We start from the raw sequence: 60948 nt of genomic DNA, 5'->3' as shown, positions 1-60948 counted from the left end.
TCTCGTCAATTGTTCATTTTATTTCTGTATTCAACATGACTTTCCAACAGAAAAGCCTTCTTCTTCTTCTGTGTATCTTCTTTATATCTCTCTGAATGTATTGCCAACCTCATCATCATCGCTTTCTTCACCTTCCTCTTCCTCCTCAAATTCACTTATTTCCTTCTTTCTTCCTCTATTTCTCAATCACATCAATTTCATTTCTCCTTCTTTCTCCTTCTTCTTCAACAACTTTTCCATCAATCTCTTCGAAGATCCTTCAAATTCTTCTTTTTCTTCATTTTCTTCAAATTCTGTTTCTCCGAAGACAATTTCTCCGAACCCATTAATAAATTCTCTTCTTCATCCCTCAAAATACTCATCGAGCCATCTTTTGCAGTTTGCCCGCAAAAAACCCAACAATTTTGATCGAATTTCCCATTTTTCGTCTTCTTTACCGATTCAAAATGAAATTGAAGAATGCAAATTTTTTCCTCTTTTCGCAATCAATGTGAAACCTATTTGTATTTCGACTGTTGATTCTTCTTCTTCTTCCTCCTCCTCTTCTATTTCTTCTTCGTCTTCTTCTTCTTTTTCTTCTTCTTCGAACTCATCATAATTATCTTCTTCTTTATTTCTTTTTCTTCTTCTTCCTCCTCCTCTTTCTTTCATTGTCATTCATTTTCTTCTTCCATTGTTCCTTCAATGCAACAAATGTCTCTCTTAAGTTGCTTCTGATTGGAGCAGTCTTTTGCTTTTCTTGTGCTGTCTCCATTCGACTTCACAGCTGAATCGCCTGTGATGTTACAATCAACCATCAGACATTTCAGAAATAGAACTGTTTTAATTTGACTGCCTGGCAACAACAACAGCAGCTGCTGCTGTCTCCCTCACACAAACAATTGAATCCTCCTTCTCATCGCATGAGCTCCCACACGCTGTGGAAGCTCCCTCACATTTGAAAAAAAAATAATATTTTTGCTTCAATAATTGTTGCAATGCTAGAAAGAAGATGAAAGAACACAGTGATGCTTCATTCACCTTGTTGACGGCCAAGCCTCTGAGGAGAAGAGCGAACTCAACCAGTTCCATTAAAATGTTCGATTGAAAGCAGAATCTGATGAAATTCTCCATTTTTTTTATAAAAAAGCCATTTCTTATTTGAAAGCCGCAACGCAAGATAAACACAGGCCAACAGCATTGCAACCAGAAATAAACAAATAAATCAAACAGTCTTCAGAGAAATTGTCCACTCTCAATGTTTGTCTGAGAAAACATGGCCGTCTTGTCTAACGTTTGCAAACACCTCAGCGCACCCAATGCGAAGCAGCACAGCCCTTACAAATCAACACCACATCGATGCCACACAAATGAAGCATAGCAATAAAATCTCTGGATGGCTGCGCTTGAAGAGGCTGATCAAAAATATTCTGTATTTTTTCTGCAGTTGCCTGTGGCTCCGAAGAAAGCAAATTTCGAATGATAATCACGTTGATTGCTCAAAATGGCTGTCCCTTCGAAGAACGAATTTCAAATGAAGTTGGCTTGAATGTTGTCCGATTGATAAAAAAATGCTCGACAATAAGTTGTATCTTCGATGGCGTTTCTCCACTCTTTTGAAACAAAAGCGGAATCAGAAATAGAATTTTGTTGCTTTCCATGTCTGCCTGGCGCAGTCCGAGAAACAGGAAAACTTTATAAATAAAACCGATATTTTGGGGCCCTCCTTTTTTTTGTTGAATTCTTGCCTGTTTTTAAGTGATTAATATCATTCCCTTGGTTGGCTAACCACTTTCCTTGCCAAAAAACCGCTTCCCCTGCCTTATGCTCCCAAGTGCTATATAATTTTGTGCAGATTTTATCCTTCACAGAATTCCATCCATAAATCTTCATTTTATAATATGAAAGTTGAATTTGATTTCACCTCCTGCACCAAATAAAAATCATGAAAATCATGTATCTTGCGAAACTTCATTTATTTCCCAATGGCTATATAATAATCAGCTCCATTCTCATCATCTTTCTCTCCAAAGCGGAGATTGGCCATTTCAACAATAAGCAGGATTTCTGGACTCTGGAGAGGATACAAATAGAAATATCTTCACAATCAATAGAACAATATAAGTTGCATACATAATGTCTTTTTGTGTTATTGATGAAATTGTTGCATTCCCCTTGGTCATCAAATTACCAAAAATCATCAGACAGAATTCCAAAAATATTGCATTGCCTCATTTCTTGTTGTCATCACAGGAAATAATATTCCTAGTACTACAAGAAATGTTCTCTCACGGAATTCTCATTTTATGGACGGATAATTCCGTTTTTTCAAATCTGATGATCATGGAATCCATTACAAAAGATTTCAATATATTAACAGTTTTATTTCTTTGAAAATACAAGTCGAAAATGTTATCGAAAGATGGAATAGTTTGAATGAATTTATTTTTTTAGGGCTTTTGTGAGTTTTCATTTTTCATACGTTTTCTTCAATCCAATCAAATGAACTTTCATTGTGAATATCAAAATGGCATTGCTGTCTTCATTCAATTTTTTTAAAAAAAATCTGTACATAGGAGACAGACAGCACAAAAAAGTTCAATAGTGTGCATTCATTGTTGCATTTGAATTCTGGCTTATTCTGATTAAACTATTTTCTTATTACAGAATTGTTTTTTGGGATTGAAGATTGCGATGAAGATGAACAAAGAAAGAAAATTGAAGAAATGAATGGACTTATGGAAGAAATGAAGCAAAAAGAATTGGAGACCATTTTAATCGAAAAGCTATTCAACAAAATATCCATAAAGATTGAAGAAAAGAAAATGTCAATGGAAAATGCAATTTTGCTGCTGAAGCATGTTGGTTATTACAAAGCATTGAAAAAAATATCCAAACTGAACTTTAACGGAACTTCGTTGGACTATATATTTGTGAGGATGATTTTAAATAAAGCGACGAAAAATGAAGAAAAAAACGAAAAGCTTCTGATAGATCTCTGCAAATGCTTTGCTTTGTTGAAAGATGGAGTGATTTCACCGGAATTGCTTTCAATCTGCGTGCCTTGTCTTCTGAAAAATGCTTTGATGAAAGACAAAAGAGAAGAAACACAAAAAGAAGTGGAAATTGCTTTGCTGGGTTTGAGCGATATGGGATATTGTGTATGAGCACTTCTTTTTCATTTTTGTTATGTTTTTTACCCTTTATTTCTAATCAGTATTTTAGGCAAGAACTGTATTTGAAAGAAATTATAGAAATCATTAAGCATCAACAGAAACACAGAAATCTCACAAAACTTGCCTATCAATCTGCTTGGAAATTCTTTATATACATATATTCCAATGATTACATCTTGAAAGATATGATTGTGAATGAGCTGCATTTCGGAAGGGAAGCAGCAAGAGAATTGAATGAACTCACAAGAAATGTGAATTGGAAGAAGAAAAAAGAGGAAATGAGCAAAGAAGAAGCGAAAGATGAGTTTATATTGATGAGATGGCTCGATGCTATTAATTATTACAATTCCTTTTGCAAATTGTGGAACGAAGAATGTGTTGAACTGATAGGAAGCGTTGTTCGGGTATTTCGAGCGGCAAAGGATAATCACAGCGTTATTAGCAATCAATGCATTTATCCCTTGAGAAATGCAACAGAAAATAGAGTTGTGAAAGTTGATGAGTTGTTGAAAGGAGGAGCTGTTGAAGCTGTTTTGGAGGAGATGCAGGGACGAACAGTGGATGACGGAATGTTATTTAATTGCTTGCAATTCTTTACGAATGTTTCGGAAAAATTGAAAGAAAAGGAGAAAGATGAAAAGGAAAAGGTTAAAAGAAAGGCAATCAAAAGAAAGATATTTGAAAAGATGGAAGAAGAAGGATATGAAGATACCATAACAAGTTTTTATGGAATATTTGATTTTCTTAACAGAAATTTGTCTTTACCTTTTAATGAGTTATCTTTTAATATTTCTGGTTATTTTGTTTATGTTTGAGGAAATTCATTGTATTTTGTAACTCTTTATTTTCAATTTTCTCTTTTTTCATTCATTTCACAAAACGGTGCAATAATTAATTTTTATAAGTTTCTTTTAAAAGTGATTAGTTATCCAGATTCATCAAAATGAAGTGAAGAAATAACAAAAAAAAAAGAAAAGAAAATTCAATTTATTTTTTCCAAATTAAAATATTAAAAATCATCAATTTCTTCATTTTCTTCTTTCTTTCACCAAAGTTCTTCTCAAAATGAGTTGACAAACATTTTTTATTTCAAAGTCTTCATTCATTCTTTTGATTGTTTTTCTCAAAACAACCTCTTTTCAGCTCATTGGCAAAAAGAAAATTGTGTTTTCGCAATGCTTCCTTTGCTTTCGAGGAATATCAGAAACCCTCAGTGAATGTTGTAAATGCAACAAAAACAGCAAACAACGACGTTGATGCTGCTTCAAGTGAAGAGAAGCATTCAACCCAAACGCTTTCCTCTGCCTGTTTCCTCATTCTTCATCATTTCCATTTCCAAAAGTTAAAACAATCCGTTTGCAGCATCTGAAGGCAATAAAAAACTGTTTAATTTGTAAATCGGAGAAGAGGAAGAAATTCTGATGGGAGTTTTGATGCATCCCCTGAAGATTGAAGATTGAAGATTGAGAGAGAAAGAGAAAGAGAGAAGAATTAAAATAAAAATCAAAATTGAATTGTTCATTTGAGTTGATGGGCTTTTTGCGAAGAATTTGAAATAAGAAATGTCTCTTTAATTTATAGAAGAAGAAGAAGAAAACAAAGATGATGGTAATAAAGTTGAGGATTCTGAATAATAAGAAGATAAAGACGAAGACGAAGAAGGAAAAGAGAAAGAGGAAGAAGAGGAAGAAGAAGAAGAAAAAGATAATGATGATGATGAATCTGTTTTTAATTCTTCTTCAACTCTTTCTCTTTCACTCTCCTCCTTTTCTTCTTCCTTTGCGTTTAATACCCCTCTCAACACGACTCGATCTTCTTCTTCTTCTTCTTTCTTTTCTTCCCTTTCTTCCCTTCTTTCCCTTTCTCTTCTCCCTCTTCTCTTTCTTTTCCTTCGCATCTGTCAGCATACTCTCCTCACTGAAGCAGCCTTTCCATTCTGTTAATGCAACTTTTCCCCATCCAGAAGCTGCTCAAGCGATGATGGCATGCCATCCAACGTGTATCTGAGTAATTCAATGATTCGGATGGAAGGAAACAGAGCAGATGCTTTCAAAGGAAGATGCTGCCAGAAACACAGGGAAATAAGCAAGATGAGTGAGTGTGCCTTCACAAGCGACTGGAAGTTTTCGTGGATCGAATTGATGAGGATCTGCAGGCATAATCAGTTTTTGAGCGAAAAATATTTTTAGTCTTCAAAATATGTCCGTTAAAATTTTTAAGATAAATAAATAAATAAATAAATAAATAAAAATAAAATAAAAATAAAAATGAAAATAAAAAAAATGGAAAACCAATTTAAAAACTATTTCCAAAACAACATAATACCTTTTCTTTTTAAAATAAGATCGACTTCTCGCATCTCTGATTGAAGCAGTCTGTCTTTTATCATTTCTTCCTGCAGTTTATTTTGTTAACCAAAGTCAAAAGAACATCAAGGTTGCACCTAAAGGGAAAGAAAAAAGAAAAAGGATATTGGAAATAAAAAACTTGAAATTATCATTGCAATTAAAGTGCATAAGCACCTTAATTATCAAGAAAGTGTTTCATCAATTCCTTCTCTTGTTTGAAAGAATCAATTAGTTGGATGATGAAGCCATCATTACTACCACAGTGTGCGTCTTCTTTGCGTTGTTGCTCTCTTCCTCCTTTTTTGCTTGTGATCTTGTTCGAATAATGAATTGTTCTCCAAGTGACTTCTGTTCCTCCATCTCCTCATCAGGCTCGTCTACTCTGGAAGGGAATTCAACAGAATTTTTAGCTTCTTCCTCACTCAAACATGGCTTCATCAGGCACTTATTATCCCTCAGTACCATCCCAGATTCCATTTCTCGTCTCTCCTTTTTGTTCTTCTGGTCTCTTTCTGGTTTGACGCACATCTTGACACCATTTTCTGCACACGGATTGTTTGCTGACTCTTCACTGGGAACATTCATCGTTGAGGCAATCACTTTCCCCAAGGTTGAAGCAAGATTGGCCTTCACATAATGCTTCACCAAAGTGTCTGTTCTAGGGGAAAGAAAGGCAAACTTCGCAATCTGAGTTGGTGGAATTCCAGACATCATTAGCGTTGAAAGTGTTGCAGCCTTTATAGAATAAGGAGTGAAATGGCCTGGAATTCCTGCTTCTTTCAATGTCTCCTTTGCCAATTTTCTAATACCTTCCACTGTAAGAGGATGAAAAGTTTCGGTATTTAAAAACAATTTATTTCCATCTGGTCTTCTTTTCTTTATCTCTTCCCACAAAACTTGAATGGCCGAAGCTGGGCAAATTGTCGGGTTTTCATTAAAAAAAGGAACGGAAATCTCTGTTCGATTAAGCGATGTTTTTAGCCTTGTGTCCAGATATATTCCTTCCTGCTCGAATCTGGATCGTTCCATATCTACTCTTTCCAACTCTGTAAACCTGCACGCAGTGAATAACATGGTCAGCACAATGGCTTTCATTGTCAGATGTTTGAAACTCAAGCTTTGATTTTCTCCAAGATGAGAAAAGTATGTCAGAATGGTCTTCGGATTCCAGATCTCTTGCACCTTCTTCTTTCTTGTCATCTCCGTTCTTTTAAACCCTCTGAACAATATTTTTATTATAGGAATATCCCCTAAATTTGTGTTGTAAACCAAGCTTGTGAAAAATGAAACTGCTGAGCGGATGAGCTGCAAACATGACAGCTTCATTCCATTGTCTCTGAGGGTAATAAATATACTGGAACATCGAGCTGCCCACTCGTGAATATCCTCTGGAATTATGCCCATATCACTCTTTTCCCACTGTTCTCCAAAGTGTGCAAAGCCGAATAAATATCCATCCCACGTCGACTGAGCAATTCCAGATATGCACTCCTCTGCCAATGAAACTGGGAAAGATCTTTCTTCCAACGCCCTTCTCCACCAGCTCTCGCCTTTAACTCTGGTGGATTGATCAATATGACTCTTAACCGGCCTGGAGGAAGACATGCACCTGTGCTTGCCATTGATGGACCCTTTCTCAGTACTGTTCTCAGACTCCTCCATTCGAATGTCCGATGAGGCGTCTTCTCCAATAACACATCCCAGTTCTGCCACTTCCAGTTCGGCAGGAGTAATACAACTGGTACTTTCTCCTTCTGTGCCTTCCGAATCGTCATTGGTATCAGGGGAACTGGGGGATGTGCCAGAACGCACTCGTTCTTCCATGGATATGCCAGACCTTCTTCTCCCAATGGGCTTCCTATTCCGCACCAACGATAGACCTTGTGGTTGTGTTGAGCTGCAAAGGCGTCCAGCGTTGGAGTAACTTGAAGAACAGACAAGATTTCTTTGAGCTCGCTGTCTGCAATGCTGTAGTCTCCTGCTCTTTCCAGGCGGGACAAAGCATCGGTTCTTGTGTTTCGCAATCCGGGGAGATGAACTGCTCTCAGGACTATCTTCAGTTTCTCCTTCAATGTCCATATCCTTTTGAGTGTTTGACGGAGATTCCTTCCTGCATTCCATCTGTTCACGTTGAAAACAACTGCTGAGTTGTCTGAACGAAGTTGCAACTGTGAAATCCGATTCTCTGCTAGGATTGGTGCAAAATGTGTTAGGGCAAGTTCCACAGCTTTTAGTTCTCTGAAGTTGGATGATTGGTTTTTCACCGCGAATGGAAAACGACTATGACAATCTCGTGACATTCTGTTTAGTCTGAGGGTTGCTCCCCAGGAGCTTTCTGATGCATCTGTGGTTAGCACTGCTTCTGGAATAAACACTGGAGTTAGTCTGCGTACGGGGTTCTTCATCAACATCCATCTCCATTTTCTTATCTGCAGGAGGATTGACGCATTCAGCTTCATCATTCCATCCCATCCGCCTGTCGTAACTCCTTTCTGCAACAATTTGTAGATGGATTGGAGGTGTAAAGATGCGTCTGAAAGAACGAAGCGCGTTGCACTGAGCTTTCCTACGAATAATGCGAAATCCTTCACTCTCACGGTCTTGGCTCTTAAACACCTTCTCTCCCACGAGCGATACAGTTCTCTCAGTGCCTTTTTTCTTTCCTCCGTAAGGCAAACATCGAAGCTGGTTGTATTCCATTCGAATCCAAGGAAGCTGAACTGCGAACTCGGTATGAGGTTGCATTTCTTTTTGTTTATCAGAAGGCCAAGGCTTTCTAGAAACGAGATGATTTCCTGAATTATTTTCTTCAAGACTTCTTGATCTTGATGCAGAAAAAGAAGATCGTCCAAATAGGCAACGACTCTGACATCCCATTTCCTTCTTATCTCCGCTGTCACCTTCCTCATTATATGTGTGAACAGGCGCTGTGCATCTACAAAGCCGAAAGGCATGCCTTTGAAGGAGTAGTCTTTTCCCATGAATCTGAAAGCAAGATAGGGAATTAATTCTCTTGAAACTGGAATTAAATAATAAGCTTGTTCCAAGTCGAGGGATACTGCGTAATCTTTCTGTCTTATAAGTCGTTCTACTGTTTTTTCTCCATCGCACTTGAAATGTGTTCTCTTCACTGCTGCGTTTAGTTTCCGACAATCGAGAATCTGTCTCCAGCTGCCTGACTTCTTTTGAATGAGAAAAACATTGTTTCTGTGTTTGACCTCCCTCTGCTCCATTGGGATAACAACTCCTGTTCGTAACTGTTCTTCTAATATTTTCTTGAATTCCTCGATCTTTTGTTGGTTGAGAAGACACGCTCCATCTCTGAACTGGGCTCTGCTGAGAGCTTTCCTGGACTGCTTGCTTTTCCACATGTCCTGCACTCCATTGCTTATCAATTTCTCTCCTCCGATTCGCTTCCATGCTGAGAGAAACAAAGCGGTTCTCCCTCCAATGTGCCTCCTCTGCTCTGTTTCCTTGTGAACTGGACCTAAAATTGTTGACGCACCCCTGGTCTCCTGCTTCAACTGCTCTGGTTCCTCCTTCTTCCGAATTGATGTCTTCTTGTGGGGGCTGAGGACCGGGGGTATCTCCGAAAAAACCGTGTATTTGTGTGAGAAATGGGATAACAAAATCTTCTTTGAAGTGTTCCTGGTTGTTCTCTAACAGGAGCCTGAACACGTGTAATAGGAAGTGCTGGTCTCTGGAAGCCTCTCTCTAGCTTGGCTTCCTGCCTTGTTTCTTTGAGAATCAGTTCCTGTCTCTTTGTGAGAATTCCCGTTGAAGCGTCTGTGCTCATCGCTGTGGCAGCCCTGAAACCAAACCTGCCTTGAATTCGAACAGTTCGTGCCTCTTGAAGAGCCCTGGTAATCATTATCAAGATGTCAGCTAGCCTTTGTTTTGCACCTTCACTTGAAGTTGGTATCTCGGCTAAACGTATGAGCGCAGCTTTAATCGCCTGGAAAAGAAAAATCTCCACCTTGTAACCCGCCTGATCTAATGTATCGTTAATCCAGTTTTCTGTTCTCTTGGCAGTGGGCGGTTCAAGCGATAACAACGGGCTAAAATCCTGTGTCTTGTACTCCTCAACAACATCTTGAACGGATCTTGGGGAAATCCTAAGATCAAAAATTGAAATATTCGGCGTTTGTCCGAAAATGTCCTCAAACTCCTGACAAATAAGTTGGGATATGTCTAACACATCATCATTCTCCTTTCTGTCAGCTGAAGGGGTCAACTCCTGTGCTAAACCTTCCGATGAAGAAGGTGAAAAAATTGAAGAGGAAGAAAAGATGTTAGGTTGTGACAAGGTCCCTGGTTGGCTTTGCGCCCCACTGTGCTGCATTGCAGAATCAGCCGACGGAGTAAGTCCAACAATCGGAGGGAATTGCGAAGCAGACATCATTGATCAAATGTGGCGACTGGCCCATAGATTGTGGCGTCTCTCTCAAAAAGAGAAGGAATTGATGAAACACTTTCTTGATAATTAAGGTGCTTATGCACTTTAATTGCAATGATAATTTCAAGTTTTTTATTTCCAATATCCTTTTTCTTTTTTCTTTCCCTTTAGGTGCAACCTTGATGTTCTTTTGACTTTGGTTAACAAAATAAACTGCAGGAAGAAATGATAAAAGACAGACTGCTTCAATCAGAGATGCGAGAAGTCGATCTTATTTTAAAAAGAAAAGGTATTATGTTGTTTTGGAAATAGTTTTTAAATTGGTTTTCCATTTTTTTTATTTTCATTTTTATTTTTATTTTATTTTTATTTATTTATTTATTTATTTATTTATCTTAAAAATTTTAACGGACATATTTTGAAGACTAAAAATATTTTTCGCTCAAAAACTGATTATGCCTGCAGATCCTCATCAATTCGATCCACGAAAACTTCCAGTCGCTTGTGAAGGCACACTCACTCATCTTGCTTATTTCCCTGTGTTTCTGGCAGCATCTTCCTTTGAAAGCATCTGCTCTGTTTCCTTCCATCCGAATCATTGAATTACTCAGATACACGTTGGATGGCATGCCATCATCGCTTGAGCAGCTTCTGGATGGGGAAAAGTTGCATTAACAGAATGGAAAGGCTGCTTCAGTGAGGAGAGTATGCTGACAGATGCGAAGGAAAAGAAAGAGAAGAGGGAGAAGAGAAAGGGAAAGAAGGGAAGAAAGGGAAGAAAAGAAAGAAGAAGAAGAAGAAGATCGAGTCGTGTTGAGAGGGGTATTAAACGCAAAGGAAGAAGAAAAGGAGGAGAGTGAAAGAGAAAGAGTTGAAGAAGAATTAAAAACAGATTCATCATCATCATTATCTTTTTCTTCTTCTTCTTCCTCTTCTTCCTCTTTCTCTTTTCCTTCTTCGTCTTCGTCTTTATCTTCTTATTATTCAGAATCCTCAACTTTATTACCATCATCTTTGTTTTCTTCTTCTTCTTCTATAAATTAAAGAGACATTTCTTATTTCAAATTCTTCGCAAAAAGCCCATCAACTCAAATGAACAATTCAATTTTGATTTTTATTTTAATTCTTCTCTCTTTCTCTTTCTCTCTCAATCTTCAATCTTCAATCTTCAGGGGATGCATCAAAACTCCCATCAGAATTTCTTCCTCTTCTCCGATTTACAAATTAAACAGTTTTTTATTGCCTTCAGATGCTGCAAACGGATTGTTTTAACTTTTGGAAATGGAAATGATGAAGAATGAGGAAACAGGCAGAGGAAAGCGTTTGGGTTGAATGCTTCTCTTCACTTGAAGCAGCATCAACGTCGTTGTTTGCTGTTTTTGTTGCATTTACAACATTCACTGAGGGTTTCTGATATTCCTCGAAAGCAAAGGAAGCATTGCGAAAACACAATTTTCTTTTTGCCAATGAGCTGAAAAGAGGTTGTTTTGAGAAAAACAATCAAAAGAATGAATGAAGACTTTGAAATAAAAAATGTTTGTCAACTCATTTTGAGAAGAACTTTGGTGAAAGAAAGAAGAAAATGAAGAAATTGATGATTTTTAATATTTTAATTTGGAAAAAATAAATTGAATTTTCTTTTCTTTTTTTTTTTGTTATTTCTTCACTTCATTTTGATGAATCTGGATAACTAATCACTTTTAAAAGAAACTTATAAAAATTAATTATTGCACCGTTTTGTGAAATGAATGAAAAAAGAGAAAATTGAAAATAAAGAGTTACAAAATACAATGAATTTCCTCAAACATAAACAAAATAACCAGAAATATTAAAAGATAACTCATTAAAAGGTAAAGACAAATTTCTGTTAAGAAAATCAAATATTCCATAAAAACTTGTTATGGTATCTTCATATCCTTCTTCTTCCATCTTTTCAAATATCTTTCTTTTGATTGCCTTTCTTTTAACCTTTTCCTTTTCATCTTTCTCCTTTTCTTTCAATTTTTCCGAAACATTCGTAAAGAATTGCAAGCAATTAAATAACATTCCGTCATCCACTGTTCGTCCCTGCATCTCCTCCAAAACAGCTTCAACAGCTCCTCCTTTCAACAACTCATCAACTTTCACAACTCTATTTTCTGTTGCATTTCTCAAGGGATAAATGCATTGATTGCTAATAACGCTGTGATTATCCTTTGCCGCTCGAAATACCCGAACAACGCTTCCTATCAGTTCAACACATTCTTCGTTCCACAATTTGCAAAAGGAATTGTAATAATTAATAGCATCGAGCCATCTCATCAATATAAACTCATCTTTCGCTTCTTCTTTGCTCATTTCCTCTTTTTTCTTCTTCCAATTCACATTTCTTGTGAGTTCATTCAATTCTCTTGCTGCTTCCCTTCCGAAATGCAGCTCATTCACAATCATATCTTTCAAGATGTAATCATTGGAATATATGTATATAAAGAATTTCCAAGCAGATTGATAGGCAAGTTTTGTGAGATTTCTGTGTTTCTGTTGATGCTTAATGATTTCTATAATTTCTTTCAAATACAGTTCTTGCCTAAAATACTGATTAGAAATAAAGGGTAAAAAACATAACAAAAATGAAAAAGAAGTGCTCATACACAATATCCCATATCGCTCAAACCCAGCAAAGCAATTTCCACTTCTTTTTGTGTTTCTTCTCTTTTGTCTTTCATCAAAGCATTTTTCAGAAGACAAGGCACGCAGATTGAAAGCAATTCCGGTGAAATCACTCCATCTTTCAACAAAGCAAAGCATTTGCAGAGATCTATCAGAAGCTTTTCGTTTTTTTCTTCATTTTTCGTCGCTTTATATAAAATCATCCTCGCAAATATATAGTCCAACGAAGTTCCGTTAAAGTTCAGTTTGGATATTTTTTTCAATGCTTTGTAATAACCAACATGCTTCAGCAGCATAATTGCATTATCCATTGACATTTTCTTTTCTTCAATCTTTATGGATATTTTGTTGAATATTTCTTTTGTGAAAATAGATCTGAATTCTTCATCATCCTTCTCGTTCATCACTTCTCTCATTTCTTCAATTTTGACTTTCTGCTCAATTTCGGTGCAATCTTCAAGCTCTGAAAGCAATCCTTCAATAAAAAATGAAAATAAAGAAAAAATCATCGCAAACAAGACCAAGAAGCAACAATATTTGCAAACTTTTGTATTTTTTTTCGTTTTGCGTCTCCTGCATTTTTTAAAGTTCATTGTGTCCAGAACACAATGCAGTTTTGCCATTCACATTGAAAACGCGAATGTTTGGGCAGAGGAAATTGGAGAAAAATATAAACTCAAATGGAAGTCAAAGTGCGTGCACTCACATCGGCATCCTTCGTATATTATCTTTGGCAAGTAATTTCGAAGAAAAAGAGAAGTTTTGTGTTCTTTCTTTTATTTGTTATGGATTCAATGATTGAAAAGCATTATTTGAACTGGAATATCAATTTGCGAAATGAAAGTTGATGAATGAAATTAACCTGCAGAATTACAAACATAATCTCCCGTGGAAAAAACGGACAATGATGGAGATGCAATATTTTTGAAATTCTATCTGATGATAATAGGAAATTGGATGGCCAACGTAATACAACAATTTCATCAATAACACAAAAAGACATCATGCATGTAATTTTTATTTTTCTATTGATTGTGAAGATATTTCCGTCTGTATCCTCTCCAAAGTGCAGGAATGTGAGTTATTGTTGAAATGGCCAATCCCTGCGTTGTGGAGCAACACGATGAGAACGGAACAGATTATTATATAGCCATTTGGAGACAAATGAAGTTACACAAGATATACGATTTTTAGATTGGAGCAAGAGATGAAAACAAATTCAACTGAAGTTTTGTTGAATATTGATTTATGGATGGAATTCTGTGAAGGACAAAATCTGCACAAAATTATATAGCATTTTGGAATTTAATACAGTGGAGCAGCTTGCGGAATTTTTGGAAAGGAAAGTGGCTGGCAATATCAAGGGAAGGATATTTATCCCAAAAAAAGGCAAGAATTCAACGAAAAAAAGGAGAACCCCAAAATATCGGTTTTATTTATAAGGTTTTCCTGTTCCTCGGACTGTGCCAGGCAGGCACGGAAAGCAACTTAATTCTATTTCTGATTCCGCTTTTGCTTCAAAAGAGTGGAGAAACGCCAACTACGAGACATCTAATTGTCGAATATTTGCTGGCAGTTGAACAACATTCAAGCCAACTACATTTGAAATTCATTCTTCGAAGGGACAGCCATATTGAGCAATCAAGGTGATTATCATTCGAAATTTGCTTTCTTCGACGTCACAGGCAACTGCAGAAAAAATACAGAATATTTTTGATCAGCCTCTTCAAGCGCAGCCATCCAGAGATTTTATTGCTATGCTTCATTTGTGTGGCATCGATGTGGTGTTGATTTGTAAGGGCTGTGCTGCTTCGCATTGGGTGCGCTGAGGTGTTTGCAAACGTTAGACAAGACGGCCATGTTTTCTCAGACAAACATTGAGAGTGGACAATTTCTCTGAAGACTGTTTGATTTATTTGTTTATTTCTGGTTGCAATGCTGTTGGCCTGTGTTTATCTTGCGTTGCGGCTTTCAAATAAGAAATGGCTTTTTTATAAAAAAAATGGAGAATTTCATCAGATTCTGCTTTCAATCGAACATTTTTTATGGAACTGGTTGAGTTCGCTCTGCTGATTCTTGTGTGTGCCAACAAGTTGAATGAAGCATCACTGTGTTCTTTCATCTTCTTTCCAGTATTGCAACAATTATTGATGCAAAAATATTATTTTTTCAAATGTGAGGGAGCTTCCACAGCGTGTGGCAGCTCATGCAATGAGAAGGAGGATTCAATTGTTTGTGTGAGGGAGACAGGATCAGCTGTTGTTGTTGTTGGGCAGTCAAATTAAAACAGTTCTATTTCTGAAATGTCTGACGGTTGATTGTAACATCACAGGCGATTCAGCTGTGAAGTCGAATGGCGACAACACAAGAAAAGCAAAAGACTGCTCCAATCAGAAGCAAATGAAGGTTGGAGATTTGTTGCAATGGCAGAACTGCAGAGGAAACAAATTGAAAAGGAAAGAAAAAGGAAAGGAAAAGGAAAGAAAGGAAAGAAATGAGAGGAAGAAGAAGAAATGAAATGAGAAGAAGTAGAATGAACAGATGAAATACAAATAGGTTTCACATTGATTGCGAAAAGAGGATAAAATTTGCATTCTTCAATTTCGTTTTGAATTGGCAAAGAAGACGAAAAATGGGAAATTCGATCAAAATTGCTGGGTTTTTTGCAGGCAAACTGCAAAAGATGGCTCGATGGATATTTTGAGGGATGAAGAAGAGAATTATATAATGGGTTCGGAGAAATTGTCTTCGGAGAAACAGAATTTGAAGAAAATGAAGAATTTGAAGAATTTGAAGGGTCTTCGAAGAGATTGATGGAAAAGTTGTTGAAGAAGAAGAGGAAGAGGGAAATGAAGGTGAAGGAGAAGAAGAGGAAGAAGAGGAAGAAGAAGGTGAAGAAAGCGATGACGATGAGGTTGGCAATACATTCATTGGGATTTAAAGAAGATACACAGAAGAAGAAGAAGGCTTTTCTGTTGGAAAGTCATGTTGAATACAGAAATAAAATGGACAATTGATGAGACATCGTTCATTCATTCAGCTGTTCTATTGAATTCAACTGAACATGAAATGCTCAATCAAACAAGACAAATCGAATAATTCGATTTTTCTTTCATCGGTGCAGACAATATCATCAGAACATGAATCAATGAACTTGACACTCCCTTCATTCAGGCTGAATGCGATTCAAAAAAAGAAAGACGAATTCCTTCCATTGAAGACTGTTCATTGTTTTCGCCCAAATTAAGAAATGGCGATTTGTGTGTGGCATTTATGTTTCTCAAGGCCAAGTTGCTTTTGCTGTTTCCTTTTTTCAGTCTCGTTCTGTCTAAAAAAAATGGCTTTTCTGTTGAATTTGCAAAACAATTCGCAGTTAAAAAAAGGTCATTTTCTGCTTCTTCTTTTGTTGCGTCTTTGTCTGATTTTCAAAATGAAAAGCTTTGTTGTTGGAGTTGGTCTCTCAAATAAAACTTTTTTCACTTATTTCCAAGTTCCAAAATGTCATTTTGGGCTTGATGAATTTTTGTTCGGTTCTTTCTCCAAATTAGTTTGTTCTGCATTTGCATCCTTTTGACACAATTGCCCTTTTCTTTTGTTCTTCTTATCTATTTTGACTGTTAAATTCTTTCATCTTCAACAGTTCAACGAGTCATTTTTATAAGAAAGTTAAAAAGAAGGCAAACTGAAAATAGATAACATTGTTAAGGTGTGCAAACATTTGTTCTCCTTGTTTCAGTCAGAATTGATGAATCCAAATGAGAAAAATATTTTTTCCTCAAGAATCGTTTTATTTGCCCGTTTCTATTTTCATATTAGAAGAATTTCATTTGCATCTTAGAAGCGATTGCAATTCCAATCTCAGAATGCATTTGCTTCAAAATGAAAAAAGACAAAGGAAAATATCATCATAATGAATTTCTGTTGGTTTGATCAATCAGAAACAAAAGGTTTTCCAATCTTTCCCATTCAGTGGAGCTCTGCTGTCTCATTGAACTTTTATTGCAAAAACAATTATATTAAAAAACAAAGCGATTTGTGTTGAAGTTGCATTTGCTTCTTGAAAGAAAACAAATGATGTTTGAATTTTTCGTTTGTTTTATTGAGAAAAGAATGAATATGAACATGTTATTCACTGAACATGATAAACAGAAAGGATTTTCGAGCTAATAATAAATCTATCGATGAACGCAAAAAGAAGTCATCAAATGAGCATTTTTCAGGTTTGTTCATGATTCTGTGATTTGAAAGCCCAATTCTGTTTGTTATTTTATAATTTTCGAAGAATTTCTTCGTGAGCTGGGGCGTTGCGATGAGAATGCACAAAGACAGAAAATCCTTGAAATGAATGAAATAATTGATGAAATGGAGGAAGAAGAATTTGAATCTGTCTTCACAAAAGAAATGTTCGATGAAATGGACGTAATAATTAAAGTAGAGAAACTTTCGATGAGAAATGTGATTTTTCTGTTGAAGCAAATCGGGCATTGCTATGAGCTGAAAAATGTGTGGAATCGATGCTTTGAAAAATCTTTGTTGTGCAAAAGATTTGAGAAAATGATTATAAATGAAAAAGAAAAGACAGAAGATAAGGATGAAAGGCTTCTGGTTGATCTTTGTAAAAGTTACGGTTGTATAAGTACCTTCTTCTCAAAGGAATTGATTTCAATCTGTGTACAGTGCCTTCTGAAAGCTGCATCGAGCAAGAAGAGAAACAAGGAAACTCAAAAGGAAATAGAAATGGCGTTGTTTGCTATATGTCACATTGGGAAATGTTTTGTATGATTTTTCTTTTCTCTCTTTGTTGAATTGATTCTGCTTATTTTTTCTAATTTTTTGATAAGATATTGGATTATGAACTGTATCGTTATAAGATCAAAGAGATTATCCTTTATCATCAAAAACACAACAATCTGACTCGACTTGCATGTCAATCATCTTGGCAGTTTTTGGTAAACGGATTACCATACTACGATTGCTTTGAAGGGGTAATTGTGAATGAACTGCATTTTGCGAGAGAAGCAGCAAGAGAATTAGAAGAGCTGATGAAAAGTGTGGATTGGAAGAGAAAAGAAGAAGAAAGAGGAAGAGAAACGAAAGAAGAGCTTGTTTTATTGAGATGGCTTAAAACCTTGGAACGTTATTTTCTCTATTGCACAATGTGGAATGAAGAATTTGTCGGACTTTTAAACTGTATTGTTCGGGTATTTCTGGCAGCTAAGGATAATTACAGAGAAGTGTACCTTCAATGCATTCATTTATTGAAAAAAATAGCAGATAATAAAGCGATAGAAATTGACGTCTTATTGAAAGGAGGAGCTGTTAATGCAGTTTTGGAGAAGATGCAGCTACAAACATTGAATAAATATGAAACATATGAATTCTTGGTATTTTTCATTGAGCTTTCAATTCGATTGAAAGAAAAGAAAGATCACACAACTTACGAAGCGAAAAGAAAGGCAACAAAAAAAGAGTTTTTGGAAAAGATGGAAGAAGAAGGATACGAAGATACCATCACAAGCTTTCATGAAATTTTTATTTTTTTCAACAGACAATATTATCATGGACTGTCGTTGAATATTTCAGACTATTTTGTGAATGCTTAAAGAAATGAGATGTTTCGATTTTTTTTTTTTTTTTAACTCAAAAGTTGTTCTTTCTTTTTCCATCATTTCGCAAAATGGAAAACAATCCTTTAAAAAGCTCTTCATGGATTTCTCAACAGATAATTCTGCAAGGAAAAATTCGACCGTTGATAATTTTCTGAAAGGTTCAAATACGAACATCATCTGAATTAATCAAGTGTGTTCCAAATTAATATTGGTTTTTTCTGTTGCTGCATTTATTTATTTGATTGGTTTGTATTAATCAAATATGAAAAACTATATCTTTATTTCTTTTCTTCTAAATTTCAACTATTTTTTCTTGTTTAGTTAATTCAACAATTATCTTGAACAGTTTTTTGACACTTTTTTTGAAAAGAATGACAATAAAAATTTGTATGAGAAGAACCATATTGACTTTATTTTTTCAATTATTTGTTAAAAATATCGATTTTTTTTCCGCGCATATGCGAACTTGAAGAGAAGCACCTGTGAAATCATTGATAAACATGTGTGTGATTATTTTCAAAAAGAACGTGTCTTTGAAAATGGGTGATTATTTTTGTAATCATAACTTTTTTCGGGGTATCGAATTTTTATATTTCGTTTGTCAATGAATTGAATATTATTATTCCAGTATTTTTTAAATTGCAATTGTTTAATGAAGCACATTTTTAAAATGCATTAATGACATTTTTTTTTGAAGACGGTGTTATCACTTTAATATGTTCACTGACAAATATGCAAAACATATTTTCAAACCAAATATTTTTACAGAAAAAACATGATTTCAAAAAGGATCAGCCATATTTCAACACATGGAAAAATGTGAAGATTTCAAAAATTATAATATAATATGGCAATGTGCACTTAATAAAAGATATTAATTTGATTTTATTTATTTTGTTGGGGAAAAAAAATAAAAAGTTTGCACAAACAAAAAGTGAGTATTTCAAATAAGTTTTTTTTTTCTTTTATCCAAAAAAATATTATTTTGGAAAAATCACATTTGTTCAATTTTCTGAGGAAATAAAAATATAGCGCATTTTTATCTGATTCTTGTTCCGGCCAACGAAATTACATATGAATTGAATAAATATCATTATTTATGAAATATTCCAATTTAAACAAAATGTGATGTGCCTGAAGTGAAATTCTTTTAAAATATCCGATATTTTTATTCACCCGAATATGAAACAAATGATATTTTTTACAAAAATATTATTCAATTGTCTGATTGCCTTTGAACCATTTTGGATATTTTTTGAGCAAGCACTCAAAATGAATGATCCATATTTTTTGTTTGATGAATCAAATTGAATGTGATTATTGACTATTATTCCAAATGAAATTATTGAAACAGGATGAAATTCTTTCGGGTTTTGCTCAACTTTTTGTGAAAATGTCCGATTGTGATAATATCCCAAATTGTTCGAAACAGAGAGTTCCAACACTGATATTTATGATCAATAATTTATCTTTCAAATTTTTTTGATATTCCTGAAATTCTTGTAAAATTTACGTTTTGAAATTTTGGAAATAACTATTTTTTTGAGTTTTCTCATTTCATTTAGAGTGACAAAATCATTTATTAGAAAATTTGAAGTCTTTGATGAAAAACTTATTTCCCATTGAAATAAGAACCATTTTTTTTTTTGAAAAGTGTATTTTTTGAAAAAAAAATTTCTTTGTGATTCTATGAGATGGGAAATTTATTAGAATGTGTCAAAAAAATGTTTGTTCACAGAATGATGTGCTGATATCCGATATTGATCGTTATCGATGTGACTGGATAGGGTTTCGACTTTGAAATGAACTTATGAATAAGCGTTAAAAAGGAGAAAAAATAAAAACAAGAAAAGAACCAAATTTTTTCTTCATTCTCAAAAAATGACCATTATCCCTAATTTTTGTTCTTCACTTCTTCCGATTGTTGACTTTTGTTTAAAAATCATTTTTAAAATTCACTTCATTCAGTTCTTCATTTTGCACATTTTTATGTTGAAAAGGAATCTGAAACTTTCAAACAAGTGGACAAACAAAAAATGAATGAAAACGACTTATTCGAAATTCATATTTCAAAAAATCTCACCACTTATTTTTTTGAAAATCCTAAAAAATTTCCATTTTGAATTTGTCACATTTTAAACATTTGTTTCTATTAATTACAATTTCTTTTTTTCAAATCTCAAACAATAGAAAACAATGAACTTCATAATCCTTCGAAGAATATAATATCTTATTCCAAGTATTCAAAAATAACAAATAAATTTTTGTCCTTTTTCATGAAACAAGTTGATATGATATTTTGAAAAGACATTATTCTCAAAAATTAATTATTGATTAATTCAAATCATTCTTCTTAAAGGCAAGAGCAATTTGCATAACTGTAATAAAGTCGTTGCACACAAATGCGTTAATAAGTCGAAAAAATTTACAATGAAATATTTGCTTATGTTGAGTTTTTATTATTTGTGCAACCATAACAGATGCTTTGATAACTGTAAAATCCAAATAAAACCTTATTGCAAGTTCAGCATCGAAAAGGAAAGGGCAAGAACTACTCTGCTCTTTGCATGCGATGGAGATGCGGAGGGGAAAATATAACAAGGGAGGCTTTTTTTGAAAGGAGGGAGCATTATCGAATACACATTCATCCAGACAGCTCAACAGCCAGAACAAACAAAATTCGGAAGAATGACAATACGTCCAACACACGCTTCAGCAGTGGGAACCTTTTCATCTGCAAGAGCCAAATTGTTGCAAACAGCGGAGGAGATGCTGATCATTTCGTCAAAACGCAACAAACGTCATCCGCGTCGACAGAGAATGCCTTTGAGTGCTCCACTAGTTTTTTTTCAAACGTCACCTTTTTTTTGTCCCATGTGTTATGTTTGTCTTGCCAAGAGAAGCCAAAATTATTTCATTGATTTTGCCAATATCCAAAATCAACATCCAATTTCATTCCGATAAGCATTCTTCTCCGAATATGCTCCCATTTTGATTATGAATTTATTGGATTTGCGAAAAATGCATTGGTTTCTTTGAATTGAAAAATAATTCTTGAAACAGTACTTTTGCATCAATAACTTTGAAGTTGTTGAGAGGTTTGAATCATTTATTTGTAAATTCAATTCAATTAGCTTTCCCGTTATCTTTCCCTTTTTAGATAATTTAGCACGAGATAATTTGAAGGCATTTCTATTTGAATTTCAAACACACACAATCCTTCAGAAAAGCTGTGATGTTGAACGATTTTTCATTGGAAGGCTTTGGACAGAAAGAAAAGACAACATTGTTGGAGGACAAGGAAGAAAGCGAATGAAGAGAAAGAAGAAGATGGAAAAGAGAGTGAAAGGAAGGGGTTGATGAGAAGGAGAAGGAAAGAGATGGAGGCAGAGCCAATGAAGAATGGAAAGCAAGGAACAAGAGATTGCGAAGACAGAAGAGGCAGACGGAGAAGGCTGTTTGAATTTGACAATGAGAACGGTTGGCTAACGGAGAAGGAAAAGATGCATGCTTTCTTGTTTGCAGTAAAAAATTATTTTTTTTATTTTTTCTGAATGATGAAAGATTTGTGGAATTGGAAAAATTGAAAGCTCAAGAATTTTTATTTTATTTTTCTTTATTTTGCAAAATGTGTTTATTTTTTGAGAGACAACAAAAAACAAGTTTGATCCCTTTGTATGTTTCTTTGCAATTTTTGATGTTTCTGATTTTATCAAGAATATATGCAGAGAAGGTTTGCATGACATTCACTTTTGATTGGAACAAATGGTTTCTTTGAGACATCTTTTCTCAATGAGAAAAGCAGAGAAGGATATTTTTGAATTGCAGAACATCAGCTGTTTGCAAAAATGAGTCAGCATTAATTATGGAGAAGAAGCAAGAAAGAGGGAGAAGAATAACAAAGAAGAGGTAATTTAGATGTTTGTGGGTTAGACGCAGACGAAGCTGAGTGAAAAGACAAAACAGGTGAGAGTATAAAGAGCAGAAGGGAAAAGAAGAGGAAAAGAAAGACTCGCCATTTGATTTCAATGGGTGAGGTGACAATTGATAGCTAGAAACAACATATCTCAAAGTGAAATTTTGGGGGCATGTGTTTTGACATTGCATTAATTGCTTTGAAAGCCTTTATTGGACAGCAGTTTCTTCTGAAAAGGTTTTTTTCCCCCTTTTATTCAGTTTAATTCCTATTTTACTAATTGTTTTATTAAATTAAATTTTTTTGTGTGCAAATATTTCATCTGCATCAGCATATAATTCATGCCTGACAAAAACCAAAGTAGTGGCATGCTTTGGACATGCATCAACTGTTTTTCAAAAAGCCACAAAGTGATTGTAAAAGAAAAACATTGTTTTTACCAAATGTGTTGAAAACAATTATTAAGGGATTTTTTGATCATTCAGAAAATGTTTTATTTTTCAAATCAAAATTTATTATCATTCCGCATGAGAATGCATTTGTTCCTTTTTGCATGCTTGCTCCTTGTGAAGGCATTTGAAGCACAAGATATCTCTGGAACATCCGCATTGGAGAACAAAGGTTTTCTTTCGAACAGTTATTTTTTCAATAATTCTCTTTATTTTGGTCAAGGAAACTCAAATGATGCACAATTTCCACTAAAGGGTGATAACATTTATCTATTTGAACAGAAAACGTTGCCTGAAGCGAAAAGATTACAATCAGGACTTTCTACAGTGAAAAACACATTTTTGGGATTCTCCAATTCTACAGTTGGACTGAAGAATGTGGCACTTGAACATTTATTTTCATCTTTGATGTTTATTACTGAAAAGTCGAGAGTCATGTTGGATTCCTGCAATTTGCTCCAAAAATCAACATCTCCTTTTCTTTTGCAAAGTGGGTCAATAAGCATGGTGAATATGAGTTTGATTTCTCAAAAGAATCTGAACCCTTCCAGTCTCATATTTTCATCGGATTATTCAAATACTGCTATTTTGAGAAATTCTATCATGGAAAATCTAGTTGCATCTTCTTCAGACAATTTTCCATTGTCAGGAAAGAGCAAAAGTGAAGAGATTGATAATTGCGCCTTCAGAAACATGTCTGTGAAATCTGATAAGAAAAGCGATCATAATGTGAAACATTCATGCTTTCGAAGTTCAATGGAGAACAGCCTCATTTATTCGTGTGTGAATGCATTTGAAGGAGGGATTTCGAGTGGATCGTATTCTTCACATGAATTTGTCTGTGAAAACACAACTGTAAGCTTCGGGAAAAGAGAAACGAATGCTCTTGAGAAAAAAGGGCAAATGAATTTGACAAATAGTCAATCATTTTCGTTGTGTGAATGGGAAGATTGCACATCCTCGCAAGGAGGTGCTCTCTATGTACATGACAATGAAAAAGCCATTCTGAAAGTTGAAAATTGTTCATTCACGAGGTGCAACGCTTCCTCAACAAGAGGGGGTGCAATATATGCATTGAAAATCGCTGAATGCATCGTGATGCACTCCACATTTACTCAGTGCGCAGCAACAGCAAGTTCAGATGGTTGCGGTGGTGGGATGTATTTAGAAAACATTTATTATCAATCAATGGTGGATGATTGCTCCTTTCAAAATTGCTCTGCAGGCAATGATGCGGGCGCAATTGACTTACGTCCCACAAAAACTCAAAGGCAGAAAGAATGCATAATTAATTCATTATTTTCATCTTGCAAAGCAAATCATTCGGAATCATCCGCTGGAGGCGCGATTGAACATTGGAGTTGCACTGATCAGGTTGTTTTTTCTAATTGTTTATTCTGCAATTGCCATTCAATGTGCGGAGGAGGTGCTGCTGGAATATTAATAAATAGCCTGAATTACGGAATTTTGTTTTATTACTGCTTTTTTCACAACAATTCATGTTCAAAAGGAGGACATGATATTGCTCTCCATAATTCGACATCAAACAATATTGATTCCACCTGTTATTCAACAAGAAATACAACAAATAGAGTCAGCTCACAATATAACTCAATTATTGATAAAAGTGAATGGCTTAAAAACGATTTTGAAAGAATCAGATTTGTTTCTTCGACTGAAGTACAACCTAATTCCATTGACACATATGCATGTGGGCAGAATGAAATTCATCCTTGTGAAACTATTAGCCATTGTTTGACTCAGCTTATTCCTGAAATTGTTACAGATATTGAGATACTTGCAGGAACGATAACAGAGACTAAATGCCTGGATTGTGGAATTAACACTTATTCAATTTACGGTCAAAGCGATATGAGCACAGTAATCCATACAGAATTTGAAGCATCTGGGCTGTCTCTGTTTTCAGTTTCGACAGGAATCTTAGCAATCAGTGATCTTATTCTTGTGCATGACTCTGCATATGAAAATAATCGAGCCTCGAGGCTATTTGAGATCACAGGAGCAGGAGAGATGCATATCAGCAGGATGAATATTTCTGCTGGAAGTGAACAAACTGGAAATACAGCATTTGCTACAGAGCTGATTAACATTCAGAGTGGTATGCTGCAGATGGAAAATGTGAATTGGGCAAAGACTATCTCCACTGTTTCGTTGTTTTCGCTTTCTTCAACAAATGAAATATCATTGACACTTTCAGAATGCACCTTTGATGGAATTGAAAGAACAACCAGCGGAGCAGCTGTGATGTCGTTTTTGAATGACAAGGCAAACATTGAACTGAATTCTTGTTCGTTTTTTGGATGTGGAAGCTCAACATCGACTGATGGAGGTTCAACGATGCTGTGCGTCGGTGATGGAAATGAAGTGAAAGTGAAAGACGGATTATTTAATGGATGCTTTTGTTCATCATCAAATGGTCTTGGGGGAGGAATCCTTCTTCGGCTATTGAATGAAAATCCCAATTTCCTGATATCCTCATCTTTTGAACAAACACAGCTAAATGGGGGAATGATATCTTTGTTATTTCCCCAAATCTGGAAGAGATAGCAAAATTAGAGAATATCACATGTGTAACAGCATCTTTGGATTCATTTGACAAAGTGCGAGGATTCGACAATGGAAACACAAGGTTAGCAATTCCTCTATGCATCTATCTCCTTCCCATCCCAGAAGAAATATATGTGAGTTGCACCGAGGCATCTGATCATTCACATTGTGGAATTGTCCAGTTTCCTTGTTTGACCTTGAAGCACTCCCTCACAAGACAAGCAGGAACAAAGAAAGTTGTTGTGAATGGAATGATTTTGATGAGTGATGAATTGACCTTTGCTGAACAGAAACATGATATCAGAGGAGAAGACGATCAAAGTGGATGGAAAGTTTCTGATTCAAGTTCAACATCCAATTCAGAGATGATTTCAATAAATGTTGAAACAGAATTATCAAAACTTATCTTCTCTCTTTCTTCTTCTTTTTCATCACATTCCACTTTCATTTCATCATCTTCTTCAACACTAACGCTGTCTCAATGTTCTCTCACTCTTCAAGATCCTTCATCAGAAATGGTATTTCTATTCTTATCTATTGAGTCTGGAACCTTGGTTATTGATTCATTTTCAGCTTCATCGATAAATTTGAGCGATTATCCATTGATCTCATTGTCTGGAAGCAGTTCATATACCGAGTTGATGAGCACTCAGTGGTTGAACATGACTAACTGCCATTTTACAGAAATAGAAAGAGCAACTGGAAGTGGAGGGTGTGTGAACATCGATAATAGTAACGATGAAAATTCAAACAGTGAAATAAATATTGAAGAATGTGAATTTGATGGATGCTGTGTGGCTGGTGATGGAAGCAGAGGAGGGGCTATTAATACCCGCTTGAAAGGAAATACTCAATTGAATGTCATTTCATGTTCTTTCATAAGATGCACAGCACCAGCAGAAGAACGGAAGACTGGGTTTGGGGGAGGGATGGCACTGAAGTTGATCGATGACTATTCTTCATTTGTGATATCATCACCTGTTTTTGAGGCAGACAAGCCAAATATTGCTAATTATGGAAATGATCTTTTTGTTGAAGCATTCAACTTGACGAAGAGCATCACAAACACCTCTCTTCCATTTGTATCAGAGAATCTGGATGATATTTCATTAAATTCCATGAGAGGCTTTGATGGGAATGATACAGAGAATGTCATTCCACTTGTCTATTTCTGGCTTGAACTCGGATCGGAGATATTTGTTAGAGGTGATGGGAAAGATATTCTTGCCTGTGGATTTTCAGATTATCCTTGCCTTTCTATTGATTATTCGTTGGCAAAAATGCCAAAAGCAAACGAAAGGAACATAAACATCATTGGAAAAGGAATTCTAAAGAAAAGGATTGAACTCAGTGAAATTTCTATTAAATCGAATAATACTGACATGTGCTCTTTGAAATGTGTTTCATCGCTTGAAGGAGAAAGGGATTCAGCAATGAAGATTTCTGGAATCACCAATTTCAAACTGATTAGCTTTGTGATTCCTTCTTCATTCACAAATGGAGTCAATTATTTGATGCATGTTGACTCAAGCGAGGGGTTATTGACTTTGAAAGACTGCTCGTTCACAAAAGATGAAGAAAGTGGAAAAGAACCAATGAATTACGGGATGATTGAGGCAGATGGAGGAACTGTTCAATTGGAATTTGTGGAAATTCAATCACTTTGCTTTTCAAAAGATATTATTTCCGTGCATCAAACAACAATTTTGAATATGAAAAATTTGACATTGAAGAATGTTGAGCTTGATGGTGCAAGTGGATTGAGTATTTCAAAGAGTTCAAGAAGAGAGAAAAATGAAGAGGAACAAAACATAATCATTGAATGGAGTGTATTCGAAGAAGTCACACAGAACACGACCAATGATATTCCCATCATTCGAAATGAGAACATTGATGAGCCATTGAAAATGGTAATTCGAAACACAACAATGAAGAGATGTGGTGGAATGAGGTGTGAAAAGGGAGGAGGGATGTTTTGTGTGCTGAATGAGGGAGGAAACTTCGACTGCTCATTTAGCACGATTTCTGAGTGCTTCTGCTCCACCACAGGAAGAGGTGGGTGATTATTTCTGGAATGCACCTCGACAGCTGAGCAGCCTCTGAACTTTATGTTGTCGAATATCACGTTCAAAGATAACTCTGCATTGAGAGGGAGAGATGTGTATGTTCGATGCCACTCAATCGAAAATCAAATTGTTGATGATCAATTCTTGCTGGATTTCAGAGCACCTTTTGTAAAGGAGCTGGCAATATGGGGATGCACATCGGACTCGTTTGTGGGAGAAGAAGATCTTCTACCAAGGGTTGTGAAATACCAGAGCGAGACGATATTTGTGTCTTCTTCTGATGAAAACGCAACAGATAGCAAGCAATGTGGAGAGTTCAGCATGCCTTGTGAGTCAATGAATTTCGGAGTTCAGCACATTATTCCTTCATCATACTCACAGCTGTTGATCTCAGAGGAGACGATCATCAATGGGGAATGTGAAGCAAAGGATGTTAGCATCCACTCACTGGGATCTCTCTTCGCTGCTTTTGTATATGTGAACTCAACAATTAATATCAATGAGGGAAATCTTATCACAACATCAGAGAAAGTTCGGATTGAGAGATTAAAATTCAACTTTTGGCATTCATTTTCTTATTCTGGCAGTTCAATTATTCAAGAAGTTAGTGGACAACTTTCTCTTTCATTTGTTGATTTCTCTTCGATTGGAGGGTCAAACAGCATTCAAACAGTTGCTCTTGACTCATCGTTGTTGAGCATAAAAAGTGGAATTTTGAATGTTGACAACTGCTCGATAACAGTGCTTTCATTCAACAAGCCTTCATTCGTGCTTCGTGGGGATCAGATTTCGTTGACGAACGTGAAGCTGGAACATATCGAGGCAACAACCAATGTGTTTGAGATTGGCAACTGTGGAAGCGTTACGCTGAATGGAATGGCTGTGGATGAAGTGAAGCTGATGGAAGGATGTATCGTTTCAATAAGCGATTCGACTTCAGGAACTGTTTCAATTACAATCTCCTCATTCAAGAACTGTTCAAGGAATTCAGAAGGAGCTTCTGTTCTTTCAGCGTCTTCAACTCCTGCTCAAATTGTTCTTTCAAACTGCTCTTGCTCAGGTTGTCATTCTCTGTCAAGCAAAGGAAGTTTTGTTGATATTCACAATGCAAAAGATATTTTGATGAATTCATGTCAATTTATTGGATTGCTTGTGAAAGAAAGTGAAAATGAGAGATATAATGCTTTTGAAGAAATTTGCAAATGGAATGGATCACTTGTCCATTCATCAAAAACTTCGTTGGTGATGAAATATGTGACAATAATGAATGCTTCATCAGGTGGATTATCAGTATCTACAAGCAATGTGACGATTGAGAAAGGAGAGTTTATGAATAACAATCCTTCTATTCAGAAATATCCTTCTCTTCGTCGAAACATCATTTGCTCAAATTCTTCCTCGCTGACTATTTCGAGCTTGAAGGGAGGAGATGGGGTGATACCCAATTCTTCGCTGTGGATTTTGAATGATAGATGCACCCTTGGTGGAATAGCGGGAGAAAGACCATCTCCATTTTTCATTCCCAAACTGGAAGAGGCGTCTTTCATTGAAAATGGAAGGAACATTGTTGTAAAATTCAAGGGAGAGCTCTTTTTGCCGTGTGACTTATCATTCAGACTTGTGTGCAAAACAGGGGATGTGGAGTTGGTTGAGACACATCCTTTTGAGGAAGACAGTTTCATATCAGAAAATGAAGTGATTGGAACAATTCCATCAGAAAATATTTCAACGATTGCAGATGAAACAGAGGTGTCAGTGATGATTCTGTTTGGGAAGCAATTGGCTGCAACAACCCCACAGATTGTGAAAAACAAAACAGAATCAAAGACTGGAATTGATAAAGCGGTTGAAGGAGGAAAAGAAAAAAAATCTTTTTGGGTGTTGATTGTGATTATCATGGCTTTTGTTCTTCTTATCATTTTAATTGTTGCAGTAATTTCTACGCTTCGATGGAGAAAACAAAAGAGAAGAACAAAGGAATTGGAAGAGATTGTGAATGATACAGTGAGGAAGGATCCAAAGCTAATCGAGATGGTGACAATGGAGATGTCGCCTGAGGAGCAGTGGAGAAGAGCTGAGAGGGAGGCAGAGAAGAAGAACGATGAGAGGATAAAGAAGAGGGTGTATGCGAAAAGCTTGGGACACTCGGAGTCATCTGAACATCTTCTATCTGAAAGTGGATCAACTGAATATATTTTGGGGAAAGATTCAGACAAGATCCCCGAATGGGTGCTGGAGATGGTTGATGATGAGGAAGAGACAAGAAAGAGATCGCCCTCACCATCCATCTCATCCACTTCAACCACAGACGCTTCAGACACTGAATTTACGTTTGTTCGGGGTGAAGGTCTGTGTCCAACCACCTCGTCCATGTCCAATCTGGTGGATGCAATGGCATGCTCATCACCACATGAGAAGCTGATTGTGGATTTGAGGGATTCACTTTTCATGCTGCTTCATGGAAGGAATAAGACAAAGGAGATGGCAATTGACACATTGAAAGAAAGAGAGCAGACAGCTGCCCAGATCCTGTTCTGGGTGGCCAACCTTGCTCTCCACTCATTTGATGAGATGGATAATCCTCTTTCTTCACTTGCCAACCTCAGTCCTCACATTGTATTGTTTTCAGAGCACATGGTGATCTGCATTTTCATGCACTCTGATCTTTTATCAGATGACTCAGATTCATCATCCATCTCTTCAACAACTGTTGTGACATCTGCCAGTGATGATGATGATAGCGAAGACTCTCTTCCTTCATCTGCATTTGAGGATGAGAGCCTTTTCAAAAAAGAGTGTTTGCGGTGGAAGGCACCAGAGTTGCAGATCAACAAGAAGATGGGAGCAACCAAAGAATCTGTTTCATTCTCAATTGGGATGATCCTGTGGGAGTGTCTGACACTTAATGTTCCATTTGGCGATTATGAGGCAGAGGTGGCTGGGCAGAAGATTGTGAACGGTGAGAGGCCAATGCATAAAGCCGAAAATGAAAGTATGAGCATACTGATTGGCCAGTGCGTTTCTGCAGTTCCAGAACAACGACCTTCTCTGGTTGGACTGAAGAGAGAGTTCATTCAGCGTTTTCCAGCGGGAGCTGTGATTATGACTGTGTCAGATGCTGTGGATATTGAGGAAGAATCAAGCGGATCAAAAGATGAAAGTGGAAGCGGGAGTTGGAGTGGAAGCTTGTTCAGTGAGAGATGCAAAATGTGAGAGATGTTGGTGCATGTGTTTTTGTGGAGCTGTTCAAATTGCGTTTTGATATTTGATGAGCAGGCAGAAGGCAGTGAAGGCAGAAAATTATCCAATATGAAACGGGTGAGAAGGGGATGAAAATGATGGTGAAGGGTTTGGATGCAAATAAAAACTTTTGAATATTTTGTTTGTTTGTTTGTTTTTGCGTGAAACTGACTCTTTCTTTGAGAGAGTCTGTTTCGTTTCATTTGTTTTGGTTGAGGAGTTTGCTTTAATCCGACTTTTATATATGCAACTGTTTCATGCAGAGGCTGCTATTGGCATTTTCACAATTTTTTCTTTTTCCAAAAGTTTACACAATGTGTATTTGCATTGTTTCATTTTGTTTCAATTCTGTCAAAGAACTCCAGTCGAATTCACTTTCACTCACTTTCATTCTTCTTCTTTATTATTTTATTAACGGCAACCATTTTTCGTTGTTTATTGATCGTCACATATGTGTATATTCATGCACCTAGTCAGAATTTATGTAACTCAATTTTTTCATATTTTGCATTCATCCTCTTTATTTTTTTGGAGAAAGAATTTTCACTTTTATCAATTCTTGAAACAAATGAAAAAATATTGTTTCAAAAAAATATGGGTATTTTTTTATGAAAAGTCATAAAATATTAATTGATCTGAAAATCAGATCACAAATGATCAGAAAATGTTGATCATTCCGTTACCATCATTTATTGCTGAATATTGTTCTATTGAGTTTTGTCACCCTATCCCCGTATATCACGTTTTAATAAAACAGATTTCAAATACACATTTAACTATTGAATCACTTTTATGATTTAAATTTTTTTTATTCTTGTTTTTTGAAGTTACAGAAAAATTTGTTTATATTTCTTTGTTTTCATTTCAACTGTTCAAGTCTACGTTTTGATTTTGCGAATGGAGACTTCTTTTTCAGTATTTTCCTATATTGAAAGATAAATAGATTTCAACTTGCTTTAATTTGAATATTTTATCAGAAATTATTAAAAAAGAAAATTTCATCGATACTGTCCTCATTGAATTGAAAGAAATTCAAAAAGATGTTAATACAGAGCAGTTATTAATGTTATTGTAAAAAATTGAAGTTAGATATGTTAATTTTCAAAATAAATCACCATTTATAACAAACTATAAAAAACAATCTTTTCTTTTATTTTGATTCATACAGTTTGTATCATCAAATTTCTTTCACCTCAGAATGTGCCTTTTCCTTCTCCCTTCCATTTTATATTGACACATTTTATAAAAATATCTTGCCACTATCTTTTCAAATAGCATAAAATAAGTAGGTTATTTCTGCTGGTCGACAATTCTGATGCAAATGTGAATGCTATCAGCTCTTCGGGTGGAACTTCTGGCTGACATTATTGGAAATGTCTCATCAAACTTCTTGTTGCGCAGCCAGTTAAGCAGTTGTCTCTTCGCTCAGCGCCTTCGTCTTCTTCAATTTCATAAATTGGATCAGTACTCCGATCAACTTCGCAATTCCGGAGGAGGAGAAGCACAGAGAAAAAAGCGGCAGGAGATGATCAGCCATCATCTTCGTCATCAGCACATTTGATTGACCCTTCGGATGCATCGGAGGTGGCGGCATCATACACGTCGGCAGCTGGGGTGTGTGAAAATCACAAGAAGTCGTTGCTGAGAGAGCATCAGACTCCTTGAGGGATATGCTGTTATGTGTCAGGCGGTGTTGCGTGAAGGTGTTGTGTGTGCGTACGATGTCGCGCTTTTGGAGATGCTTTCAGTTCCACTGGTGCCGCAACTTCCGTAGCTTGCTGCACCAGCAGGCACGAAGTTGATGAGCAAGCGGATCTTTGCGGCAGCAGATGTGATTGCGTTCCCGTCGATCTACGATCTGTTTGACCCGTCGCTGCTTCCGTCGGCGATAGCGCGTCTGGTGTCGCGATCGCCGCAGTTGAGGCGTGTGGAGATGAAGTTTGAAAACAAAGTAATAAATGTGCAAAGTTGGAGAAGTTGCGGAGAAGGAATTGGAGGAAGAGGGAGGATGAGAATGGAAGATGTGTTCTGTCACCTGCAGCGATTGAGCTAGCGGTGCTGGAGGAGCACGAAGAGGCGAGGAAGGAGAAAGGGGGATAAAGAGGGAAAAGAAAAGGGAGAAGAAGATGGAGGGAGAGAGGTGTTGAAGAATAAAATAAGCAAAAAGAGACCAAGATGTAGATGGAGAAGAGGCATGCAGAGTTCTTCATGCTTCTGTATAAGATCCGAGACACGAGACTATTTCGAATCCGATGATGGAAACGCAGATGCAATTATGTTTCCAGTGTTTCAACTGAATAATTGAAGCGGAGGAGCAGCTTATCGGAAAAAGACGATGAAGATGGAATCTGATGTGATATGCTGGGGAGATCCATCGATTTCATCACAGAAACATTCTCATCATCATTTTGTGGGGCTTGTTGAAGCTATGCGAATGATGAAATGGAACCTTTTTTCTTTCTGAACTTTTAGCTGCCAATGCAGCCATAGCTGTAGCTGCGGATCTTTTTAGATGTATTCTTGTTGTCTGTGTTCCGTCTTCCATCATTTGATTCGGTGCTGGGGATGTGAGTCATCGTCACTACTTTCACACGATGCGCTTGAACCAACCGGATGAATACAATGTGGCTGACTGGAAAGTGCTTCAGATGCAGTTTGATTTCAGAGCGATTTGATTAGGCAAAGAGTTGGAGCTCGATGAAACGGTCTGAAAGAAATTTTCGAAGGAATCGTAGGTGAAGTCGTACAGGTAAAATTGAGGTTGGACTGAAGCTGAGGGTGAAGGTTTTGAGAAATAGGAGGTGGAGAAGAAAAGATGTGTTGTAGGCATTGTTTCGGATGAAGTGTATGCTGGCATATCTGGTGGAGCTGTTAGGGCTGCAGATGAATTGAAATTAAGTGGAAGATGCGATATGATTTTGGATGCCACTTGAGGACAGCAGAGCGTGATGCAATTCGCAAAGCTATAAATTGACAGATGAAGATGTTGAAAAAGCATACGTCTTGTCATGCTTCATCAACATCTTCTGCTTCTGCTTCTTCAGCACAACACAAAAAGGTTCCGAGTGAGAAAGCCTTTGAGTGTGCATTTGAAGAGATGGATCATTCAATTTATCTATCCACATTTTCATCGGCTTTACCATTTTCATCACATAAATCTTCTTTTTCTTATTCTTCCTCTTCTTCCAATCTTATCGATTCTGATTTTTGCTTTTTCTTTGAGAAATCAATTGTATTTTTTTCTTCATTTCCTTCCGTTCCGTCAATTATCCTTTTTTCATCTTCCATTTCCTGTTTATTATCACCTTCATTTTCTTTCATAGTACTTTTCGCTCTAAGCAAGCATTTCAATAATCTTGAGAACGCATAATCTTCTTTTAACATATTTCATTTCAAATGAAGGAAAAAGAGAAGAAGAAGAAGAAGAAGAAGAAGAAGAAGAAGAAGAAGCTCTTAGCGATGAAGCAACATTTCCTGTGTTCAACATGCAAGACGAGCGTCTGACAATCGACTGAATTTCTTCAAACAGCTTGTTCCCTCTGGGAACTATTCATTTGGAAAAATAATACACAGTATTCGTCTTCTCTTTTGGCTTTCTTCTTCGATTTCTTCTTTTTGTCAGGCATTTTTTTGTAGAAGATATTCAAAAAGAGCATTTGAAGCACCTTCAGAGCAGTTTGACCAAAAGATCACGTTTATTGAGATTGAAAGATATTTCATTCTGGGCAAAATTGAATCCTTCTGATGCGATGTGTCTTGCAGCTTGCAATTAGACAATTTCCAGTTTGTGTGAATTCTTTCGATCAACGAACACATTCAAAATTATTTCCTCTTTCATCATCTGCTGCTCGATCCATACAAGCATACTCTCCATCCATCTCTCACTCCTTTTCTTCTTCTTGCATGTGTGCCTCCTTTAGTGATGCTAGTGAAGCGGAGCAGCCAGTTGCGAATCGAGAGAAAGAGTTCAACAAGATAAAATTCCAGTGAGTGAATTATTTAAGGTTGCTGTGTAGATCTTATGGTAAATGAAAGTGTGCTGATCGACAGGCTCGAGCTCAATCATCATGTTGCTATGCGTGAAACCGGATTGATGTGACCTTGTTCTTTTGCTTGTCAAATAAACAGATGAATGCTTCTGAATGGACATCTGCATTCGTGCTGGCTGCTGAGCGAGTAAAGGCTTTCTTACCCTTCACCATCTTCTCCACAGCTTGTAACAACTGTTGATTTTGATTTTGCATCAGTCTTTGTCTTTAGTTCTGATTCGTAACCATCTTCTGCGTAAGCTTTTGCTTTTTCTTCTTCTTTTTTGTTTGCTTGTTAATCAGTTTCTGTTATTACTCAATTTTTATTCTCTCCTTTTTGAGTGAAGAGCACTTTGAAGAAGAGGGGATTGTTGACAGGCTGAGGCATGGAGTTCAAAGGAGGTTACGAATGAGAAAAAAGGAAGAAGCTGGTAGATGAGAGAGAAGATGTCAGAGAAGAGGAAGAGGAAGGACAGATTTTGGATGATGAATTTTTAATAGTGTACATGCTTATCCAAGGAGTGTGACGCTTGTTTTTGTTATTCGTTTGGAAGCAAGCGGGACAATCATATTATGATAAAAGTGATTGGAGAGAAGAAGGAGATGCGTGTAGAGTGGGAGGGGTTTGTGGGGAAGACAATTGTGGAGTGTATGACACAGCCGGACGGGGAGATGACTGTCACGTTTATTGGGAAGAAGCTGTTTGGGAGGAGAGAGAAGAGAAGAGAAGGAGGAGAAGAAGAGAGATGAAGATCGTTTGTTGAAGAGAGAGGAGTGAAAAGTGAAAATTCTGGTGAAGAATTGGCGTTTGACATTGATGGGGAATTGTTTCTTTAAAATTCGGACAGAAAGAGAGAGATGATAAACGAGTTTGCTGCAATTGAAGATGCTGTGATTCATTAAAGTTTTCCGTTGATATTGAAATGAAAATGAAGTGTGTAATCTGCCGAGTCGATAACAAGGAATGGACGATTTGGTTGTTAACTCTGGCATATTCGATGATTGCCAAGAAGAGAATTAAAAATCGGATCTGTCCAAGGAATCGTTCTGGGTATCAAATAGTTGCATCATCTGCGTTCCGTAAGATGTTAAGTCTTCTTCGGGTAGATTTTGAGGTTTTCTTTTCTATTTTTCTTCTTCTGCGCAATGATGGAACTGCTGGTTCTGTCGCCTTCAGCGATTGCGCTGAATTTGCCGGAAGAAAGATAAGAAGAAGAACAAGTTGGAAAGGAAAAGGAGGCGAAGTGGATGAGTGGGCTGGCAGAGCAGCTGTAGGAGAAGGATAAGATCATCTGGGATGAATCAGAGGAAGATTCCGGAGCTGAGCGAGAAGCACAACACAGAGGTGAAAGAAGTGAAGCAGGTGAAGGAGAAGAAGTACTGGGCTCAGCAAAGAGGAGTGGTGAGCGTGTATGGCAAGCGGAAACTTGTGGGTTGGGGGGTTACAATTTACATATCTTCTTCATTAATTTATTCGTATGGCTGGCGGTTCTATCCTTGATTTCCTTGATTCTGCCGTTGGGGCTGTGTGAAAAGTGCATGTGCTGACGACAAGCAAGCAGAAGATGCTGTTCAAGGAGTCAATTGAGAAGCAGAAGTCAGAGATTGCGCAAAAGAAGCATGAGATAATCAAAATGAAGGCGTTGTATGAAGAGACAATGGAATATCTGGCTGGGCAGGTGAAGGTGCTGGAAGAGAAGACGGGGAGTGGAAAATTTGTTAGTGGAAGGGAATGTGTGACAGAGGAGAAATGGGTCAGTGCGAAGGATGGGTCGAGGATAAAAAGGAGGAGGAACAGAAACGGAGGCGGAGAACATTAGGAAGCGGAGGAGGGTGAAAATGAAGAAGAAAGAGATGCATGTGCGCTGTGTGAGATTCTGGTGTTGCCGTGAAAAGAACCGAAGAGAAAGGACGAAGATTGGATGTCAACAGAAGTACCAATAGAAGTAAATAAAAAGGAAGGGAAGACGAGTGTTGTGCAGCGGCTGCATACGCTTCTTAAGCAGAAGACTAACCGCAGAGACTATGAAGAGTCGGAGTGGATTGTGAAGTTGTTGAGTGTAACGGGGTTGAGAAATCTGATACAGGTAGTGAATCTTTATTGGAAGTACAGATGATGATGGAGCATCCGATAAAAACGATCTCTGTTCCGATGGTGCATGTGGAATACGAAGCGATGCATGCGTTTCGGTTGCCACAAACGCGGAGGTCGTCAGTTCCGATGCAGATGCTGCTGATGCCGCTAAAGACAGGGCTGCGACAGAAGCTGGCGCGGACGCTGTCGATGATCCAGGGAATATTTAGAGACAAGATAGCGACAGACCTGGGCAATGGCAGCGCTGGGTGGGAAGGTGTGGTGCTTCCAAGGCAGGTCCATGTGGACTTTATTTATATATGATTGGGGGAGAAATTCTTGTTGAAATTGAAGAAATAGGTGGTGTGGTTGGCGAGGATGTTTGGGGAAGAGCTGTTCCGGAAGGACTTTGCAGGGATGTGGCTATTTGGGGAATTTGTGCGGAAGGAGTAAATTGGAGGTGAAATGCAGTTTTCCTAACAACTTGACGGTGCTTGAAGTTGTATCGTTAAAAAAATTGAAGTGTCTTTTGGTTGCTTGAGAAAATAGAGTCGGAAAAGAGATTTACTGAAATATCTGTGTTACCATCATTTTTACTGAACTTCAGGATAGAAGCAGCTTCTGGATGTTTGTGACGAAGCTGATCTGCGAAATCCTCATCTGCAGTCTTTGAATAATGAGATTATGAAGACAGAAAGATGCACTGGACAACTTAAAGCAGGAGCTTTATGCAGTATCGAAGGTGGCTGGGGAATGGATTGGGCTGAAGCTACCAGTGGAGATTATACAATCGGTGGTGGAGAAGAAAGAATGGCGGTAGGCGTTGTTCCAGATGGTGCGGCTGCTGCGAGGGCTGTTGCGGCTGAAGCTGTGGAGGAACAACTCAAAAAAAGGCGATCTGCTTTGATTTTCCTTTGGAGGATGGGCAGCGAGTGGTGCGGTTTCTGCCGACGGTGGCATGAGGAGGGAGTTAATAGCAAAGCCTTGCCATGTTCTTCATTGGCATTGACATCCTCCTTTTCGTATTCTTTTTCTAAATATTCTTCCTCTTCCTCCGACTCCTCTTTCTCTTTTTTCTCTTCCATTCTTTTCTTATCTATTTTTACATTCTCAATTTTTCTTCTTAACTTGATTTTGTTTCATCTATTAACCTCATGATCCTTCCATCACTTGTTTCTTTTCACATTCATTTTCTTTCAAAGAATTTTTTGAAAGTTACAAATATATAGTTAACATAGAGAATGTTTTGTCTTCTTTTTGCTTATTTCTGAGTAAATAACAGAAAATAAGAAGGTGAAGAAGGTGAAGAAGAAGAAGACAAATATTGTTTTGAACAAATTGGAATGAAATGTTGTGAAACTGGAGTGTTTAATGAATCAGGAGAAGAAAGAGGAGGAGAAGAAGGAGAAGAAGATGATGATGAAAAAGAAGAGGAGGAAAAGGAGGAAGAGGAAGATGAAAATGAAGAAGAAGAAGAAGAAGAAGAAGAAGAAGAAGAAGAAGAAGAAGAAGAAGAAGAAGAAGAAGAAGAAGAAGAAGAAGAAGAAGAAGAAGAAGAAGAAGAAACACTTTAAGAACAGAAGCTCCTTACGAATTTCTCGAGCAGTTCTTGAATGAAGAAATTCCAACAAAAACACTTCCTGAAGTCGAACTGTCAATCGAAATGATTCAACCTTCAGACAATTTCACTCCATCGGCATCAATTCCATTCAGCACAGCATTTCCACATTGCCCAATCTCAACAACATTTCTTGTTGATTCAACCTGTTCCAGCTTCACATTTATCAATGATATTTCATCTCCACAAAACAGAAACAATGATTTCTTGAATGATTGCATTGTTATTGAGCAGTTGTCAATATGAAGAATTCCATTTTCGATGCTCAGCAATGTTGAATTGAGACAACAGATTCAATGTTTTCTGATGCAAATGTCGAAGAAAAATCAACAAATGAAAGAGAGAGCTGGCCTTTTGCTTCATGGATAAGAGAACTGCCTGAATAGGATAATGACTGATCAAAGTTGAATTTCAATCTTTCAATCCGAACAATCCCTGTTGTTGTGATGATGCTTCCCTCGTCACTAACAATTGTCGAGTTCAGATGGACCAGAGCAGATGAAATAGATTCAAGGGAGCGCACAATAACATTCAGCGCACTGCTTTCTCCATTGATGATCATTTCCCCTAATATCAACAGCTACGAATTGCGCGAAGGGATGATGTGTTGCACTCCAACATCTAATGACTCACAAGGAAAACGAAACTCTCTGCATTGCTTGCTGTCTTCCTAGTTTTTATCAGCAGAAGATACAAATAGCGTCTCACTCTGGTATTTCACATCATTCAGCTGAATATCCATTTCTTCTTCTAAAGAGTCTGTTTCGCATTCCCATATTGTAGGATATTTCACAAAATGTGCTCTGAAATATGCAGCAAACTTTCTAAGCTTAAAAAAAGAAAGTTTATATTTTAATGAATAAATAATGCATTCATATAAAACCAAAACGAAAACCGTTTGACTTGTTTAATATCTTTATTAAACTTGTGGGAGGATTCTTTGCATTTATTAAAATTCCAGGCGCATTCTGCGCAATGAAAAAATATAATCAAATAAAATATTGATTTATCAACGAATCTCAATTTGTATATGAAAAGCAATCAAAACAAACTTTGAAGATTTCATGAGTCAACAATTATAAAATAGTCCAATCTTGAAAAAACCTTTTCACATTGAAATACTGAAATTTTAATTTTGATCATAATATTGGATGCATAATATTTTGATCCAAAATGTTTATTATCGAAAAAAAGAAAGTTGTGAATCGACAAACATCACTGTGAAAGTTTGAATTTTTCATTGAAATAATGGAAACGGAATGTTTTTTAATTAACTTCCATGGGTCAGATTTCTGATCTGTAGTGACTTTTCAAAAAAAAATACCCATATGAGAAATATATTTCATCAGAAAACTGACAGATTCCTATTATCTTTTAGAGATCAGATAAGAAAATGATTTTTAAGTGTTTTGATTTCACCTGTCCAATCACTTTCTGATTAATTACTCTTATGAGATGCAATATCCAATAACTCAAACTTATCACTTCTCCCTTTATTCTTCATGTTTGATTCCATTTCCGATTCTTTTGATGGAACGCAGTGAGACAGGTTTGCTCCGAGATAATGAGTATTGATCACGATTTATGGGCGGTTTAAGTGAGAACTTCGCCCTCCCAAACATGACGTGGAAAAATGGCTAGATGAAAACATTGACAAAAACATTCAAACTATAATAAAGTGTATTATGAATTGTCCGCTTCTCTTCACCACCTTCTTCGCCTTTTCGCCTTGGTTACGAAGACCAGAGGGCAGGGGACATAGCCCCTCGGAGCTTTCTCCTGCAGTCAGTGCAGGGATCAGGTGAGGCGAGTGTTCTGTTCGGAGCAGAAAGAAAAACCACTCTCGCTTATGCAAGGCGTGGAAAAGAAAACTGCATGTGATGTGCTCCGCCTCCCGTTCTTCTGCTGCATCAGCAGAGCAACCCAAAAACATCACACACTGCATATTTTAAATAAAATTCTTTTCTGTGAAAACAATAATAATATTACAAAGGAGTAGGATCATGATTAAAACTCAACATTCGTTATACGTTTCTCTGAACAGATTCTAGGTGCACTCTTGTGATTTCGGGCGGTTGATCTTTTTCCATCTCCTCTGCTTTCTCGCCCTTTTTCCCGTCATCTTCTCACTTGCATGTAGCCTTTCCTCGCACCCAGCCGCTTTGAGTCTCTCCATCTGCGTTCGTATTATTTTGGAGCAAATCCTATCTCACTTATTTCTATCAATTCTCAATAAAGCGAATCTATGAACGCAAGGAGCAGGTTTGCTCCTCAATAATGAGTTCTGAAATCCCGTACTCTCTTTTCTCCACTGATCTAAAACTTTCCTGCCTTGCACAATCTCGTGCGGTGGATGAATAGAGGGACTGTAGATGAAGGTGCGGCCCCTGTCTCTACTCCCTCCTATACTTGGAATGCTTTCGGGGTGTTCTCGATCGGGTCTTCTGCGCTTGAACGGTAATGACAATTTGTCCTATGCATCTCTCTCCGCGTTTCCTCCGAACAGTTTCCGGCTTCTTCTGCAAGGCAGTTTGTCTGCCCTCCGTCAGCTCCAAAATGCTGCGGGGAATTATAGAAAGTGTCTCATCACCCTTGGGGAGTTGTGCTATATCGTTCTCATGCTGCGAACTCATCTCTCGAATCGACCCTCTTCTCTTCGACCTCTTTCTCTTGCTCGTCTCCGCTTCTCCCCTCGATTGTGATGTCTCTTCAGGATACTCCTTTGTTTCAGCTTCTGTATTCTCATTTGAAATATCCTTTATTTCGCTATCCTTCTCCAACTTGTCTCCCTTTTCAGCAAGGGGTACTGGGCCTCCGATCGTCTCCAGGATCCATCTCGTGCATTGAACTGGTAGCACGGTGTAATACTCCTGGGCTACTCTAGAGCCTGGCGCCCATCTCGCACAAGCATTGATTGCTTTCCAATCTTCTTCTTGTTGTCTTGCTAAGTGCATTATCACAGCGTGTCTTATCGAGTACGCGGTAAATGTGTCGGGTATTCCGTTCTCTCTCAGGACAGCCACGAATTCTACTTTAATCCTCTGCAAGTTTGCAGGTTGCCTCTCCCTGATATCGAACCACACATGTTCGTCTCTAAAGGATGTCTTTGTATAATCTATCCAACGTTGGAGCGCTGCTACCGCATCGATACGTTGGTTTGGATGCTTATTTATAATAACCTTAACAGTCTCTCCCCCTGATGTCTTTGTTTGTACTTGTGTCTGGACTAAATCCTCTTTAAGTATCGTTGTCCCTCTTCTCATCCTCTCCAGCTCTGCTGGTCTTAACGCACCAAATATCATAGTTAAAATGAGAGCCCTCCTTTGGAGGGTCTGTGGGTCTTTCATATCGTGAGTGGCTTCAGCCCATTTCGTGATGATTGTCAAGTCCCACATCGATTTGTATCGTTTGCCTCTTCTTGGTTTCTCCCCCACATAGGTCTTTGGAAATATCTCTATGTCTTTCACGTCAACCTTAGTCTCTCTGAAGAGGTTAATAGAATCCAGCACTTTCCGTACTGTCTGATTTATCACTCCGCTTGAGAGGTTTGTATTCGAGAGTGTTTCAATGAACTCCGCCATAATCCATTTGGCGTCTTTGTTTGTGAGGGGGTCCGTGTCATCCATGCTCTCTCTATCAAGAAACTGCTTAAATCTTCGCAACGCTCTCCACGTATATCTTTCACTCTTCTGGTTTTTCAGTATTGCTGCTGCTATATCTCTTGCTCCGACGTATTCACCCCATGTTTAGAAGAGGTCCCTTCCTGGGATATTTTCCTCTCCAGTATAATGCTTATTACATCTCCTGGGAATAATTTCCAGCCTTCCCTTCTCATCTTTGCTCTTGGTATCATGCACTCCTGAAAGTTCCCCAGGTTCCTTATCAAATGCCCAGGCTGCAGTAACGTGGTCCAGGTCCGCCCCCGCCAGGCTGGCAGAATCAGAATCGTTAGATCCCTCTGGGCTTCGTTCATCTTCTCTTTCAGAGTCCTTCCGATGTTTCTCAGGAACGGGTGGACTAGTACTATCTCATTTCCTTGCGTTTCTCTCTCTCTCTCTCACACTTCTTTCTCATGGAGGAAAGTCTCCAAGAACTTCCGCAAGGCACCTGCGCAATCGGTTCTGAAATTGTTTCCAGTGTTCTCGGTGCGACTGTTTGCAATATCTCTGCAACCTTCTCCCCCTTCAGTGCATAGTCCGGCTTTTTCGCCATCCGACTGAGTGCATCTGCTTCCGTGTTCTGCTCTCCCGGGAGATGTTCCATCTGTATTGTAATGTCCAGGCTGTTCAGCTTCTTCTCCAATGCTCTCAGTATTGGAATGAGCGATGGCGCAACCCTCTTCTTCTGTATTGTCCATCTCGTGGACATATTGTCTGTCCTCAGACGAATATGGTCTATCCTCTGTTGTTGCAGTCACACTCACTTTCTCTCTAGTGTCCTCAACACTGCCCTGGACTCTTTCTCGTTGATCGCTAATGCACTCTCCTTGCGCGTCCAACTTCCATGGACATATATCTTCTCTTCCCTGCTCTCTTTCAGTATTGTTGGCACTGCACACAATCCCAGCTCTGAAGCGTCCGTCGTTAGTACCGCAGGTCTGTTCCTTCTCTTCAGACTCCTTGGTCTGTTTTCTTGAAGTATCTTTCTCCAGTGTGTTAATTCTCCCAACAACATTGTGTTGGCTATTCCCGTTCCCTTTCAGCCCCCGCGGGCTATTGCCTGCCCCAGAACATATTGCATTCGCACCATCCACAAGCTCGCTGGTGGGTGTTGTAACCTCACAAAATTCAACCTCCCGAGGAGTGCTGCTAAATCCCTCGTCCTTTGTCTCCTCCTTTTCTTTGCATGTGCTATCCAGATTCGCACATCCTCCAGGAGCAGCACTCTCTTCCTCTCTTGGAGCGTCACTTCCATTTTCTCTGAATTCCAACTCCATCCCAAAAACTCCACACTCCTTGTTGATTACAAGTTCAATTTCTCTTCCAACAGTATCCAGCTCAGATTTCTCAGGAACTGAGCTATCTCCTGTGAGATCGATCTCAAAACTTCCCTGTCTGGGTGCATAAGGAGAATGTTTTCTAGATATATTGCCAGCTTCACTTTCCACTGTTCTCTGATATATGACTCCGCCGGTCTCTTTATCTTTGTGAATACTCTGGGCGCATCCCTTGCTCCAAATGGCGTCCCTACGTTAGCGTAACATTGACTTTGAAAGCTGAAGCACAGATAGTGACTGAATTGCTCGTCCACTTTGACATGGGTGATTTTTTTTGATATCATAAAAAATTCCGACGTTTGATCAGAAAAAATTTTCATTAAGGGTTGCTTAAAAAAGAAAAATAAAAATGATGATCATGCAAAAATCTGCATTCATATATTGTTAATATAATTTATTTGTTCGTTTAAAATTGTTTACAATTGATTTTATTTCAAATATCTTGAAATAAAAATAATTTCAAAAAAAAATATCGAAAATTCAATAAACGCAACAAAACATTTTTTTAATCATTAATATAACATGATAACAATAATAACTATATGAAATCAATAATTTTTTATATTATAATAAGTTTTATGATGTTATTGGAAAGAAATTTATATATAAATATTGAAGATCTTAAAACTTTCGTTAAAAACAATCGATATTCAATAATAAACATTGAAAAAGAGAATAGAAACTCAAGACATTTATCAAATATACAACAATTTGTCGTTGATATTTGCTTGGAAATAAATAATACTTCAAAGAAGTTATTTTAATAGATTGATCAAAGTTATTTTTAAAAATTGCAAAGTTAGAATCAAAAAAAATTAAAAAGAAATAAGAAAAATTTCACTTTTTTCACTAAAAAAGCTCACAACTATTATGAATACATCTTTTTCATCATCTGTTTTTCTTTTAAGCATTGCCTAAGTTGTTTGATGAACATTCCATTCAACCATTTTTTGAATATTCTTCTTTGCGCTATTTCTTCCTCTTCGAAAATCACTTTGAAAGCTGGACAGATATGTGAATAAGTTTGCTTGAATTCTTCTGCAGTCTTGCTTAATTCAGTTTCGACCTTGAATGAGGATGTTAGAGTAACTTTTGAAAGTGGAGATGATGGTTTTCAGGCTGATAACAATCAGCTCTTGGAGGCTGGTGCCATGAGAGTTCGAAACACTGTGCAAAATTGCGAGCACAGCGTTTTCACAGATCAAGTGCACTGGGAGCAGCAGCGTGGTGGAGTGCAGCGAGTGTATGATTGGTGGAGGGGAGAAGGGGGAGCTGAGACGGGGGATGCATAAAGATCGCAGCGATGCATGAGGAGGCTAGCGAGGCCAGGCACAGACCCATGGATTGAGCAGCTGGGTGTTCTTGGGGGAGGCAGACGCTATTTGACAGTTTTCCCTCGAGCGCGTGGTGTTTGCCATCGATGAGCTCAGCGAATTCGTGCTGGACACAGCCGGCGCCGACCTCCCCCTCTCCATTCTCAACCTCCACTTCGCATCCTTTCCTTCACCCCCTCCATCGCCTCCCACTCCTCCCACCGACCCCAACCTCGATGTCGACCTCCTCCCCTTCATCACATTCTTCCGCGTCCACCAGATATTCGTCGACCAAGACACCGGCTCCTCTGCCCGCCAGGTCAGCTACCTGCTTGAGACCTGCATCTCCCTTTCCACTGTTGTTCTCTGCATCTGCCGCTCAATAGAAAACTCCCTCTGGATCAGCCCACTCTTCCCTCTTCTCCCTCCTCGACGGATAACTAGCTGTGTACTCCTTCCTCTTTTCCGCGGCTGACCAGCTCGTCCGCCTCAACCCCACCCTCATTTGTTCTTGTTGAAGAACCCTTCGCCCCTCCAACATATCTGTTTATTCCTTCCACTTCACATGCCCTGCTCTTCGTGCTCTCCCCGCTTCCTCCCTCTTCCCCTCCGACACCAACCTCTCCGTCCTCAGTGCTGCCAGCCTCTGCTCCTGCTCGACGATGACATCAGCAACTTTGTTGAGTATCTCATCACCACGTATCTCGCCATTGGAGGTTTCAGTGTTGTTATTTTCATCTTGCTGTGAAATCAGTCAATATGCTTCTTCAGCATGATGCGTTCCATCTTCACTATCATCTCGCTCGACAAGCTCTGTTGGAGTGTGTATACCGACAGCTTCCAGCTCACCAGTTAAAGCCTTTCCATTTGTTTATTTTCCCTCACTGCCAGCTGCAACCTCATCTGCTTGATCTGTTAGAGCACTCAAGATCGCCTCGTTCAAATGAGGAGGCGGAGTCATTTTTCCTGGCACATCTTAGTGGCTCCTCAACTGTTGATTCACTCGGCGCTGAATTAACAATCATCTCTCTCCTCTGCCTTTCGTATCAATGCTTTCAGGCTTTCGTGTTAAGGAAGAAACAGATGAAATAACACTCCTCGAAATCTGTCATTCCTTGCTCTGAGAGAAAGAAAGATAAGAAGGGGATATGGGGGAATTGAAGAAGGGGAAGAAGGAAAAGGAGAAGATGAAGATGAATCGAGTTGCGAAGATATAATAAGATGATGGGGAAGAGAAAATGGAAAAAGGGAATACGAAGAAGAGGAAGAGGAAGGATAAGAAGAAGAAGAAGGAGGAGGAGGAGGAGGGGGAAAAAAAGGAAAGGAAGGAAAGGAAGGAAAGGTTGGAGGAGGTGCATAGGGGAGTATGGAAGAAGTAGTTGAGAAGAGAGCAGAGGCATTGAATTGAGCTTGAGCGGAAAGAGGAGGAGGAGGAGGAATATTCAGAGGAGGTTGAAGAAAAGCATCATCAGCTGCATTTGTTGTGTGTGCATTCACATTCTGTTCTTTAATACTTTCTGTTGAAGAATATGAAGAAGAAGATGATGACGACGAAAGAGAAGATGAAGGCAACGATTGTGAGTTAATTTCAACATCATTTGCTTCTATGTTTGTATTGAGCTTATTTATGGATTTATCATCCTCTTCTTCTTTTCTTTCTCTATCCTTCCTCTCTTTTCCTTCTCCATCTTTTCTCTTTCTTTCCTTCTTCCTTTTCTCCTTTTCTCTCATCCTCCTTGCCCAGATCTCATCCTCTCTGTCTTCCAGTGCCTTCATTCCTTTCTCAGCAAACCTCAGCTCCTGCGGATATTTCAGTATGCGAGCCAAAATCCCCTCTTCTCCGTCGCACACAAGCTTCTCTATGTCCCATCCATCAACAGGCAGCAGCAACACACTGTCTTCCATAGTGCTTCTCCGTACGAAAGTCTCAACACAGCAGACCCAGTGGTGGAGAAGAGAAGGAAGTGTGAAATGGAGCGAGCACTGTATTTCTTGAAGAACAGAAGAAGAAGAGGATGATGAAGAAAACGAAGAAGAAGAAGAATATATAACTAAGTCTGAATGTGGAGACGACGTCGAAATAGTCAGTCGAATTTATATTGAAGAAGATGGAAATACTTTTCTATCTGGTTTCGAAGAGGCATTTAGATGAGAAGTGATAATACCATTTGGCTGATTTTCTGCATCATCTTCGTTTTCCTCATGTGTCGTTTCAGGAGAGCTGTGAGTTGTTGCAATTTTGGCATCATTTTCGCTTTTCTTTTCTTTTCTTTTTCATTTCCATTCTCAGTTTTCTTTTTGGAAGAAATAGAATAAGAGAGCAGATTTGAAGATGGAGAAGAAATCAATGAAGATGCAGAGGAAGAGGAAGTAGCAATGGAAGAAGATAACATCAAAGAAAAAGGTGATAGAGACGAGTTCCGCTTCTGACTTGATGCTGGCTTCCTCTTCTGCCTTTTGATTTCAGCTGCATTTTGCGAGAGTGTTGAGCGTGGATGCGCAATAGAGATCGGTTTGAGTGTGCGATAGCTGTGCTTCTTGTGTGTCTGTGCAAGTGGCTGGAGAGGATGACAAAATTGTTTGATAACAGATGTATTTTGAGAGGCTGATGAAGAAGATGAAATAGAAGAAGTTGAAGAAGAAGGTGATGATAATGATGCAGTTGGAACAGCTGTTGAGGAAGGAGATAAGGTTGTTGTTGACGAGCTGGATTTTGAATGGGACGAATTTAAGGAATGAGAGTGTGAGTGAGGCTTTGAAGAAGAAGAAGAAGAAGAAGATGATGATAATGATAAAATCACTGAAGACGTATCACAAGCACGTCTGCTTTTCTTCGAAGCAGACTTCGATGCTTCTGACGAGCTGCCATATAGCACTCTCAGCTCGCTTTTCCTTCTCTCTTCGTTCTCTTCGTCCTCCACAGAAAATAGTCCATCTCCTCTTTAGCACCTTCTCATTGAGTTCGTATTGCCCACCTCTGCTTATCTTCATTGCGAAATAAAACCCAAGTAGTCTTTGTGTTCCACTAATTTTCCTGACAGCAGTCATTCTTCGCAGGAAGGAATAACAAGAGATGTTCTGCCTTGATCAAATAACTCCAAATGCATCATTCTATCGACTTTGCTTTTGGAAATGCCATCTTTCTCTGTCTATAAAGAACCCTCGTGCTCAACTCTATTTCCTCTTTCTCTTTCTCTCTCAATTGGCGACGTCAATTTCCCTTCTATGTTATCTCCGCTGAACAAAATTTCGTTCTTCTCTCTCATCCTCCATCTTTTTGCAGTTCTCATTGTCTTCATCTCCTTCTTTTTCTTCTCTCTCTTCCACTTTCTCTCTTCCATCTGCTGACTCGCAAGCATCTTCTTGCTCATCTCCACCTCCATCCTCTTCACATTCTTATCTCCCATCTTTCAGTTCAGCTCCCGTCATGTCTCCCGTATCTTTAACACAACTTCACAAGGCTCACACTTCTTGCACTCAAGCAGCTTCACTAACACTTTGTTATCTTCCCAGACAATTTTCTTCTTATGCACCGCAGTCACGCACGAAAGCTCCGATTCCTTATAGAACTCCCCCCGCTGCTTCAACAGCAGCAGCGTCGGCGACACCACTTCTTCTGCTCCAGCTGTCCGCTATGTCTTTCGTGGCTTATCAAACTCCCGCATTCGCGCCAGGTTCTACCGATGCTCCTGCATCTTCCACTCAAACGGCCAAATCAACTCCTGCATTTTGTTCTTCGACTGTCAACTCTCGGCACGCCATGTTTCAGCCCATCACCAACCAAATGGACGCACACCAACGCCGCACCATCTGTTTTCTGCTCGCAATTCTGAGACTAGCATATTCAACAGACGCGTCTGCTTCGTCAAAAAAAGCCATGTGAGAATGTTATCTGTATCTGAATCAGAGAAAAAATAATAAAAAATCATGCAAGGATCTTGAAATTATAATTATTAAGTTCAAAATTGAAAAAAAAAAAGAAGATTGAATTAAATAGATTGAACAAAATAACCTTTCTAATTTTCCATTCTACCTCTCTTGCTTCTCATTCCTTTTTCTTACCTCCATCTTTTGTTCTCGTTCGTTTCCTTTCTCTGCAGTTCTGTTTCTGCAAAACAAATCTCCCTTGTCCTGCATAAAACATGAGCATTCTTTTACATTTCTTGCTCTTCCGCTGCTGTCTCCAGTCGACAAACAATTGAATTCCCCGTCTCATTGAATTAGCAACAATGCGCTGTAAAAGCATTTCATAAATAAAAAAATGCCACTGCTTCAATAATTATTGCAACTCGCCAAGAAGATGAATGAATGCATGATATTTCATTCTTCTTGTTGGCGCACGAGCAGCAGAGTGAACTCAATCAGCGCCAGAAAATATGTTCGGTTGAAAGCAGAATCTGATGAAATTCTCCATTTTTTTTATAAAAAACCATTTCTCATAAAAGCCGCAACGCAAGATAAATACAGGCCAACAGTTTAAGAATCAGATATTACTGACAAACAAACATAAAATATAAAGATTTTGAATATATTATGACATATTTTTTAAAAAAAGTGGTAAATAAAAAATATATTTGAGAAATAATAGCATTACTACAAACATTAAAAAAAAGAAAGTATTAGCAAACTGGTAAAAAGTTGGAAAAGTTAGTGGTTTTAAAAAAATGAAAGAAACAAAACTCCAGCTTTAATCAGAACCATATCTTTTTGAATTTTTAATTATTTATTAAAAAAAAAACAAATATCAGAAAAATTTTGATTTTTTGTTTAATAGTTATGTATGTGATAAGAGTTAGAAAAATGTTTTTTCTGAATTTTTAAAACTTGTATTCATGGAAAAAACTTCTGTTTTCCGCTTCAAACAATGAAGATGACAGAAGGATCAGAATCTCGATGCCACTTTTTTTTGTTCAAAATGGTTTATTTCATCGATTTAACTTCATATATTACTAAAAAACTGCTTTTTGAAATCTGCAATTTTCGCCCTTTAGCGCGTAATTTTTTGATCTTTTTGCCCTCGAAAAAAATAAAATATAGGGTCGGATCCTTTTTTTCATTCAAAAATGTTGTTGTGTATGAGTCATATTTTTTCATTTTTCATGCATTACTGAATGATTAGATGAGTGGTCGTTTCAAAAATGTGTTTCATTTTTGTAATTGAGTTTTACTGAAAATCATAGAAAAATGAGTGAAATGAAAAAAAATACGTTAAAAAATAACAATCATCCACCAATCAAAATGGCATAAAAAAACAAAAAGTACTTCATGATATTAATCATTTAAAAAATTGAAAACAGTTAGAAATTTTCTAATCAAATTCATCAACTTTCAATTAAACAAAGTTTTATTACATAATCATAAAACATTCACCAAATATCGACAAAATGTCAACAATTTTGAACAATAAAAGATATAAGAAAAAACTGTACTATAACAACAAATTCGTGGTATCAAAGACAATTCCAAACAAAAAAGAATACTAATATTAAAAGTTCAAAAACAAACTTGTCCATTTTCCCTCTGTTTTCCATCCACTCACCCCTTTCTGATATTTCTCTCTCTTTGACTCAAAAAGATCAAATCCAACAAAGAAAAAAGACAGACACAATGATAAAACAACATTTCACACTCTCAACAACTCTCCCTTCCAAAAACCTCACTCAAAGATCAATGAATTCCTTCACAACTCTATATATTAATGAATCTCGATATATACATGTATAAGCGGGACAATAACCAAGAAATAAATAGGGACATATCAGGGACAATAACCAAAAGAAAACAATCGGATTCTAACTGTTGTGCACCTGGGAGGCTGTTCGTCGTATCCAGGTCCGGATATTGCAGCCCGAAGGCTGCAATATCTAATACGAACAGTCACGTCCAGCACCCTTCCGATAGAGTGCCAGCTAAGCATGCACAACAACTAGTTTCTTAATAGGGGACACCAAAAGAACAATTTTGAGATTCATTAAAAGAAGAAGAGTCAAGAAGAAGCTCAAATCTCCTTGAAAGAAGATCTTGAGAAGATTGAGAAAGAAGAGAAGAGTTAGATGATGTGATATCAGAGTGAAATGACTTTCTTGATCTTTGAACTTTTTCTTTCATTGTTGAAGATTCGAGGGCAACCAGAGAGCGTTGAGGAAGATATCCAACAGCTGAAGCAGAGACAAATGAGCCTTTGCGCTCAAAATACAAGTAGTCCTTCATGTGAGGGACTGACAGAGATGGCCATGAAATTTGCTGAGATGGTACATATTCTTCAAAGTACCTCTCATGCTCAAAGTTATTGACAGATGTTGAAGATGGTGAAGAGTTCGATGATGATGTTGAGAAAATGTTTGATTGTGAAGTTGAAGAAGCTGATGTCGAAGTGTTCATATTGTTTTCGAAGAAGTTGATCAAATCATGAAGTGTGGTGATGTGTTCAGTCGAAAGATTGTTGTCGATTGCATTCACTAACGCACCAAATTCACTATCACAGATATTTTTTCCATGATGCTCAGCGAAGAAGTTGAGTTGAGTATTTTTCTTTTTGAGAAGTTTTGATTGTTTTGAGAGGATGAAATGAAGAAGGAAGCGATTTCTGTTGTGTGGACCAGAATCGCAGAAGAACTTAAAAGTGTGAGTGTCTGAGAAGAAATGTCTTTTGATCACAGATTCCAGACACTCAATAACAAATCTGTGATCATTTGAGAGGCAGTCGGAGAAGAAGTTGAAAGTTCGTTTTATTTGTTGATTATTAATTTTTTGAAGAGAGATGATTGTGAATTGAGAGACTTGTTGATAATTAAAGAATTCTTGTTGAAGTTGGTTCTTTCTGATCGGGAGTTTCCATTTTTCTTTAAAGTCGAAGACGAAGACTGCTTCTCCCTCTTTCAGATTGTCGACAGTTGATTGATAGTGTTTTCGTTGCATTTCAGCAACAAGTCGGTGTTGTCGAAGAAGTTTGAGTGTATGAAATTCGGCAGAAGAAAGTCCATTTTTATTTTGTGAAGACTTCAGTTTGTTTTCGAGATAGTTGAGTTTCTCGCACATTCCACAAAGATCTGTACGTCTTTTCGCTTTGGAAAAGTTGGTAGTGAGTTTGTAGAAATGTGACAGAGAAACTTTGATGTTTGTTTCTTCTGTGAACTCACTCCATAATTTTGTCTTGGGTTTGAAGATTAATCTTTTCTCATTGGGAGAAAAGATGCCCATTTTCGTTCTTTTTTCTTTCAAAGCTTCTAATCCATAAGAAGATGTGATTGATGATGATAGTTGTGGAATGGAAGTTGTTGGATGAAGTGGAGTGATGAATGATGATGATGATGATGATGATATGTTATTTAAAGTGTTTAAATTTGATGTATCTGAAGAAGAAGAAGAACCACCAAATTGAATAGTAGATAGTGTTGGTTTTGTTTTTTCTTTTGTGTAAAATGAAAGGGAAGGAGTGAAACCTTGTGAGTGAAGATTATTCCATGAAGAACTCCATTTGTCACTATCGAATTCAGAAACACTTTCATCATTGCAAATACTCCAAAAACTATTGATTCCACTTTTTCTTTTCACAATTGCAATGTAATGTCCGTTTTGTTGATCCAGACGTTTGAATAGTATTTGTCCAGAAAAATGATATATGATGGTTTCTTGATTATCTTTTTGAAGATGTTGAATATCTTTAGAAGAAAACCCTTTGCAAAACGTGCGTTGATTGACTCTATCTGTTTCCATTAGTAATGTTCTCGAAGGTGCTGAACTAGCAGAATCAGTACATTCATGACAGAGGGCTAGCACCTCTGGAAATACAGCCATTTCCTCCCATCTCGCAGCACAGCATTTTTCCTTGCATGCATCACAATAGACACTATTCTTTCCTTCCAAAACTTCAGTTGCAAAGAGAGAAGATAATCCATTATGAGTCGAGGAAGAATTAATAACAACATTGTTACAAACTTCGTTGAAACGTGATGAAATTTTTTGGCATTTTTGGCATTTGAAATGAGTGATTAAAACAGGATTGAAGGTGTCCTTATTTATCAACTCATCTTTTTGAAGAAGTTGGTGAAGATTGTCAAATGCCTCAGCCACGTTTTGCTGCTGTCTGCTTCCATAGTTGCAGAAATTTTCCCATTTGTCAATAAGAGATGGGACCCATGAACGTACTGCCGTTCCATCTTTAGCCAGTTGTTGACAAACACTTATAACACGCGAAGATGTGTTCTTCAAAGATGTTTGTTTTTTGAATAAAGATGGTTTTTGAATAGTTATTGAAGAGAAACATTGAAGAAGAGAAGCCAAATAGCATGTGTTGCCTAAGTTAGGCAATCCTTTTGCTATTTGTGATGATTTATTTGATGAATTTAATGAATTTGAGAAAGATTGAGAATGAGAATAATTTTTTATTGAATTTTCTTTTGCATTCTTTTTTGAAATATTTTTTGAAGAATTATTTTGAATAGATATTTCATTATTTGAAGATTGAATGCTTTGTTGTTGAAGTATTGAAGTGTCATTCTCTTTTGAAAATGAAGAAAAGAGATTTTGAAATGCTTGAGGTGGAATTAATGTGGGTGAAGTGGCATAATCTACTAATTGCTCACTTACAAACACATTATCATTTTGAAATGATGAAGAATTTATTTTTTCTTTCAATTTTTTTGAAATTGAAATTTGTGAAGAAGAAGTTTTTGATTTGAATATTTTGTGAATTGGTATTGGAGATGGAGAAGAATGACGCTTGTGATATGAATTTTTATTTTGGTTTTTTGTTGACCCCCTTTCTCTCCTTATTGGAGTGTTGATTGGAGCATCAACAGCTTGAGAAGAAGAAGAATTTGAAGAAGGAGAATTTTTTTCTGAAATGGTTTTTGAATTTTTATTTTGTTGAGATGATGTTGAAGAAGAAGAAGATTGTTTTTTATTTGAAGAAGAATTTTCCGTAATTATTTCTTCTTCCCAAGCTGCTTCATCAATAAATCTTGCGTAATCTGGCTCAGTTCGCTGCTTTTTCTTTGCTGACTGAAGCGAAGTGGAGGCTTCAGTTGAATGGGCTAACATCCAGTTGTTGCCCTTTTCCCAATCCTGTTCATTTAAGCCTAAAATAAACAGAGAAAATTATTCAAAAAAAAATTCAAATAAAAACAAACCACTTTTGCAAGACGGAAGATGAGGTATTTGTGGAGGAATGATAAATCCTTGGTTCTTTTTGAGCGTTTGCTTCGCATAAATAAATTTTCCTTCTGTGACATCATATCCATAGTCCTGTAAATCGGATAATGATGTGTTGCGGGACAGTGCTTGTAGCATTGTTGTCTGAGTGTGCAACGGAGCGTTGTTGTACACCACAGACAGGTCTTCCAGCAGCTTTATGTGATATTCTGTTTCAAAAAAAAATAAATAATTAACAAATCAAAAAGAAAAAAATAACAGAGAGTGAAAATAATATTTTCAACACAATACAAAAAAATAAAAAACTAAACCATTCAAAGACTTCAGTAAATCATCAATTACTGAAGATGATTGCCTGTAAGTGTAAAACAAATAGGCAAGCAACGAATCCACGTCATTTCCGCCGATTCTCTTTATTTCTTGCCATAGAACATTGCAACGAGAATTTAATGTCGATTCGCGTTTTGAAATCGACATTTTTCTCTAATAAATATTTTCTTATGGAAAATCACAATTATTCTAAAAAAATTTTTTTTTATTTAAAAAAATATGTATTGTTATTTTTTCATTATTTGACTATTTCCAAAATTGTTAAAAAATTTTTTTAACGTGATTTGAATTATAGAAAAAAATTTTAAATATTTCTTATCAGAAAAAAATTGGAAAAATTAAAGAATTCTTAAATTGAAGGTTTATTGAAAAATTCATCACATAAATATTCTTATCTTATGAAAAATATCATTCTCATATAAAAAGTTCTTAAAAATATATATAATATTGTTCTTCAATGAAAAAAGAATCAGATCCATAATTCAAAATTCGAAGGAGTCAAAAAGATCAAAAAAAAAAGTGCTAAAGGGGGGAAAGTGCAAGGAGCCGAAAACAGTTTTTTTCCAATAAATAAAGTACATATGTCGTTATTTATCATTTCCGGCATAAATCAGACACGTGATAATATTGTCATTTTGTGATCGTCATTGTTTTTAATTTTCAAACAGAAAAAATTTAATTTATTTTTTTCTCGATGAATGAAAGGATTTTGGATTTTTTTCCAAAGCCAGAGAGTTTATAATTTTTTTTTAATATAAATGTGAATTAAATATTTCAAATTGAAATTTTTAGTGAAAATCTGATGAAACCCAATAAAAGGAAATTCATAATGTCAAGTGGGAGGTTGTCTGGTTCTCGATTTTCCCGTGCGCACACAAGCATGAGAAAGCAAAGCATAATGAACGATGTGGATATGCTGTCGAACTTTTTCAGAAATATGTCAGTTGATCATGCAAATAAAGTCCTCTTCGAATTTTTTATCAAATCGATCCCCGGAAACTCGCTAATGAATAATCTGATGAAAAATTATGGATGTTTGCTTTTTGTTTTTCCTTTATTTTCTTTGTTTTTTGTAATTAATGATTTTTTATTTTGATATTTATTATGTTTTTATTTTTTTATTATTTGTTTATAAAAAAGCACCATTACATAAGATTGTCCAAAAATTGAAGCTCCCGTTCAATGAATCGAACCCGTATATCCAAGAAAAAATGCTGCTGTGTCTGACTGAGTGGTTTTCTCAGCAAGAACTGATACAAGATTTCAATTACAAGATCAACTGTTTGGGTGAATGTTTGAAGGATAAAAAGAAAGAGAATTCAATTCAATCAATTTTTCGGAAGCAATCTTCTTCATCAAGTTACAGTGTAATATCTTCAGACGAAGATGAAGCGGTTGATCAAATGTCTGAAGAAGAAGAAAGCGACGATGAAGAAACGGAGAGCGATGAATGTTTAAAAATGAGCAAAGATAAAAAATGTTCAGATATTAAAGGAGGAGGAATGAAAATGGAAATAGAGGTTTGGTTTTTTATTATTTTTTCAAAAATTGCCTGATTCAATTTGACAGGCAAATCAATAATTATTTGTTTATTTTTTTGTTTGTTGCTTTGAAGCAACAGTCTTCAATGGAAGCATTAGGAAATCCTTATTCTGTTCTTTCAACAGTTCCACAAATGAGTAGCTTTTTTCAATTTCCTCCTTCGTTTCTATTTCCAGCTCATCCTTTACCAAAAGAATCACGTTCATATGTTCAGGTGTTGGTGAATTGTGGGAGGGAGTTGATAAATTTTGGATCATCATGTGCTTTAGCTTCTATTTGTCAATGTCTGGCATCGTTTGGAGTGCAATGTGATATCAAAAAAAGACGTGGAGGAGTGTATATTTTCCGAAGACTTTTCAGTGCAATCAGAGGGAGAACTGTGACAAGCAAAGTGTGGGGAACTCCAGCATTTATGAATTTTGTGCAAAAACATGGTGGGAGCAAATCTGATCCATTAGGGATCACAACAGCATATGAAGCAATTCTGAACGATGCATTTTTGGAGGGGTGCAATATCAAGAAAGACTTCACAGTGAAGCAATCTTCATTCAAACTGTGTGCGAAGTGTTCTCATGTTCGTGTTCATAACCAAAATCCTTCGTTTTATTTCACCATCATGCATCCATCGATTGTGAAGGGGTTGAATTTGTCATTGTCTGCAACCGATCAGTTATCAACTGAGGAACCGTGTATTGATGCTTATTGTGGGTGCAAGACTTCATTTTTGTATTGGACACAAATTGACAGGTTCCCAAAAATCCTTGCAATTTATCATAGCTCAAAGGAAAACTCCCCTGTTATGCAACCGCCCAAAACTATCACATTTCATGGAAGTGGATCCACTCCGAAATCGATGGTGGTGACGTCACATGCAACAAATCAACTGAAACATGAGTTTTCTTTCTTTCCGAGGATTGATTACAATTTCATTGGATATGTCCTTCATTCGATGAAACCTATGCCTATTGGTCATTTTATAGCAGTTGTTGTTGATGGAAGAGATGAATCGACTGGGGAGCTTAGTCTACTGGAGTGCAATGATGGAGTTATATCTCAGGTGAATTCCCATTTCAATGAAGCATATTGGAAAGCAATGGCAAATGAAGGATGGAATGGTGCAATTTGTTTTTATAGAATAAACCAAATGATTGAATGATTTTGTTCTTTGTCTTTTTTTGCTTTAATTTTTACTTTTTTTTCCTTGCGATTTTTATTTTCGAATTTTTCTTTTTTCAATTTTCTCACTTCCTCTCTTGATGTTTTCAGTTTGATTTTTTACAGTTTTCTCAAGAAAACATTTATAATGAATGAAATATTTTTTATTTGAATTATGAATTTCTTCTGAAATGACAAATCCTTCAAAATTACAAAAAAACGTATCATAATTTAAAATAAAAATAAAAAATGAAAAATATGAAAACATCAATAACATTAACATTGCTATTAAAAAAACAAATAAAATTTATTTTCAGAAAATTTATATGATACCTGTCCGTATACGATTTTTAAATCACAAATTTTAAAAATTCGACTATACTCAACATTGTCAATTTTGAATGAAAAAAAGGATCCGACCCTATATTTTATTTTTTTCGAGGGCAAAAAGATCAAAAAATTACGCGCTAAAGGGCGAAAATTGCAGATTTCAAAAAGCAGTTTTTTAGTAATATATGAAGTTAAATCGATGAAATAAACCATTTTGAACAAAAAAAAGTGGCATCGAGATTCTGATCCTTCTGTCATCTTCATTGTTTGAAGCGGAAAACAGAAGTTTTTTCCATGAATACAAGTTTTAAAAATTCAGAAAAAACATTTTTCTAACTCTTATCACATACATAACTATTAAACAAAAAATCAAAATTTTTCTGATATTTGTTTTTTTTTTAATAAATATTCAAAAATTCAAAAAGATATGGTTCTGATTAAAGCTGGAGTTTTGTTTCTTTCATTTTTTTAAAACCACTAACTTTTCCAACTTTTTACCAGTTTGCTAATACTTTTTATAATTTAATTTTTATTGTAATATTACAATTTTTTCATTATATTGGAAAACTGCTCTGTTTGCTTCCTTTTCAAAGAAAACGAACTTTTCTTGTCTGTCAAATAGCAAATCTTCACGTTGGAGAGCATTGCGATGAGAATAGAACATATTATTATATAGCCATTGGGAAACAAATGAAGTTACGTAAGATTCATGATTTTTATAATTTTTGATTGGAACAAAAGATAAAAACAAATTCAAATGATGTTTTATTGAATGTCGATATAAGGATAGAATTCTGTGAAGGACAAAATCTGCACAAAGTTTTATAGAATTTGGAATATAAGGCAGTGGGAGCAGTTTTTTGGCAAAAAAAAAGTGGCTTGCAATATCAAGGGAAGGATATTTATCACAAAAAAGGCAACAATTCATTGGAAAAAAGGAGAATTTCAAGATGTCAATTATATTAATAAGGTTTTCCTGTTTCTCGGACTGTGCCAGGCAGACGTGGAAGGCTGCGAAATTCTATTTCTGATTCCGCTTTTGCTTCAAAAGAGTGTAGAACAGCCAACGACGAGACATCCAATTATCAAATATTTGTTGGCAGTCGAACAACATTCTGCCCAACTGCAACTGGATTTTACTGCTGAAAGATCTTGTAATTGTTGCAAACAGCAAACTTTGCATTGACAATTTGGTGTTTCTGTTTGTGTAGCACACATATGGCTATCAAGCACATCTTCTGCTGCAATTCCTCCTCCTCTTCTTCTTTCCGGATATCTGCATCTTCTCTGTTGTTTGCCCATCTCTTCAATTGCAGTTTCGAGCTGCACTGCCTGGCGAATGAGATGCCTCCATTCTTTTCATTTGAGGCTGCTGCATGGAATCAGAGCACGTTCAGCATGTTTCTCTTCTGTCATCACTCCTCATTCATCCTTCCTTCTCTCTTCCTTCTCACATTTTTCCCCTCATTGATTGCATGTTCTTCCACTTTGTGTTCTTCCAGCTTGCCTCGATGCAGCTATTTCCTCTTCATTTTGTGAAAGTGTTCACAAGCAGAGTTTTGTTGCAGCTCATTGGGAAGAGACAGAAGTTTGAATGAGAGGGAGGGAGGGAGGGAGGGAAAAGAAAGAAGGAAGGAAGTTGATCAGGCAGATGGTCTTTGGATTTGATTATTGGGATGCTACAGTAGAAGAAGAGGAAGCATAGAAAGAAAATTGAATCGATGATGATTAATTTGTTTCAATTCAAAACGTCGGATCTGAAGAATTCAAAGGCATGAATTAATATATTTTCAATAATTTTTTTTAGTATTTTCTTTTGATTTTATTGTGAAATTATGCATCTTCTTTTTTTTTTAGTCATTATCGAAGCCCGACGAATAGAAACATTTGCGCACACTTCTGCCTCTTCTTCGACTTCTTCGTTTGTGTTTTCTACAGGGATAGTCATTGGGACAGATGACACAGCACAGCTAAAGGCACTACCACAGGAAGATATACCGACTGATGTTGGGCTGCAGGCATGCGGGACTGAGCCGCGGAGTGTGTACTCGTGTCTGGTTGTGAAGCATGTGTTCCAGCCGCTGTCGATGCAACTGAATGCGCCAGCAGGAATAATGATATCTTCGTTTGTTGCAGTGGTGCTGATGGGGCGCGTGTGTGGAGAGGCGCTGCACCCTGCAGCATCTGGTCAATTACATTGCACCACGATCTTTTGAGCGCATGTGGCAGCAGAGCATCTGGAGGCTGTGAAGTACATAATATTGTCTGCTCTATTTTTTTGTGAATGTGATGTAGTTACCGAATGTTGTGCTGACATGTGTTTTGTTAGCGCTGGCAGCGTATTTCGTGGCGGTGACGTGTGTCAACTCGCTCTATGAGATGCTGATGAAGTTCAGGGGAATTCTGTCGATTGCGCTTCCACTACTGAAAAGAGCATATTGTGGAGATGATGATAAAGAAGATGGAAGAGAGATGAAAATGAGGCAATAGAATGACTGATTGAAATGAAGATTCCAAAGAAGAACGAGAAGAAGAGATGTTGTAACATCAAAGAACGGAAGAGCACTGGAAATGGAGCAATTGCAGAAGAGGAGGAGCGGAGTACAAATGTAATCGTATTGTATTGTCTGTTTGGGTGACATTTTTGAACGAAGTGGAAGCAGAGGCCTCACCGAAGTATCATGTGGAAAGCAGGTAGCTGTGTGAGGAGTGGGTTGTACAGAGCGAAGAGACAGAAGCGCTGATGGAAGAGGGGTTTTGGAGTAGGCGTGCGTACAGAGAGAAGGGAAGTGATGGAAATCAAGATGGAGATAAGATGAAGAAGGGGGAGAGAAAGAGGAAGGAGAGAGAAGGTGAAAGCGAAGAGGAATTATTAATGTTATCTTCCATTTCCTCTGATACAACACATTTTTATTGTGCACATCACAATTAATCGGATATTTCATCTTCTTCTTCGTTGACTTGTTATTCTTCTCATTCTTCTGATGATACAGCAGTTTTCACGTCATTGAGCAGTGGAAGAAAAAGTTAATGGAGCAATTGAAAACATTTGCATCCTGTTGTCATCTGGCCAACCGTTGTTGCGATTAGGAGAAAGATCAGAAAGGAGCAGGACAGCCAAAATATATTTTCAAAGAGACAGACAGTTGTGCAGACACCAGCAAAGGCAGTTTTTGCAAGAGGAATGGAATGCATTCAGACAGCTGTGCAGGCAGAGAGAGAAGGCATGCAAGAACGCAACGCGATTTGAAAAGAGAAGCACAACCATCCTTTGTTTCTGATGCATTTCCTGAACTGTCTCTTGAGAATGCTTTATTCTCTTCCTCTTTGTCCTCTTCCTCTTCTTCTTCTTTTCCCACTTCTTCATCACATTCTTCTTCTTCTTTGACGTGTCCTCTCTCTTAACATTGGATCAGATCCGCAACATTCGAATGTGAGCAAGATTTTCAATCAATAACTGAATAATCCATACAAAAAATTATCTCATTTGGTTAGGCTATCTTCAACAACATCATCGCTGTAGATGCCTTCTTTAGGATTGCTGGACGTGCACTTGAACTTCTCTTCTCTTCTGCAGCACACATCCTGCAATATTTTGGAGCTTCGAATAGATTTGGTGCGCAAGCTGCGCTGAATGGACTGAATGGGCATCGCATGAGAAATGGCGGTGGAAGAGGGAAGGAGCTTCAAGGCACATTGCGTTTATCCTCTCGCTTTATGACACCACCAAGAAGCGAAGAGAGAGAAGTTCAAGTTCAAATTGAAGAGGCAAAGAAGGTGGATTTCAAAAGCTAATTGAGCACAGAGCAGAGGAATGGGAATCAATGGGAAAAGCCAAAGGCGAAGACGAAGACGAAGGAGAAAGACGAGTTTTGCACAATGCAAATTAACGCTTTCGACACAAGGCTTCCACATGAAGAAACAGAAAGGAGAAGGGGAAGAGAAGGAGGAGGCGATGATGAAGTGATCAGCAGCAGACATTTTTCTCGTTCGGCATCACGCTCTCATCTGCT

General features: G+C 37.2%; 16 protein-coding genes across 16 annotated transcripts; 8 read left to right on the top strand and 8 right to left on the bottom strand.

The window, feature by feature from the left end:
• Nucleotides 1-2334: 2334 nt before the first annotated feature.
• MONOS_18574 (uncharacterized protein) lies at nt 2335-4069 on the top strand. Its single transcript, XM_067871605.1, has 4 exons — nt 2335-2409; nt 2559-2583; nt 2647-3140; nt 3197-4069. The coding sequence occupies exons 1-4, from the start codon at nt 2389-2391 to the stop codon at nt 3968-3970; spliced, it is 1314 nt and encodes a 437-aa protein (XP_067732920.1). The 5' UTR covers nt 2335-2388; the 3' UTR covers nt 3971-4069.
• Nucleotides 4070-5731: 1662 nt separating this feature from the next.
• MONOS_16616 (uncharacterized protein) lies at nt 5732-6598 on the bottom strand (the record flags this gene model as incomplete). Its single annotated transcript, XM_067869510.1, has 1 exon — nt 5732-6598. The coding sequence occupies one exon, from the start codon at nt 6596-6598 to the stop codon at nt 5732-5734; it is 867 nt and encodes a 288-aa protein (XP_067732919.1).
• A 299-nt stretch (nt 6599-6897) lies between these two features.
• Nucleotides 6898-8484, bottom strand: MONOS_16617 (putative Reverse transcriptase (RNA-dependent DNA polymerase); the record flags this gene model as incomplete). Its single annotated transcript, XM_067869511.1, has 1 exon — nt 6898-8484. One exon carries the CDS (start codon nt 8482-8484, stop codon nt 6898-6900), a length of 1587 nt encoding a protein of 528 aa, XP_067732918.1.
• Nucleotides 8485-12523: 4039 nt separating this feature from the next.
• MONOS_17130 (uncharacterized protein) lies at nt 12524-13329 on the bottom strand (the record flags this gene model as incomplete). Its single annotated transcript, XM_067870021.1, has 2 exons — nt 13094-13329; nt 12524-13023 (listed from the first exon to the last, which is right to left on the bottom strand). The coding sequence occupies exons 1-2, from the start codon at nt 13125-13127 to the stop codon at nt 12524-12526; spliced, it is 534 nt and encodes a 177-aa protein (XP_067732917.1). The 5' UTR covers nt 13128-13329.
• A 3150-nt stretch (nt 13330-16479) lies between these two features.
• MONOS_12294 (uncharacterized protein) lies at nt 16480-18315 on the top strand. Its single transcript, XM_067864902.1, has 4 exons — nt 16480-16624; nt 16698-16768; nt 16831-17324; nt 17390-18315. Exons 1-4 carry the CDS (start codon nt 16620-16622, stop codon nt 18149-18151), a joined length of 1332 nt encoding a protein of 443 aa, XP_067732916.1. The 5' UTR covers nt 16480-16619; the 3' UTR covers nt 18152-18315.
• Nucleotides 18316-24394: 6079 nt separating this feature from the next.
• On the top strand, nt 24395-30450 carry MONOS_12293 (uncharacterized protein; the record flags this gene model as incomplete). Its single annotated transcript, XM_067864901.1, has 3 exons — nt 24395-24959; nt 25040-27145; nt 27224-30450. The coding sequence occupies 3 exons, from the start codon at nt 24395-24397 to the stop codon at nt 30367-30369; spliced, it is 5817 nt and encodes a 1938-aa protein (XP_067732915.1). The 3' UTR covers nt 30370-30450.
• Nucleotides 30451-32074: 1624 nt separating this feature from the next.
• Nucleotides 32075-32449, top strand: MONOS_12292 (uncharacterized protein; the record flags this gene model as incomplete). The annotated part of the gene is made up of 2 exons (XM_067864900.1): nt 32075-32104; nt 32171-32449. The coding sequence occupies 2 exons, from the start codon at nt 32075-32077 to the stop codon at nt 32447-32449; spliced, it is 309 nt and encodes a 102-aa protein (XP_067732914.1).
• A 2991-nt stretch (nt 32450-35440) lies between these two features.
• MONOS_12290 (uncharacterized protein) lies at nt 35441-36728 on the top strand (the record flags this gene model as incomplete). The annotated part of the gene is made up of 2 exons (XM_067864899.1): nt 35441-35900; nt 36533-36728. Exons 1-2 carry the CDS (start codon nt 35722-35724, stop codon nt 36726-36728), a joined length of 375 nt encoding a protein of 124 aa, XP_067732913.1. The 5' UTR covers nt 35441-35721.
• Nucleotides 36729-37280: 552 nt separating this feature from the next.
• Nucleotides 37281-37583, bottom strand: MONOS_12289 (uncharacterized protein; the record flags this gene model as incomplete). Its single annotated transcript, XM_067864897.1, has 1 exon — nt 37281-37583. One exon carries the CDS (start codon nt 37581-37583, stop codon nt 37281-37283), a length of 303 nt encoding a protein of 100 aa, XP_067732912.1.
• Nucleotides 37584-40509: 2926 nt separating this feature from the next.
• On the bottom strand, nt 40510-41742 carry MONOS_12288 (uncharacterized protein; the record flags this gene model as incomplete). Its single annotated transcript, XM_067864896.1, has 1 exon — nt 40510-41742. One exon carries the CDS (start codon nt 41740-41742, stop codon nt 40510-40512), a length of 1233 nt encoding a protein of 410 aa, XP_067732911.1.
• Nucleotides 41743-42173: 431 nt separating this feature from the next.
• On the bottom strand, nt 42174-43281 carry MONOS_12287 (uncharacterized protein; the record flags this gene model as incomplete). The annotated part of the gene is made up of 2 exons (XM_067864895.1): nt 42174-43170; nt 43271-43281. The coding sequence occupies 2 exons, from the start codon at nt 43279-43281 to the stop codon at nt 42174-42176; spliced, it is 1008 nt and encodes a 335-aa protein (XP_067732910.1).
• A 1584-nt stretch (nt 43282-44865) lies between these two features.
• Nucleotides 44866-45386, bottom strand: MONOS_12286 (uncharacterized protein; the record flags this gene model as incomplete). The annotated part of the gene is made up of 2 exons (XM_067864894.1): nt 44866-45077; nt 45311-45386. 2 exons carry the CDS (start codon nt 45384-45386, stop codon nt 44866-44868), a joined length of 288 nt encoding a protein of 95 aa, XP_067732909.1.
• A 1951-nt stretch (nt 45387-47337) lies between these two features.
• Nucleotides 47338-48308, top strand: MONOS_17129 (uncharacterized protein; the record flags this gene model as incomplete). The annotated part of the gene is made up of 1 exon (XM_067870019.1): nt 47338-48308. The coding sequence occupies exon 1, from the start codon at nt 47853-47855 to the stop codon at nt 48306-48308; it is 456 nt and encodes a 151-aa protein (XP_067732908.1). The 5' UTR covers nt 47338-47852.
• Nucleotides 48309-53447: 5139 nt separating this feature from the next.
• Nucleotides 53448-54055, bottom strand: MONOS_16564 (uncharacterized protein; the record flags this gene model as incomplete). Its single annotated transcript, XM_067869468.1, has 3 exons — nt 53448-53491; nt 53557-53787; nt 53890-54055. 3 exons carry the CDS (start codon nt 54053-54055, stop codon nt 53448-53450), a joined length of 441 nt encoding a protein of 146 aa, XP_067732907.1.
• Nucleotides 54056-55119: 1064 nt separating this feature from the next.
• MONOS_17128 (uncharacterized protein) lies at nt 55120-56606 on the top strand (the record flags this gene model as incomplete). The annotated part of the gene is made up of 3 exons (XM_067870018.1): nt 55120-55189; nt 55289-55428; nt 55524-56606. 3 exons carry the CDS (start codon nt 55120-55122, stop codon nt 56604-56606), a joined length of 1293 nt encoding a protein of 430 aa, XP_067732906.1.
• Nucleotides 56607-58770: 2164 nt separating this feature from the next.
• Nucleotides 58771-59425, top strand: MONOS_17127 (uncharacterized protein; the record flags this gene model as incomplete). Its single annotated transcript, XM_067870017.1, has 2 exons — nt 58771-59088; nt 59231-59425. The coding sequence occupies 2 exons, from the start codon at nt 58771-58773 to the stop codon at nt 59423-59425; spliced, it is 513 nt and encodes a 170-aa protein (XP_067732905.1).
• Between the last annotated feature and the right edge of the window lie 1523 nt (nt 59426-60948).

Source organism: Monocercomonoides exilis, assembly GCF_001643675.1.
Source record: "Monocercomonoides exilis strain PA203 chromosome Unknown scaffold8-1962414, whole genome shotgun sequence".
Taxonomy (NCBI): domain Eukaryota; phylum Preaxostyla; order Oxymonadida; family Polymastigidae; genus Monocercomonoides; species Monocercomonoides exilis.
This window is presented reverse-complemented; position numbering and strand designations above follow the sequence as displayed.

What these genes read in the sequence shown, in the direction of transcription:
- MONOS_18574 (XM_067871605.1), top strand. Translation starts at nt 2,389, where the DNA reads ATGTTATCGAAAGATGGAATA. An exon ending in TGTTATCGAAAGATGGAATA is followed by an intron (nt 2,410 to 2,558) that starts GTTTGAATGAAT and finishes TGTACATAGGAG; the next exon opens with ACAGACAGCACAAAAAAGTT. An exon ending in TGAGCGATATGGGATATTGT is followed by an intron (nt 3,141 to 3,196) that starts GTATGAGCACTT and finishes ATTTCTAATCAG; the next exon opens with TATTTTAGGCAAGAACTGTA.
- MONOS_12294 (XM_067864902.1), top strand. An exon ending in ATCAAATGAGCATTTTTCAG is followed by an intron (nt 16,769 to 16,830) that starts GTTTGTTCATGA and finishes TAATTTTCGAAG; the next exon opens with AATTTCTTCGTGAGCTGGGG. An exon ending in GTCACATTGGGAAATGTTTT is followed by an intron (nt 17,325 to 17,389) that starts GTATGATTTTTC and finishes TTTTTTGATAAG; the next exon opens with ATATTGGATTATGAACTGTA.